This window comes from Brassica napus, assembly GCF_020379485.1.
Source record: "Brassica napus cultivar Da-Ae chromosome A6 unlocalized genomic scaffold, Da-Ae chrA06_Random_24, whole genome shotgun sequence".
Taxonomy (NCBI): Eukaryota; Viridiplantae; Streptophyta; class Magnoliopsida; order Brassicales; family Brassicaceae; genus Brassica; species Brassica napus.
In genome coordinates, this window is record NW_026014063.1 from 1 (window position 1) to 59,938 (window position 59,938).

Genomic DNA, 59,938 nt, shown 5'->3' on the forward strand with positions numbered 1-59,938 from the left:
GGGTTTGGGTTGTAAGAATGGAGTGTGTAGAAGTAAAGTCGTGTGAAATTGAGTGTGCCCCGACAGTCTCGGCCGAGCACGAATTCAGATCATAACACACACTTTAGATCCAACTTTTCTTTTGGTGTGTCGACACACTTTGGGAGAAAAGACATTTTTTTTTTTTTTTCCAACTATAGTGACATTACAATCAAATCGTGGACCAGCTTTTGAAAACAGAAAGTAAAGATTACTATAGCTATAAAGTAAAAAATGGGTTTAAGTCCCAAACTATTTGAAATCACCATTTTTAATATCCAATTGATCTTACGCAGATTTAATCATGAAACTATTGTTGACTGCGCAGAATCATAGATTAAAAAAATCAATGGTTAATTATTACATGAATTATAATTAGAAAAGGATCGGTTTGGCTTTTAAAAAACCATAAATTCTTAAAATCAAATTATGTAAGATAATGGAAGAGATTTTCGTTGAGTTTAGACGATTTTCAGTGAGAAGAGATTCTCGTTGGAGAACATAGTCTTTTCTTTAGCAACAATATTCGCTTATTCTTTCTCAGAATCACATATCATCGATTTTAGAAATTTAGGGTTTAAGAAAGCCATGCCGATCTGTTTTAATTGTAATCCATGTTTATGTTTAGTAATTAATATTTGACTTTTCTAAGTCTGAATTGCACAGTCAACAATGACTTCATGATTAAATCTGCACAAAAAATAGTTGAGCATTAAAAGTGTTGATTTCAAATATTGGAGATTTAAAAGCTCATTTTCCGATCGTGTATGATGCATATTTCATCATAAAATGAATATAAATCTTATCAAACATATATCAGCTTTTAAGATCGTAATTTAATATATATTGACTGCAGTCAATTGGTTGAGTTCATATGTGACAGAGTGTCAATCATTTAACAAATTTTAATTTTTATATTAAAATTTGTTCATTTATGAGAATCGAATCCGTTAAAAAAACTCCAACTAAAACATTTAAACTATTCGACAAAAAAAATAATAATGATATGATAGAGCATGTTATTAATAAAAAAAATTATGAGTATAGTATTACGGGTTATTCCAACAAACATGTAAAATATTATCAAATATAAAACTAATTGAGCAAAACATAAACCACATTTAAGTTAGACTTCGTTCAGGCTCCTTATTTGAACTTTTGTTTCTAATTATATCACATCATAGGTCTCATTTTAGAAATTTGTTAATACGGACCTGTTCGAATATAACATATTGGTTTGGTTCTAATATGTATCATGTCATAAAACCCATAAAGCAACTTATATCATTCAGATTCAATTGATTTGGATATATCTTATGTTAAATCCAAAATTTAAAAGCAAAACATAAGACATAGATACTTATTTATATAGAATTGGATATTTAAGGTACCTATTTAAAATTCAAATACTTATTTTTAGATATCTTTGAAAAGAAATACATAATTAAATATTTGAAGTACATATTATGTATCAAATTTATATTTGTGATTAATTGGACTTCTTTTTTTGGGTTACACGTTCGGGTTGAATAAAACATTTCAAGTTTAGATATGTTTTGTACCACCCTACAGATCCACTATGGCATTTCTAATATTTCAGACCGGGTAGGGATCGAGTTTTTGTTTGGATTCAGTTCGGACTTTGGTTTATGGATTTTATGTCCACACCTACTATAAATAAAGATAAATAAAGTTTTCAATGAAAAATTATCCGCGCTTTGGACAATGAAAAAATAAGTCATAAACTTTTTTCATGTGTGATTTTTTAATTTGGACAATCATTTATTTATTTTTTGCTAAATGTATTATATAAGACTAATAATATATAGCAATTTTAAACTACTTTATCATAATATCTTTTGATATTTTCATTTTAAATATAAGTACATTTATTTTATTTTTTTAACAAATCTGTTTAAAAAGATTTTAACAAGATCTTAATTTCAAAATCTAGTTAAATATTCCACTAACTTGAAATTAGTTGAAATACTATTAAAACATAATATATTCAGTTATCGTTTATAACAAAAAGTCTATCCAATTTTATATATTAATTGATATCTAATTAATCATATTAAAAGAAAATTATTATCTTAAGCTAAATATGATAAATTGTATTAAATGATAAATTTAATATTTTAGTTTCATAAGTATTAAATATTAATGTTCAAAAATAAAAGTATAGTATGTTGGTAAGACGGGTTAAATCATAAAACATTAAACACAAAATCCTAAACACTAAACCCCTTGAAAGAGTGCGTAATAGCTCTCTAAATCCTTGAGTAAACATAAAACCCTATGATTTAGGAGGATTTATCCAATGTTTAGGGTTTATCGTTAAGGGTTTAGTGTTTTTAAGATTTAGTTGGTTAGTTTTTATGATTTAGGGTTTAATAAAGATGCAAGGGTTTATGGTTTATCAAGAGATTTAGGGTTTACTAAAGGTAGGGTTTATCCAAAGACTTTTTAAAAAAAATATTTTTTTGCACCAATTACTTTTTTTTTACTTTAAAAAAAATTAAAAGCATAATAAACTTGGAAAAATACTTATTATTAATTTCCTTTTTTAAAGATATGGAATATGAAATAAAAAAATACTCTTGGTTGGTGTATGGGGTGAACGCAAGAAAACCTTTTCATATTCCATATCTTAAAGAAAACAAAATAATAAGACTTGTAAATTATATTATGTTTTTAAAATAAAATGGTAAAAATAATAAAATAGTAGTAGTTGTAAAAAAAGATTTTTTTTAAATATTGTTAACACCGCCAGCACTAAACTCTAATCTCCAACACTAATCTCCAGCTCAATCTTTGCCGTTTTGGTAGGAAAGTGTTTTTTGCGGTTCGGGCGGAAAAGTCAATTTTTGCAGTTTTGACGGAAAAGTGTATCTTCGCGGTTTTGGTCGGAAAGTCATTTTGCGGTTTGAAAAAAGCGCTTTTCACGGTTTTGGTCGAAAAGTACATTAGCGGTTTTGAGAAAATCGGGTTGGCAGAAAAATGAGTTTTTTTCATCCAAATATCTTTTTATTCAAAATAATAATTATGATTGATTCTATATTCCTAGTTGTATCTAATGTTATTGGAGGATTAATGTTTTAATTTTACTCATAAAATATAACTTGAATATTCATATATCTATGAGTTTTTTTAAAATTTGTGTAACAGACAAAAACTTAGGGAAATACATGTTTTGAACAAGGATCTACTGCAATTTCTATTCAAATTATATGTCACACAATATAATTTGACATATTTGATGTATTTACCATATTCTACAAGAAAAATAAACCATATTCTACAAGAAAAATAAATTGTCCTGCTATAAAACATAATATTGAGGTGAATTTTAAGTGGAATACAAAATTACATTATATTTTATCACTGGTTATTTAAAAATCTTAGAGACTTGAATCAAAAAAAATATTTTTTATCAGCAACTTAAAACAGACTCATATAGACAAAAAAAAATCATTTAATTTGTGTTTCTATTTCAAGAGTAAATATTAGTATAATTTTGTACTGAAATTTAAATATGATGAAGAGATATATATAGTTTGTTTTTGAATCTACATTTATTTAAAACTTTTTTTTTGCAGCAAACGACTATTCTATTACTCAAACTTGAGGTGGTCTCGGTAGCCAAACCGAAATAGAACAACCAATAAAACTTAATATTTTGAAAAACCAATTTATTTAGTACTTAAAAGGAGGTTTGTTTGCATTGTTGCATTTTGCATTATAGAAATCATGTTACTCAAATTCTCACGGTCTCACATTGAAAAACAAGGGGAAAGACGATAGAAGTTTCAATAAACAACTGAAAACGAAGAAAAACATCAATGTCCCGCATTTGGGTCTTCGGTCTTATATAATAGTATAACTATCTCAAGTCTCAACTACTCACAAATAAAAAGGGTTTCAATAGCATCTCCAACTCATAGCTATTTCCACCTTTATAATAGTATTAGAGGTAAAATTGCTCTAAACCACCTCTATTTTTTTTTTAATAGATATCTTTATTTTTTCTTCTATTTATAGATGAAGAAATATCATTCCTCTATTTTTTACTCTACATTTAGAGTTTGCTATTTTTAGAGAAATACATTGGAGCATATTCCCTCTCTATTTATAGAATTCCTCTATTTTAGAGGTGAAAATAACAAAATACACTGGAGATGGTCTAAATTGTATAATTGTAAGGCTAGGCAAAAAAAAAAAACAGAAACAGTTCTGAAAACGTAATATTGAACCCAAACCGAATTGGTTATATATCCCAACAAATTTAAAATTTTGGTATTTAGACAACCGAAACCGAATCTGACCCAAACCAAAATATTTTTGGTATCCGAATATATTCGAATCAGATTTACATACTTAAATATATTGATTATTTTAGATTTATATATAAATAAATATCAAAATATATAAGATTGTTTGAAGTTCTCCAGAATACTTGAAAATATAAACAAACAGTCAACATAAATGTATAAAATAGCTAAACAATACTCAAAACACCAAAATTATTTGAAATATCTATTGATTATCTATCCAAAAGTCAAACCAATTTATATGTTAAGTTTAAGTATTTGGCATATATTATTCAAATATTTATATAATATCCTATTTTATTTTTAGATTAGAGAAAATTTAAAGTATAAATGAATTTTTAAAATTTTAAAATACTTTAAACGAGTCCAAACCAAACCAAAATTTTAAATATCTAAATGAGTTTAAATTTTTAGCCTGAAATCCAAATAGACTCGAAACAAATGCGGACGTCAACCCCTATGTTATTGAATTTGGTGGACTGTAGTTGTTCTATAATACTAGCATAATATGTGGTTTGGCTAATAAAGTTGACTATTACGTGTATGCTTGGTCTTTTATAATCAGACTATCCCACTAGGAAAACTTCATGAAAGTACCTGAAAAGTTGTTGGTACTCTAAGAAAACATCACAAAGGGGGAAAATAATTAAAAACCAAAACCGACGTTTAAGTTTCAACTATTATCCACCGATTAGATTCCAGCAAAAAAAAAATCGGATTGTTTACCGGTTCAACCAAACCAGTTGCCTTTTTGTTCCGGTTATTTTTAAGTTGGAGGCTTGTAAGTTATAAATGTTCAATCTGTTTCTATCTTTTCTCCTACTTCGCATAACGCAAAGGCGGAGCTCCGACATGACATCTCGCTCCAACGAAGCTATTCCGGGTCACCGATTGTCGTGCGTAAACTCTATCTTTTCTTTTATTCTCATGCCTCTTGTGAATTGATGATAATGATTAGTTTGGCTACAATGGCAGCTTGGTTGTGGTCAACTTTGTTTGGATTACTTAGTAACTGTACCGTCTTTTCCAGTTCCGACCAAAAGATCCGAGCCACGAGCTTCAAGGTCCATTACTATTTGCAATAATGCTCTTAATGCTTCGTTGACTTTATTTGTTTCGAAATTTTTCGCTGACATTTTCTGAATAATATACAGGTTCAAGGAGGTTGAAACACTGGGAATACGTTGACATGCGCTGCTCGTTTGGGTTTGGCTTCTAGGATCTTAGCTAAGGTTAGTACCGATCTCCAACAATATTCTATCATCGCAATTTGAATCTTTTCTTTATCTTTTATCTCTAGAAACTTACACGTTTCTGTTGAATCGTTAGCGAAATCAGCATTGTGTAATATCCTTCCTTGCGTAGGGAACTTTTGTTTACCGAATGAATGATTGTGATAAAAAGGATACTATAAAACATCTCTAACCCCATTTTATATAAAGATTCCAAAATGGAGAAAAAAATAAAGTAATAAATAAAATAATAAAAGCATTACTTTATAAATAAAGTTTTTTTGTTCATTACTTCATTTTAAAATAAAATATGGAGTGATATTGGAAATATTTTTATTGCCCCAGTGGTGATTTCGGATTTAATTTTAAAAGAATTTGTACTTTAAATCTAGCCATCAATATTATTAATATTCTATTATATTTTAATTTTTATAATTAAATAAAACTGATTAAAATATATTAAAATATACATTTATGATAAAATGTAAACATATATGTACTAAAATATGATGTCAAGAAGTTAATGAGATATTTTTAATTAAAATTAATGAGAAAATAAGTGTAAGTACTAATCTGATAAATATATTAAACATATGCTTCTCATATACAAATTATCTGGGCCAGAATAAATCGTAAATAGTGCTTTAAAAAGTCAAAAATGCACTTTCAAATTTAAAAATGCAATTTCTAAACATAAAATTTTAAGCTATGAAGATATGTGGAAAGAGACAGAGCCGACACGTGGTAACACATAACTAGTCTGGACCACTTATGTAGGGCCATGATACCCGTATAATTAAAAAGCCTCAAATTAAAAGAGATAATGGTTTGTTGGAGATGTTCTTATTCAAGTTTCTCAACATAAATTATACGAAGATTAAAATTTGTAAGCGGGATACAAAATTATATTAATATTTTATCACTGGATATTTAAAAATTTAAGAGACTTGAACCCAAAAAAACAGCAATTTGTGTTCATATTTTCATGATTAAAATTAATATACTTTTGTATTAAAAACTTTTTTAAAAAGATTACCAATTAAATGTTATCACAACTAGAACTTGAAGAGAAAACACCTTTGTTGATGTGATTTGGGGATTTATGCTATTCCTTTTAGAGCATTTCCAATATAAAACTTTATTTTTTCTTTTAAAATAGAATATAAATTTAAAATGTTTCAATCCTATTCTATTTCTCTTTACATAATAAAGTAATGAACAACAAAAATAGAGGTACTATATTTATGGAGTAAACTCATCTTTTACTCCATTATGGAGTGATAAATTCTAAGAATTTCAATAGGATTGAAACATTTTTTATTCCATACTATATTTTACTTTTATTTGGAGTGAAAAATGGAATGAGGCTGGAAATACCTTTACAATATTGGTCACAAAAAAAACTAAAGTAAAAAAGCTATACATTAATAATGTAAAAACTATGATATTATTAATTTATAGAGTAATTAATTTACAAAAAGGTTAATTAAAAAATTCTTTTTATTAAAAAATATTTTATTTCAAATATATCCCTTGATATTTTATATATCTTGAATACATATGGTAGTATATACATATATATACACTTTATATCTAAAAAATGACAAAATAATACCAAAATCTTTCAAAATGATGAAACTCATTTTGAAGAAAAAAATATACAATAAAATGGCTTTTTACGTTTATATAAAGTTATATATAGTCGATGACAAAAAGATACTATATAATCATTATTTATTTATAATTTTAGTGAGATCGCATATTTAACATCAATTTTTTAAAATATATCATTATATCAAAAATTTGTCATATTTTACATTGGACTAATTTAGACCTGAAATAATTTATAATTTATTTTTTTTTTTGTTGAAAAGGGCATAATTTATCGTATTTATTTTTTATCAAGTATTAATTTATAGAGTTTATGTTATATAAACATAAAATTTCATCAAAATAAAATTGGAAATATGGTTTTAGGTTGCTGATGATTCTCAAGGGAGATGGATGCTAGAGGAACTAGAATCTAGCGGCGTCGATACTTCCTTTTGTGTGGTACGTAACATCACTAAAGTTTGATAAGTGATACAACATACATATATACTGTATATCAGTCAACGTAGATAAAACAACAATCCTATATTTTTTTCCTTCTCAGACAGCTAAAGATGGAGTTTCACATTTTAATTACGTCATTGTAGATAACCAAACGTGGGTAAACAAATAGTCTTTTGTCATGTTGTATCTATGTGCTTTTATTAATTTAAAGTTTCTGTTATTAATCCAAAGAAAAAAAAAGTATAATATGTCCAAAGAAGCGCGTTAGGTAAACTAATAATGCGTTTGATACTGTTCTTTATAACCAAACATGTAGGAATACTCGCACGTGCGTTTTCACACCAGGATATCCTCCTTTGCTCCCTGATGACCTTACAGAATCCCTCCTTGTAGATGTGCTTGATAGGGTGAGAGTTATACATGTAACTGGAAGGTCTCGAGAAACCGAATTGCTTCTTGCGCAAAAGGTGAATAAATGCTCTCTGCTCATTCAGGCATATATATAGTAATTACGGATGATTGTTTCTAAGAAGATTTGTAATTCTTATGCAGGCACATAGCAAGAATGTATCCATCTTAATCAACGCAGAGAAAAGACGGGAGGGACTAGATAAGCTCCTTGACTTAGCTGATTATGCCGTTTGCTCTACTCACTTCCCTCAGGTTAGAGAGTTCTCAGAACATTTTTCTAAAACTATGGATCAGATGGCTTAACGGATAATGTGTGGTTAGTTCAAATGGAAAAGAACACAAAGCAAAACCCAAATTTCACAAGATGAAGTTATACTTGGGAGAAAACTAATATTAGATTATGTGGTTTCAGTTTGAAAGATTATGAGGTCTCGTATTATATTGAATGTTGGTACTTGGTACCATACATTTGTTACTGTAGTTATATACAGTATAGAAAGTTTCTGAAAAGCTGAATACAGTATATGGAATCTTTAACTTATGAGAGCTGAAAAGAACCTTGCAATGTGTCATCTACTCTTATGACATCTGAAACTCTTGCAAGTTATTAGTTTATATAACGAGTTGGTACATATGCTCTTGAATCAGCATATAATCCTAAAAGATGTGACTTGTTTAATGTTGAGGAAAACAGGATTGGACTGAGTCACCATCATCACCTAGTGCGCTTCTCTCTATGCTCATTAGACTACCGAAGCTAAAGTTTGTGATCATGACTTTGGGGGAAGACGGTTGTGTGATGCTCGAGAGATGTCCCAATGGTGAGTTCTTGTCGATTTCCTTATTTGCAAATTACACGATTACTTCTTGTGTTTGCCATTTTTAAATTAAAATTAATTATGACATTTCCTTTCTTTTCCAAATAACTTCAGAGGTTCCAGAATCAGAAGAAACAGACATCGATGAACTACACGAGTCTCTGAAGCAAAGCACAGACTTTACAAGTGTTTTACCGGTCTGCAATTCATCGGTAAATAACAATTTGAGATGCATATTTGTCGCAAGTTTCACTTATATATTTTTATGAAATATCTTTATATTTCCTTTTCAAAAAATAAAAAACCTTTGTATTTCTCTTACCATTTTCAGATGGTTACTAGACTGAAAGGAAATGTTACAGGGAGATTGTATATCGTAACAGCTGAGAAAATACCTTCATCGGAGCTTATGGACACAACTGGTGCAGGAGATGCGTTCACCGGAGGTTTGCTCTATGGTAATAATATACTTTATGCCAAATGCATTAAACCGAATTTAACCGAGTTCTATTTTCAGTACCTTGTTCTTCCTAAATTTTTGGTCCGTCGTTTCACACTTTTTTTCATCTAATGTTCTCATAGGTTTGTGCACAGACATGACTTTAAAAGAAACGCTGACATTTGCATCTCGAGTAGTAAGTTTGCTTCTTCTGTGTTTCGTCTTGATGCAACTTCTTCTGAATTTCAAGTTGGCATACAATTGTACAAGCTCTATGTTTGTCATGACGCGAATTTCACAACTCTAGTGTTACGTGTTTGGTTTGGATTGTGAAGTATGTTTGCGTTTTGTAGGCTGCTTGTTGCTGCAGAGGTTTAGGGGCTCGAACAACTCTTCCATTCCGTACTGATCCAAATCTTGCAGCTTTCTTGGGAGCATGATCATAATTTGTTTGTCCTTGACGGCTCAACACCCAGGTCAAGGTCTTAAAATGGGTCTTTATATATTTGTATTTTATCAAATGTGAAATAAAATAGTTGATTTGAAAAATAAAAATAAATTATTGTTTCAACGATTTATAAATCATGACATTGTCGTACTTTACGTGTGTATCATGTGAACTTGTAATAAATAAAGTATTTTGTATTAAACAATTATTTGAGATGACTATCCATACGGTGGCTTTACACTAATTGAAAACAATATAGAATAGGCGGTGAGCAAATAATAGATATTAAGTTAAGATCTGCGTCTTACGCAGAATGAACAGTAGCGAAGCCAATGTATTGGCAAGTGGGTCAATTGACCTATACATAGCTGTGATTTTTTTTATTCAGTTCTGATCTGAAGTGGCGAAGCTAGTAGAGAGACTAGGCATTCCATGCACCCATAATATTTTTATTTTATTTTGTATTTCTTAATAAATTTAACATGTCTATTTCAGTTTATAAGTTTATACTCATTAAAGCATTGTGCATCCAGTAAAAAAAACGTTCTAGATTTACCCTCGTCATCGCTTCTACTCTTAGTGTGCATGCTTTGGGGACGACGAACTAAGAGTGAGTCTGTGGTTTGCTAGATGTGATGGATGCCAGTTAGTGGCAGACTGAGGCTTAGGCCGATCCACGCGCAGGCTCCAACCTGCGAAGCCGTCTGAATATGGTTGGTTCTTCTTTGCCTTGCACTTCTATATTTTATTTTCAGGTTACTTCAAGCTAGTTGGCATCTCTGTCACATTTAGGTGGTGGTTTTTTTATATCTTCTATGTGTTTGTCTAGTTTCTTCTTAGGTGACAGTAGCTCCACTGTTCTGGCTCGTGTTTTTTTTTCAGATCTGTTCGGCAGCGGACAGCACCCCTTCATTTTGTTTTCGGCTAAGGTTTTGTTGTTCTTTTTTTTTTTTGTGTTATTACTTTTACCAGCTGTTACTATATCTTACTCTCTCTGTTTCATAATAAGTGTCATTGTAATATTTTTTTGTTTCACAAAAGTGTCATTTTATAATTTTAATGCAAATTATACTTACTTTCAACTGAAAATTAATTACAAATTGCATTGATTTTATAAATAATTTTATTTATCTCAAATAATATTGGTCAAATAAATGTAATTAATAACAACTTAAATACATTTCAATAGCTTTCTTAATATGTATAAAAAATGTTAAAGTGATATTTATTAAAAAAAATGAGAGACAAATAAAAGACCAAAAATTTTAAAATATGAAGATTTTTAAAAAGAAAGACAGCATAGGTAAGTAAACGAGCTGAAGGTTAAGGCTGAAAAAAGACAGGGTCCTACAATGCAAAAATGGCTTAAAATTTTCAAAATAAAGAACATGATCATTGTTGTTTGTTTGGGTGTTTTGGCTTTTGTTTCATCTAAACACATCATACTTCACAAAGAAGAACGAAACACTCGTGTTTGATAACTAATTGTTTGGAAACTGGAAAGTGCTATTTTAACAAAACTTGAAGTATTACGATTTTTTCGTTGCGAAAGTAAACAATACTATAGATTATTAGTCTTGTTCCCATTGAACAAAATTTAATTAGACGGTTTAGTCAGCGGCTTGGCGTTCGCATGATTAACTAATACCTGTCCTTTTGTTGAAGTCGGTGTATTGGTTACGTTAATATCATAATTATTTATACTCGTATGTCATTAAGACATGGATTAAATCAGTCGTAATATATTCTTTTAATTGTCAGGGTAAAAACTATTTTTGTAGTATAAGATTTTGCCAACGGACAAAACTGAACTGAAGTTAGCGTGTCGGAAAGGTGAAAACCAAGTCCTGTAATAAATGCAAAATAAAAGGGTAGATTGGGGATAATACGTATGAATTAATCGTTTTATTAAATTACTAATTGGTTTAGTTGAAAGTTAAGTAAGTAATTAATTAATTCAGACCAAATCCCAGCGAGGTGGAACAGACGAGGGAAGCACGAAAAGAGAAAATAAAGTTAGAAAAAAAAAGAAGAAGAAAGAAACAATAATACTCAATTTATTTTTCTTCCAGAAACGCGTTTAGATTTGCAGCCTCCTCCTCCTCCTTCTTCTTTTGCTCGTCTTCTCCACCAAATCTGAGTGTCTTCTTCAAGTTCTTTGCTCGGAGGTGTTCTTATTTTCGTAGAGTTCAGACGTTTACTGCTCATTTGATTCAATCTAGATCCAGATTCTGTATCTGAAGACTCTGATCTACCAAACGAAATGGTAAGATCTCATTGCGATCAAATCCAGTTTAATTTGGGGGGAAGTTTGTAATTTAGAGGATTAGTTTGACTTGAGACGAATATGGTTTCTTGATTTAGTTTCTTGTTTTTAAAGATTTTATAATTTTGGATGATGGCTTTGAGCTGCACTTAGATTCCTCGTTTGATGATGATGATAGTATTGTATGAATATATAGATTTGACTTCAACTGTGACTTGTCTGTTTTTGAGTTGACGCTCTGGTCTAATTCTTGTTTGAATCTTCATAAGCTATGTTTTGTTCATTACCACAACACTTTGATTTTTTCATACATTTTACGGTTTTGATCAGCCATTAAATTTAAAGTCATTGGGGGTTACATGTACTTTTATAAGAAGTTGTGGCTACCATAAAAGAGCTTGAGATGTGTGTTTTGTTCCTCAAGCTTTATATTTAGTTCACCCAACTCCAAATTCTAGATCTGTTTGGCTATATTTGTAAGTGCTTGCTGCTTACAGTTTCTTAGTGAGAACTATACCTTTGACACTCTTTGTTTCTACAGGCCGGTAACTTCAATCCTACAGTTGGGTCGTGTGTGTGGGTGGAGGACCCTGACGAAGCATGGATTGATGGTGAAGTTGTAGAGGTTAACGGCCAGGAGATCAAAGTGCTATGCACTTCAGGGAAACATGTATGTGTCCTTCTCATGTGAATTGGAAAGCAAAATAAAACCTTTTTTTTTGTGAAAGCAATTTCTTATTTCTAATTTTTTTTGTCTGGAAAAATTTAGGTTGTTACAAAAGCATCTAATGTTTATCCGAAAGATACGGAAGCACCAGCATCTGGAGTGGACGATATGACAAGACTTGCTTATTTGCATGAACCCGGAGTTCTACAGAATTTGCATTCAAGATATGATATTATGAGATTATGTAAGTAGAGTCTTATTGATTTTAATAAATATGTGCTCTAGATATGTTGTGGACTAAACTTTCAACTACTTCAGAATTATACAGGAAGCATACTGATTGCTGTTAATCCATTAGAAGACTTCCCCATCTCTACAGTAGCCATATGATGGCACAGTATAAAGGAGTGCCTTAGGGGAGTGAGTCCACATCCATTCGCCGTCGCAGATGCTGCATATAGGTAAATTTTTACACATTGCTGCTTCTTATACTTTGGCTATTTTGTTGATGCTTGTATGCTTTCTTTTTTGTGTGATGCAGGCAGATGATTCTGACGGAGTAAGTCAGTCGATTCTGGTTAGTGGAGAAAGTGGTTTTGCCAGCACCACTTTCTCCACTAACCAGAATCGACTGACTTACTCCGTCATTAATCATCTGCCTGCATCACACAAAACAGAAAGCATACAAGCATCAACAACAATAGCCAAAGTATAAGAAGCAGCAATGTGTAAAAATTTACCTATATGCAGCATCTGCGACGGCGAATGGATGTGGACTCAGCTCCCCTAAGCAGCTCCTTTATACTGTGCCATCATATGGCTACTGTAGAGATGGGGAAGTCTTCTAAATGGATTAACAGCAATCAGTATGCTTCCTGTATAAGTCTGGAAGTAGTTGAAAGTTTAGTCCAAACATATCTAGAGCACATATTTATTCAAATCAATAAGAATCTACTTACATAAATCTCATTAATATCATATCTTGAATGCAAATTCTGTAGAACTCCGGGTTCATGCAAATAAGCAAGTCTTGTCATATCGTCCACTCCAGATGCTGGTGCTTCCGTATCTTTCGGATAAACATTAGATGCTTTTGTAACAACCTAAATTTTTCCAGACAAAAAAATTAGAAAATAAGAAAATTGCTTTCACAAAAAAAAAGGTTTTATTTTGCTTTCCAATTCACATGAGAAGGACACATACATGTTTCCCTGAAGTGCATAGCACTTTGATCTCCTGGCCGTTAACCTCTACAACTTCACCATCAATCCATGCTTCGTCAGGGTCCTCCACCCACACACACGACCCAACTGTAGGATTGAAGTTACCGGCCTGTAGAAACAAAGAGTGTCAAAGGTATAGTTCTCACTAAGAAACTGTAAGCAGCAAGCACTTACAAATATTAGCCAAACAGATCTAGAATTTGGAGTTGGGTGAACTAAATATAAAGCTTGAGGAACAAAACACACATCTCAAGCTCTTTTATGGTAGCCACAACTTCTTATAAAAGTACATGTAACCCCCAATGACTTTAAATTTAATGGCTGATCAAAACCGTAAAATGTATGAAAAAATCAAAGTGTTGTGTGGTAATGAACAAAACATAGCTTATGAAGATTCAAAACAAGAATTAGACCAAGAGCGTCAAACTCAAAAACAGACAAGTCACAGTTGAAGTCAAATCTATATATTCATACAATACTATCATCATCATCAAACGAGGAATCTAAGTGCAGCTCAAAGCCATCATCCAAAATTATAAAATCTTTAAAAACAAGAAACTAAATCAAGAAACCATATTCGTCTCAAGTCAAACTAAATCCTCTAAATTACAAACTTCCCCCCAAATTAAACTGGATTTGATCGCAATGAGATCTTACCATTTCGTTTGGTAGATCAGAGTCTTCAGATACAGAATCTGGATCTAGATTGAATCAAATGAGCAGTAAACGTCTGAACTCTACGAAAATAAGAACACCTCCGAGCAAAGAACTTGAAGAAGACACTCAGATTTGGTGGAGAAGACGAGCAAAAGAAGAAGGAGGAGGAGGAGGCTGCAAATCTAAACGCGTTTCTGGAAGAAAAATAAATTGAGTATTATTGTTTCTTTCTTCTTCTTTTTTTTTCTAACTTTATTTTCTCTTTTCGTGCTTCCCTCGTCTGTTCCACCTCGCTGGGATTTGGTCTGAATTAATTAATTACTTACTTAACTTTCAACTAAACCAATTAGTAATTTAATAAAACGATTAATTCATACGTATTATCCCCAATCTACCCTTTTATTTTGCATTTATTACAGGACTTGGTTTTCACCTTTCCGACACGCTAACTTCAGTTCAGTTTTGTCCGTTGGCAAAATCTTATACTACAAAAATAGTTTTTACCCTGACAATTAAAAGAATATATTACGACTGATTTAATCCATGTCTTAATGACATACGAGTATAAATAATTATGATATTAACGTAACCAATACACCGACTTCAACAAAAGGACAGGTATTAGTTAATCATGCGAACGCCAAGCCGCTGACTAAACCGTCTAATTAAATTTTGTTCAATGGGAACAAGACTAATAATCTATAGTATTGTTTACTTTCGCAACGAAAAAATCGTAATACTTCAAGTTTTGTTAAAATAGCACTTTCCAGTTTCCAAACAATTAGTTATCAAACACGAGTGTTTCGTTCTTCTTTGTGAAGTATGATGTGTTAGATGAAAACAAAAGCCAAAACACCCAAACAAACAACAATGATCATGTTCTTTATTTTGAAAATTTTAAGCCATTTTTGCATTGTAGGACCCTGTCTTTTTTCAGCCTTAACCTTCAGCTCGTTTACTTACCTATGCTGTCTTTCTTTTAAAAATCTTCATATTTTAAAATTTTTGGTCTTTTATTTGTCTCTCATTTTTTTTAATAAATATCACTTTAACATTTTTTATACATATTAAGAAAGCTATTGAAATGTATTTAAGTTGTTATTAATTACATTTATTTGACCAATATTATTTGAGATAAATAAATTATTTATAAAATCAATGCAATTTGTAATTAATTTTCAGTTGAAAGTAAGTATAATTTGCATTAAAATTATAAAATGACACTTTTGTGAAACAAAAAAATATTACAATGACACTTATTATGAAACAGAGAGAGTAAGATATAGTAACAGCTGGTAAAAGTAATAACACAAAAAAAAAAAAGAACAACAAAACCTTAGCCGAAAACAAAATGAAGGGGTGCTGTCCGCTGCCGAACAGATCTGAAAAAAAAAACACGAGCCAGAACAGTGGAGCTACTGTCACCTAAGAAGAAACTAGACAAACACATAGAAGATATAAAAAAACCACCACCTAAATGTGACAGAGATGCCAACTAGCTTGAAGTAACCTGAAAATAAAATATAGAAGTGCAAGGCAAAGAAGAACCAACCATATTCAGACGGCTTCGCAGGTTGGAGCCTGCGCGTGGATCGGCCTAAGCCTCAGTCTGCCACTAACTGGCATCCATCACATCTAGCAAACCACAGACTCACTCTTAGTTCGTCGTCCCCAAAGCATGCACACTAAGAGTAGAAGCGATGACGAGGGTAAATCTAGAACGTTTTTTTTTACTGGATGCACAATGCTTTAATGAGTATAAACTTATAAACTGAAATAGACATGTTAAATTTATTAAGAAATACAAAATAAAATAAAAATATTATGGGTGCATGGAATGCCTAGTCTCTCTACTAGCTTCGCCACTTCAGATCAGAACTGAATAAAAAAAATCACAGCTATGTATAGGTCAATTGACCCACTTGCCAATACATTGGCTTCGCTACTGTTCATTCTGCGTAAGACGCAGATCTTAACTTAATATCTATTATTTGCTCACCGCCTATTCTATATTGTTTTCAATTAGTGTAAAGCCACCGTATGGATAGTCATCTCAAATAATTGTTTAATACAAAATACTTTATTTATTACAAGTTCACATGATACACACGTAAAGTACGACAATGTCATGATTTATAAATCGTTGAAACAATAATTTATTTTTATTTTTCAAATCAACTATTTTATTTCACATTTGATAAAATACAAATATATAAAGACCCATTTTAAGACCTTGACCTTGGGTGTTGAGCCGTCAAGGACAAACAAATTATGATCATGCTCCCAAGAAAGCTGCAAGATTTGGATCAGTACGGAATGGAAGAGTTGTTCGAGCCCCTAAACCTCTGCAGCAACAAGCAGCCTACAAAACGCAAACATACTTCACAATCCAAACCAAAACACGTAACACTAGAGTTGTGAAATTCGCGTCATGACAAAACATAGAGCTTGTACAATTGTATGCCAACTTGAAATTCAGAAGAAGTTGCATCAAGACGAAACACAGAAGAAGCAAACTTACTACTCGAGATGCAAATGTCAGCGTTTCTTTTAAAGTCATGTCTGTGCACAAACCTATGAGAACATTAGATGAAAAAAAGTGTGAAACGACGGACCAAAAATTTAGGAAGAACAAGGTACTGAAAATAGAACTCGGTTAAATTCGGTTTAATGCATTTGGCATAAAGTATATTATTACCATAGAGCAAACCTCCGGTGAACGCATCTCCTGCACCAGTTGTGTCCATAAGCTCCGATGAAGGTATTTTCTCAGCTGTTACGATATACATCTCCCTGTAACATTTCCTTTCAGTCTAGTAACCATCTGAAAATGGTAAGAGAAATACAAAGGTTTTTTATTTTTTGAAAAGGAAATATAAAGATATTTTCATAAAAATATATAAGTGAAACTTGCGACAAATATGCATCTCAAATTGTTATTTACCGATGAATTGCAGACCGGTAAAACACTTGTAAAGTCTGTGCTTTGCTTCAGAGACTCGTGTAGTTCATCGATGTCTGTTTCTTCTGATTCTGGAACCTCTGAAGTTATTTGGAAAAGAAAGGAAATGTCATAATTAATTTTAATATTTAAAAATGGCAAACACAAGAAGTAATCGTGTAATTTTGCAAATAAGGAAATCGACAAGAACTCACCATTGGGACATCTCTCGAGCATCACACAACCGTCTTCCCCCAAAGTCATGATCACAAACTTTAGCTTCGGTAGTCTAATGAGCATAGAGAGAAGCGCACTAGGTGATGATGGTGACTCAGTCCAATCCTGTTTTCCTCAACATTAAACAAGTCACATCTTTTAGGATTATATGCTGATTCAAGAGCATATGTACCAACTCGTTATATAAACTAATAACTTGCAAGAGTTTCAGATGTCATAAAGAGTAGATGACACATTGCAAGGTTCTTTTCAGCTCTCATAAGTTAAAGATTCCATATACTGTATTCAGCTTTTCAGAAACTTTCTATACTGTATATAACTACAGTAACAAATGTATGGTACCAAGTACCAACATTCAATATAATACGAGACCTCATAATCTTTCAAACTGAAACCACATAATCTAATATTAGTTTTCTCCCAAGTATAACTTCATCTTGTGAAATTTGGGTTTTGCTTTGTGTTCTTTTCCATTTGAACTAACCACACATTATCCGTTAAGCCATCTGATCCATAGTTTTAGAAAAATGTTCTGAGAACTCTCTAACCTGAGGGAAGTGAGTAGAGCAAACGGCATAATCAGCTAAGTCAAGGAGCTTATCTAGTCCCTCCCGTCTTTTCTCTGCGTTGATTAAGATGGATACATTCTTGCTATGTGCCTGCATAAGAATTACAAATCTTCTTAGAAACAATCATCCGTAATTACTATATATATGCCTGAATGAGCAGAGAGCATTTATTCACCTTTTGCGCAAGAAGCAATTCGGTTTCTCGAGACCTTCCAGTTACATGTATAACTCTCACCCTATCAAGCACATCTACAAGGAGGGATTCTGTAAGGTCATCAGGGAGCAAAGGAGGATATCCTGGTGTGAAAACGCACGTGCGAGTATTCCTACATGTTTGGTTATAAAGAACAGTATCAAACGCATTATTAGTTTACCTAACGCGCTTCTTTGGACATATTATACTTTTTTTTTCTTTGGATTAATAACAGAAACTTTAAATTAATAAAAGCACATAGATACAACATGACAAAAGACTATTTGTTTACCCACGTTTGGTTATCTACAATGACGTAATTAAAATGTGAAACTCCATCTTTAGCTGTCTGAGAAGGAAAAAAATATAGGATTGTTGTTTTATCTACGTTGACTGATATACAGTATATATGTATGTTGTATCACTTATCAAACTTTAGTGATGTTACGTACCACACAAAAGGAAGTATCGACGCCGCTAGATTCTAGTTCCTCTAGCATCCATCTCCCTTGAGAATCATCAGCAACCTAAAACCATATTTCCAATTTTATTTTGATGAAATTTTATGTTTATATAACATAAACTCTATAAATTAATACTTGATAAAAAATAAATACGATAAATTATGCCCTTTTCAACAAAAAAAAAATAAATTATAAATTATTTCAGGTCTAAATTAGTCCAATGTAAAATATGACAAATTTTTGATATAATGATATATTTTAAAAAATTGATGTTAAATATGCGATCTCACTAAAATTATAAATAAATAATGATTATATAGTATCTTTTTGTCATCGACTATATATAACTTTATATAAACGTAAAAAGCCATTTTATTGTATATTTTTTCTTCAAAATGAGTTTCATCATTTTGAAAGATTTTGGTATTATTTTGTCATTTTTAGATATAAAGTGTATATATATGTATATACTACCATATGTATTCAAGATATATAAAATATCAAGGGATATATTTGAAATAAAATATTTTTTAATAAAAAGAATTTTTTAATTAACCTTTTTGTAAATTAATTACTCTATAAATTAATAATATCATAGTTTTTACATTATTAATGTATAGCTTTTTTACTTTAGTTTTTTTTGTGACCAATATTGTAAAGGTATTTCCAGCCTCATTCCATTTTTCACTCCAAATAAAAGTAAAATATAGTATGGAATAAAAAATGTTTCAATCCTATTGAAATTCTTAGAATTTATCACTCCATAATGGAGTAAAAGATGAGTTTACTCCATAAATATAGTACCTCTATTTTTGTTGTTCATTACTTTATTATGTAAAGAGAAATAGAATAGGATTGAAACATTTTAAATTTATATTCTATTTTAAAAGAAAAAAATAAAGTTTTATATTGGAAATGCTCTAAAAGGAATAGCATAAATCCCCAAATCACATCAACAAAGGTGTTTTCTCTTCAAGTTCTAGTTGTGATAACATTTAATTGGTAATCTTTTTAAAAAAGTTTTTAATACAAAAGTATATTAATTTTAATCATGAAAATATGAACACAAATTGCTGTTTTTTTGGGTTCAAGTCTCTTAAATTTTAAATATCCAGTGATAAAATATTAATATAATTTTGTATCCCGCTTACAAATTTTAATCTTCGTATAATTTATGTTGAGAAACTTGAATAAGAACATCTCCAACAAACCATTATCTCTTTTAATTTGAGGCTTTTTAATTATACGGGGTATCATGGCCCTACATAAGTGGTCCAGACTAGTTATGTGTTACCACGTGTCGGCTCTGTCTCTTTCCACATATCTTCATAGCTTAAAATTTTATGTTTAGAAATTGCATTTTTAAATTTGAAAGTGCATTTTTGACTTTTTAAAGCACTATTTACGATTTATTCTGGCCCAGATAATTTGTATATGAGAAGCATATGTTTAATATATTTTATCAGATTTAGTACTTACACTTATTTTTCTCATTAATTTTAATTAAAAATATCTCATTAACTTCTTGACATCATATTTTAGTACATATATGTTTACATTTTATCATAAATGTATATTTTAATATATTTTAAATCAGTTTTATTTAATTATAAAAATTAAAATATAATAGAATATTAATAATATTGATGGCTAGATTTAAAGTACAAATTCTTTTAAAATTAAATCCGAAATCACCACTGGGGCAATAAAAATATTTCCAATATCACTCCATATTTTATTTTAAAATGAAGTAATGAACAAAAAAAACTTTATTTATAAAGTAATGCTTTTATTATTTTATTTATTACTTTATTTTTTTCTCCATTTTGGAATCTTTATATAAAATGGGGTTAGAGATGTTTTATAGTATCCTTTTTTATCACAATCATTCATTCGGTAAACAAAAGTTCCCTACGCAAGGAAGGATATTACACAATGCTGATTTCGCTAACGATTCAACAGAAACGTGTAAGTTTCTAGAGATAAAAGATAAAGAGAAAGATTCAAATTGCGATGATAGAATATTGTTGGAGATCGGTACTAACCTTAGCTAAGATCCTAGAAGCCAAACCCAAACGAGCAGCGCATGTCAACGTATTCCCAGTGTTTCCACCTCCTTGAACCTGTATATTATTCAGAAAATGTCAGCGAAAAATTTCGAAACAAATAAAGTCAACGAAGCATTAAGAGCATTATTGCAAATAGTAATGGACCTTGAAGCTCGTGGCTCGGATCTTTTGGTCGGGAACTGGAAAAGACGGTACAGTTACTAAGTAATCCAAACAAAGTTGACCACAACCAAGCTGCCATTGTAGCCAAACTAATCATTATCATCAATTCACAAGAGGCATGAGAATAAAAGAAAAAGATAGAGTTTACGCACGACAATCGGGTGACCCGGAATAGCTTCGTTGGAGCGAGATGTCATGTCGGAGCTCCGCCTTTGCGTTAATGCGAAGTAGGAGAAAAGATAGAAACAGATTGAACATTTATAACTTACAAGCCTCCAACTTAAAAATAACCGGAACAAAAAGGCAACTGGTTTGGTTGAACCGGTAAACAATCCGATTTTTTTTTTGCTGGAATCTAATCGGGTGGATAATAGTTGAAACTTAAACGTCGGTTTTGGTTTTTAATTATTTTCCCCCTTTGTGATGTTTTCTTAAGAGTACCCAACAACTTTTCAGGTACTTTCATGAAGTTTTCCTAGTGGGATAGTCTGATTATAAAAGACCAAGCATACACGTAATAGTCAACTTTATTAGCCAAAACCACATATTATGCTAGTATTATAGAACAACTACAGTCCACCAAATTCAATAACATAGGGGTTGACGTCCGCATTTGTTTCGAGTCTATTTGGATTTCAGGCTAAAAATTTAAACTCATTTAGATATTTATAAATTTTGGTTTGGTTTGGACTCGTTTAAAGTATTTTAAAATTTTAAAAATTCATTTATACTTTAAATTTCTCTAATCTAAAAATAAAATAGGATATTATATAAATATTTGAATAATATATGCCAAAATACTTAAACTTAACATATAAATTGGTTTGACTTTTGGATAGATAATCAATAGATATTTCAAATAATTTTGGTGTTTTGAGTATTGTTTAGCTATTTTATACATTTATGTTTGACTGTTTGTTTATATTTTCAAGTATTCTGGAGAACTTCAAACAATCTTATATATTTTTGATATTTATTTATATATTAAATCTAAAATAATCAATATATTTAAGTATGTAAATCTGATTCGAATATATTCGGATACCAAAAATATTTTGGTTTGGGTCAGATTCGGTTTCGGTTGTCTAAATACCAAAATTTTAAATTTGTTGGGATATATAACCAATTCGGTTTGGGTTCAATATTACGTTTTCAGAACTGTTTCTGTTTTTTTTTTTGCCTAGCCTTACAATTATACAATTTAGACCATCTCCAGTGTATTTTTGTTATTTTCACCTCTAAAATAGAGGAATTCTATAAATAGAGATGGAATATGCTCCAATGTATTTCTCTAAAATAGCAAACTCTAAATGTAGAGTAAAAAATAGAGGAATGATATTTCTTCATCTATAAATAGAAGAAAAAATAAAGATATCTATTATAAAGAAAAAAATAGAGGTGGTTTAGAGCAATTTTACCTCTAAATACTATTATAAAGGTGGAAATAGCTATGAGTTGGAGATGCTATTGAGAACCCTTTTTATTTGTGAGTAGTTGAGACTTGAGATAGTTATACTATTATATAAGACCGAAGACCCAAAATGCGGGACATTGATGTTTTTCTTCGTTTTCAGTTGTTTATTGAAACTTCTATCGTCTTTCCCCTTGTTTTTCAATGTGAGACCGTGAGAATTTGAGTTAACATGATTTCTATAATGCAAAATGCAACAATGCAAACAAAACCTCCTTTTAAGTACTAAATAAATTGGTTTTTCATAAATATTTAAGTTTTATTGGTTGTTCTATTTCGGTTTGGCTACCGAGACCACCTCAAGTTTGAGTAATAGAATAGTCGTTTGCTGCAAAAAAAAGTTTTAAATAAATGTAGATTCAAAAACAAACTATATATATCTCTTCATCATATTTAAATTTCAGTACAAAATTATACTAATATTTACTCTTTGAAATAGAAACACAAATTAATGATTTTTTTTTTGTCTATATGAGTCTGTTTTAAGTTGCTGATAAAAAATATTTTTTTTGATTCAAGTCTCTAAGATTTTTAAATAACCAGTGATAAAATATTAATGTAATTTTGTATTCCACTTAAAAATTCACCTCAATATTATGTTTTATAGCAGGACAATTTATTTTTCTTGTAGAATATGGTTTATTTTTCTTGTAGAATATGGTAAATACATCAAATATGTCAAATTATATTGTGTGACATATAATTTGAATAGAAATTGCAGTAGATCCTTGTTCAAAACATGTATTTCCCTAAGTTTTTGTCTGTTACACAAATTTTAAAAAAACTCATAGATATATGAAATATTTGCAAGTTATATTTTATGAGTAAAAATTAAAACATTAATCCTCCAATAACATTAGATACAACTAGGAATTATAGAATCAATCATAATTATTATTTTGAATAAAAAGATATTTGGATGAAAAAAACTCATTTTTCTGCCAAACCCGATTTTCTCAAAACCGCTAAATGTACTTTTCGACCAAAACCGTGAAAAGCGCTTTTTTCAAAACCGCAAAATGAACTTTCCGACCAAAACCGCGAAGATACACTTTTCCGTCAAAACTGCAAAAATTGACTTTTCCGCCCGAACCGCAAAAAACACTTTCCTACCAAAACGGCAAAGATTGAGCTGGAGATTAGTGTTGGAGATTTAGAGTTTAGTGCTGGCGGTGTTAACAATATTTAAAAAAAATCTTTTTTTACAACTACTACTATTTTATTTATTTTTACCATTTTATTTTAAAAACATAATATAATTTAACAAAGTCTTATTATTTTGTTTTCTTTAAGATATGGAATATGAAAAGGTTTTTCTTGCGTTCACCCCATACACCAACCAATAGTATTTTTTTTATTTCATATTCCATATCTTTTAAAAAAGGAAATTAAATAATAAGTATTTTCCAAGTTATATTATGCTTTTAATTTTTTTAAAGTAAAAAAAAAGTAATTGGTGCAAAAAAATATTTTTTTTAAAAAGTCTTTGGATAAACCCTAAACCTTTGAGTAAACCCTAAATCCTTGGATAAACCATAAACCCTTGCATCTTTATTAAACCCTAAATCATAAAAACTAAACACTAAATCTTAAAAACACTAAACCCTTAACGATAAACCCTAAACCATTGGATAAATCCTCCTAAATCATAGGGTTTATGGTTTACTCAAGGATTTAGAGAGCTATTACGCACTCTTTCAAGGGTGGTTTAGTGTTTAGGATTTTGTGTTTAATGTTTATGATTTATAACCCGTCTTACCAACATACTATACTTTTATTTTTGAACATTAATATTTTATACTTATGAAACTAAAATATATAAATTTATCAATTTAATACAATTTATCATATTTAGCTTAAGATAATAATTTTCTTTTAATATGATTAATTATGATTATATAATTAATATATAAAAATTGGATAGACTTTTTGTTATAAACGATAACTGAATATATTAATGTTTAATAGTATTTCAAAACTAATTTCAAAGTTAGTGGAAATATTTAACTATAATTTTGAAAATTAAGATCTTGTTAAAATCTTTTTAAACAGATTTGTTAAAAAAATAAAATAAATGTACTTATATTTAAAATGAAAAGATATCAAAAGATATTATGATAAAGTAGTTTAAAATTGCTATATATTATTAGTCTTATATAATACATTTAGCAAAAAATAAATAAATGATTGTCCAAATTAAAAAATCACACATGAAAAAAGTTATGACTTATATTTTTCATTGTCCAAAGCGCGGGATAATTTTTCATTGAAAACTTTATTTATCTTTATTTATAGTAGGTGTGGACATAAAATCCATAAACCAAAGTCCGAACTGAATCCAAACAAAAACTCGATCCCTACCCGGTCTGAAATATTAGAAATGCCATAGTGGATCTTGTAGGGTGGTACAAAACATATCTAAACTTGAAATGTTATTATTCAAACCCGAACGTGTAACCCAAAAAAAGAAAGTCCAAATTAATCACAAATATAAATATTTGATACATAAATATGTACTTCAAATATTTAATTATGTATTTCTTTTCAAAGATATCTAAAAATAAGTATTTGAATTTTAAATAGGTACCTTAAATATCCAATTCTATATAAATAAGTATCTATGTCTTATGTTTTGCTTTTAAATTTTGGATTTAACATAAGATATATCCAAATCAATTGAATCTGAATGATATAAGTTGCTTTATGGGTTTTATGACATGATACATATTAGAACCAAACCAATATGTTATATTCGAACAGGTCCGTATTAACAAATTTTCTAAAATGAGACCTATGATGTGATATAAATTAGAAACAAAAGTTCAAATAAGGAGCCCTGAACGAAGTCTAACTTAAATGTGGTTTATGTTTTGCTCAATTAGTTTTATATTTGATAAATATTTTACATGTTTGTTGGAATAACCCGTAATACTATACTCATAATTTTTTTTATTAATAACATGCTCTATCATATCATTATTATTTTTTGTCGAATAGTTTAAATGTTTTAGTTGGAGTTTTTTTAACGGATTCGATTCTCATAAATGAACAAATTTTAATATAAAAATTAAAATTTGTTAAATGATTGACACTCTGTCACATATGAACTCAACCAATTGACTGCAGTCAATATATATTAAATTACGATCTTAAAAGCTGATATATGTTTTATAAGATTTATATTCATTTTATGATGAAATATGCATCATACACGATCGGAAAATGAGCTTTTAAATCTCCAAATATTTGAAATCAACACTTTTAATGCTCAACTATTTTTTGTGCAGATTTAATCATGAAGTCATTGTTGACTGTGCAAATTCAGACTTAGAAAAGTCAAATATTAATTACTAAACATAAACATGGATTACAATTAAAAAAAGATCGGCATGGCTTTCTTAAACCCATAAATTTCTAAAATCGATGATATGTGATTCTGAGAAAGAATAAGCGAATATTGTTGCTAAAGAAAAGAACTATGTTCTCCAACGAGAATCTCTTCTCACTGAAAATCGTCTAAACTCAACGAAAATCTCTTCCATTATCTTACATAATTTGATTTTAAGAATTTATGGGTTTTTAAAAGCCAAACCGATCCCTTTTCTAATTATAATTCATGTAATAATTAACCATTGATTTTTTTTAATCTATGATTCTGCGCAGTCAACAATAGTTTCATGATTAAATCTGCGTAAGATACAATTGGATATTAAAAATGGTGATTTCAAATAGTTTGGGACTTAAAACCCCATTTTTTACTTTATTAGCTATAGTAATCTTTACTTTCTGTTTTCAAAAGCTGGTCCACGATTTGATTGTAATGTCACTATAGTTGGATCAAAGTGTGTCGACAAAAAAGAAAGTTGGATCTAAGTGTGTGTTATGATCTGAATTCGTCTCGGGCCGAGACTGTCGGGGCCCACTAATTTCAAAACAGACTTTACTTACACACTCCATTATTAACAACCCAAACCCGTTCCGACCCACCCGACCCGACCCATAGAAGAAACGACACTACACTACACCACCTACCTACCAACCTAAACAGTGCATACAAGTTTCTAACGCCACTCCTCTTCTCTTTCATTCTATCCTCGTGCGTCAATGGCGACTCAAGGTCAGGTTATCACATGCAAAGGTACGCAAATGGCTACTTTCTCAACCTACGGTTGTTGATTTCATCTGATCTGGTTTCTCTCTTCACACCATAGCTGCGGTGGCTTACGAGCCGAACAAACCTCTGGTCATCGAAGACGTGCAAGTGGCTCCCCCTCAGGCCGGTGAGGTTCGCATCAAGATCCTCTTCACCGCTCTCTGTCACACCGACGCCTACACCTGGAGCGGCAAGGTCCGTCTGAATCTCCTTCTTACTACTACTACTACTACTGATTCAATCGAGTCCATTTATTAGGGATCTAACATCTTTTGATTGTGGATTTAGGATCCTGAAGGTCTCTTCCCTTGTATCCTCGGTCACGAGGCTGCTGGGTATGTTGTATCTCCCATCAATCATTAAATCCACTTTCTTCAGATTCTCTTAAGAGCATGTTTATTGCAGGTTTCGGGTTCTTAGTGTAATATAAGATACTTAGTGTAATATAAGATACGTCTCTTAGCTTTTAACTAAAAAAACTAACAGACGTCTCTTATATTTCTTCTGAGAGATGTCTCTTAGTGTTTTTAGTTAAGAGACGTCTCTTAGTATTTTTAGTTAAAATCTAAGAGACTATATCTTATATTACGCTAAGAACCTCAACCTAAGAGACATGCAATAAACATGCTCTAACGTATTTGGATTTTGTTTTGAGCAGGATTGTTGAGAGTGTTGGTGAAGGTGTAACTGAGGTTCAACCTGGGGACCATGTTATCCCTTGTTACCAAGCTGAGTGCCGTGAATGCAAGTTCTGCAAATCTGGAAAGACTAACCTCTGCGGCAAGGTTCGATCCGCTACTGGTGTTGGGGTTATGATGAACGACCGTAAGAGCCGCTTCTCCGTTAATGGGAAACCCATTTATCACTTCATGGGTACCTCCACGTTTAGTCAGTACACTGTTGTTCACGATGTTAGTGTGGCTAAAATCGATCCTCAGGCTCCTTTGGAGAAAGTCTGCCTTCTTGGTTGTGGTGTTCCCACTGGTAAGAAAAGAATTAAGTGCTGCAGTCTTTCATTGCTTTGTTAGAATGCTATAAGGTCTGTTTATTGCCTCTAGCAGTATCTCATGTATCTTGATCATGTTAGGCCTTGGAGCAGTATGGAACACTGCAAAAGTAGAGCCTGGGTCAAATGTTGCCATTTTTGGTCTTGGGACCGTGGGGCTTGCTGTATGCTACGACCTTTCTAAATCTTTCATCTTTTTAGTTTTCCCCCATGGAAGAAAACTTTGTGGTTTGTTTATTTAAATATTGTGTATGGATAGGTTGCTGAGGGTGCGAAAACCGCTGGTGCTACAAGGATCATTGGCATTGATATTGACAGCAAGAAGTATGAAACTGGTAATACTCCTTTTCTTTTTCTTTTGCACTGGCTTGTATTGTATTAAAGTGATTTTTTGAAATCTTGCACAATAACATTGGGTTCCTTGGTTGGCATTTCAGCAAAGAAGTTTGGTGTTAATGAGTTTGTAAACCCAAAGGACCACCAAAAGCCAATTCAGGAAGTGATTGTCGATCTCACTGATGGTGGTGTTGACTACAGCTTTGAGTGTATTGGGAATGTCTCCGTGATGAGAGCCGCATTGGAGTGCTGTCACAAGGTACACTCATCCATGAAATCTGAACATAAAACTGATTTCATATTTAAAAGTTTTATAGAATTTACATAAGACAAGAAGATGCGCTTACGCGTTAAGAACGATGTTGTAGGGATGGGGAACTTCAGTTATAGTCGGTGTTGCAGCATCAGGACAAGAGATATCAACCCGACCGTTCCAACTCGTGACTGGCCGTGTGTGGAAAGGAACAGCTTTTGGTGGTTTCAAGAGTCGAACCCAAGTGCCTTGGCTTGTAGAGAAGTATATGAACAAGGTTAGAAAAACTTCAAACGATTCAACGCAATCTTCTCTTCACAACACTTGAAATTTTGCGTGACATTCCCAACAAATGCAGGAGATCAAAGTGGATGAGTACATAACGCACAACATGACCTTGGGAGAGATCAACAAGGCTTTTGACCTGTTGCATGAAGGCACTTGCCTTCGTTGTGTCCTCAGTACCAGCGACTGATAAACCAATGGTTTTATCTTCTCTTTCTCCACTTCATCATGTGTTTTGTGTCTTTTGTCGGTAATGACAAGTTCCTGAGCTACGGACTCAAGTCGTGTGTGTCCTGTCTTATGCTTCCGTAAAATTTGAATAAAGACCGAGTTTCATCATTAATAATAAGCGACCATGTTGATAGAGATTAACTGTTTCATGACAGAAACATAAAAAGAGTATAAACGGGGTCGTTTATAAGTAGTGGTCGAAGGATATACCTCCAAAACATGTTAGAACTGTCGTCTCCACATAACATAAAGTTCTGAGCGATAAGAGTTTACTCAAACCAAAGAAAAGAAATAGCAACACAAGGCCTGTTGTAGTCACCTCCTTAACTATGAACCAAAAGAAAAACTCAAGCCAACGTTAAAAGGAAAAACAAAAATTGAAATGTTATATAACTAAAGGCAAAATGTTACAAACTACATCGGTGGTAGATGAAGGAACAACGAGAACCTCTTAAATCATTCATTCTTGGTTTCCCTAAAACTTATATAAGAGATTCAGCTGCGTTTCTTCTTTCCTTAGCGACCACCACGGTAGTTACCATTGCCTCTTGGCCTGTAGTCACCACCTCCTTCCTGGTTTCCTCTCCCGGACACACCACGGGAACCAAAGCGGCCTCTTGGTGCTTCTGTTGGGTAACCACCTCTCCCGCGCCCTCTTCCTCCTGGTCAATAGAAACCACAGTCAAAATGAGTTGCATGTGGTGGTGAGCTCTCAATCATTAACAAGTAATTTACAAGACACTTAGAACAAAGACTGCTTACTTGCTCCGCGTACACCAGCGGGATTGGGTCTTCGTCCCTCGATGTATACTTGTCTTCCACCCAAATATATAGGTGAAGCCTATTTATTACACAGAAAGGAAACCAATAAGAACCAACACAAAATGGAAACAAAAGAAGACAGTTTATCTAGCGAGTCGCATTGTGGTTATTGCCCAAAATAATTCACACCTTGATAGCTTTCTCAACGGAAGCCATGTCTTCATATTCAACAAAAGCATAACAAACGCCAATAACATCCTGCACGGTTGGTTTGGTAAGATTGTTAGCTACTTAGCTATGGTTATTCATATCACTTAAAGACAATAACAAAGGGCAAAAAATACGAAGTGAAGATTAATTAACCTTGCGGGTTCTGAGGAAAATACCATCAGGCTTGATTGTACCGAAGTTCTTAAACTCCTCCTCGATCTCTGAAGCAGATATGTTGGAAGGCAGATTCCTAACGTACACTGATTTGATCTCAACTGTAACAAGGCAAACCAATAAATAAATATACATTTCCAAAGTTACAAATAGAGTCAAATAAACGCACTCCTTGTCTAATTCACTTCTTTAATATTTAAAAACTTTTACTGGTCAAAACAAAAACTTACAGTCTTCAAATCCAAAGCCACCATCCGTCTCTGCTCCATAGTCAGTAAAAGCGTTTGATTGCTGAGCAGAAGCAGGAGGCGCGGCCAGCTGAGGGGAAGGACTCCGTAGCTGTTGATCCCAGTCATTATTCTCTAGAGAGTTCCTGTTATATGATGGTTGTGTAGCAGCTACAGGCACAGCAGCTGCTTCCTTCGCAACCCGTAGCTGAGGAGATAAGGGAGAGAACATCTTCGATTAAAAAGCTAGTTTTCTACCTAAACAAAACCTAAGTAAAGTACAAGTGATGAAAAGCTAATCACAAATATCCAAAACGGACGAGATCATTATCACCATAATCGTTTTTAAAAAGAGTCTGCATGAGTGACTACTTTGAGACAAAATAGGATATACTGTTTAGTATGCTGAAAAATCCCCAAAAAAAAAAAATTGTAGAGAGGGTGTGTGCTTACAATGGAAGCATAACTCATCTTGGATTTTTCGCCAACGGGTTCCTCTGGTGGTGGTGCGGCCCGAGGTTCATGTACAACTTCCTCCCTAGGTGTTTCCTCAACCGCAACTTCATCCTCATTATAGTCTTCATGCAGAGGCTGATGTAGATCCTCTTGCAGACTGTACTTATCGACAAGATCATCATTGATTTGGACCGCATTCACATAATCACTTGCCTCTTGCTCCAGAACATAATCATCATGAACTAGAAATTCATGAGACAACAATAAGCTACTACATCTTCAAAAGAATTAAACATGCACAAGCCATAAACAAACCTTGAGGTTCAGGATGAGGGCTTGGATGATTGAGCTGAACCTCGTGCTTGGTTTCAGACAAACACGAGGACTGATGATGAGAGAAGACAAGTCCTTCATCGATGAACTGAAAGATATCATTGAGAACAAAATAACCCTTCTCCTGAGGAGCAAGGAAGAAAGTGTGCATGAAACTCCTTCTGTTGATGAACTCCTTCGTCTTCACAGACCCTGAAATGGCCACAAGGACACCACCTTCCCATGACTCTACTGAGTTGATTGTCTTCACTTCGATGGCAGTGAAGTTCAGTGACATGACCATGTTGTGAATATGCTACATCAACCACAAATCAAAAAAAATAACTAAAATGAACAAATCTTTACTAATCGAACAAAAGGAAGATTATTATGAATGTTACTAGTAGGGTAACGGCAGTGTCGCTAGAGTCACCATCAACACGGATCATTTTGCTTGATTCCGAGTAAAACTGGTGGATAAGATGTGGCTGCTGCTGCAACACTTGATAGTACTGTTCCACAAAGTACGAACCAACCTGCACATAGCAAAAAAAAATACACATATTCGATTACTTAGCCGAAACAGTGATAGATTGTAATATCGATTTTTAGAAATGAAACTCGCCTGCATCGCTCCTGGATAAGGATTCACCATTATTAAAGTAGAACAACCTTCCCAAGTTTGAGAAGAGAAAATGTACTCTCTCTCTCACTCTAGTTCTCTCTATATTTGTTGAACTGAAGTGGAAACAGATCTGAGGAAACGAGGAAGATTGAGGAAGAAGAGAATGGGAATGAGATTTATATAGGAATTTTAAACATACAATTAATGTTACAAGACAATAAAATAAAAGAGAAGACCAAAAGGTTTCTTTGGGTCTAGTGGATAGGGTAAAACACTGTTGATTCGTTTTTTAATCTGCATCTGGTACCTTTTCTTTCTTTCTCTCGTTAATTCACACCATTTATTTTCGACTTCTACTAAACCAACCCTAATCATTTTACCATTCCAAATGTAGTTTATTTTTGATTTTTTACTTTTGCCCGTTAAATTTGATTTTAGAAAAACTTTTATTTTATATATCGTAATAATAGCAAGTTTTCTAGAGAAATAACATTTATTGTGTTAATGTTATTAATTAATATTGTATATTGGTGTTTATTAGCATTCAATCGGATGTTACCGCCTTTAATGTGTTTTTAACAGTTGAATCCGTAGATGATGAAAACTTAAAAATGGTATTTAAACTTACTTTTTGTAACGTTTCGATCGTTATTGTTAATAGATTCTCCTATCCGATTTCTCGGCATGTATGTCTTTTCTTGTTCAACGTTCGTAACTTTAATTTTAGAAAGTTAAAATATTTGTTTGCTGACTCTTCAATTATCACGGGATGTTTTTTAATATTTTGTTTTCACTGACACGGTATAACTTTTATCATTTTTAATAAATTATCCATCAGAAAAAATTATAATTCAAACACGTTTAATTATACGGTATACATTTCAGATGTACTAGCTCAAAGTTATGTAACTCAAACTGCAGTTGTGGTCTAAACACTTATAGGTTTAAAATTAAAATGAAATTTCCAATTTTTAACTGCGTAAGTGTTTAGTTTACAACTGCAGTTTTGAGTTGCATAACAAAGAGATCATATTTTCAGATCATGTTATCTGGAGCATTTGCGAGGTACCATAATTTTTAATTTTAATGCTTCCTTAGGTTTTTTATAACTTAAGTTAATTTTGGGCATCATACGGCGTCATAGGTGACACAATGTTATCTTTTCCCTTTTCTATTTCTTGTTGATTAGCAAAACGAAAGTATTGCAACAGTGGCAATAACCGGGAACAACAAACATGCTATTGAAACCATGCTTCTGGCTCAACAGAAGTTGGTTATGTCAGAATTAATAGTACTACTCGTACTCAATTGTAAACCAATAATATTGCAATGGTATGGATCAATCTATGAACCACTGGTATATTCTTGAAATACATAGATTATGAAATTAATTAAATGGGCCGGATTAATCGAATGGGCCTTAGTGACCCAATATAAAAGGAACAAAAGACGCTTCCGATTCGAACGAAAACAAAACAAAACCCTCAAATCGCTACTTGTTATCAATCATCGATGGCGGCCAAGAGATTCGGTGGATCCGGTAAATCTGGCGGCGGAGATTCAAACATCATGGCGAAGATATCCAATTCCGAGATCGTCTCGCAAGGAAGACGCGTCGCCGGAGATGCCGTCGGAGTGTCGAAGAAATTGCTGTGGAGCACGGGAAAAGCGGCGTGGATCGCGGGTACGACTTTTCTGATCCTGGTCGTGCCGTTGATCATCGAGATGGATCGCGAAGCGCAGCTCAACGAAATAGATCTTCAGCAGGCTAGCCTCCTCGGAGCACCGGCTCAAAGGGGATTCTAGATAACTTTTCTCTGTTTTATTTATCAGTTTTCTGTAATGGTTTTATCATAAAGTTCAAAGCTTTGTTTTGATTATCATCTTCAGAAGCTAAAAACATATGATCTGTTGAAAGCTTTTATGTTATCAGGCATGTTTTATTTATATATCATCATTGAGTTTCTGAAATTTTTAATATGTTTGGTTTGTGAGATTATAGAGGTTTTATTTGCCTTAATACATCAATTGTTTATTGAGAAAGAAATCTATCAACTTCTTTCTTGCTCATGTGCAGGATCTAACTCAACAGAACAAAAATGAGATCTTTTAAACATTCATATTAATACTGTTTAACATCTGTTAAGAGGAAGAATTGATTGACCTAAAGTGATAAATGCTAAACTGGATCTAATAGATGGATACAGGAAGAGATAGTGAAGGCATTTCAATAAGGTTTCTAGGTAGCATATTAAGCAGGTTTGAATTGAAACCTCTTGTGCGTAACCTGTTTCCGTAACGAGCCAAGTTCAGAGTTAGGGGTTAATGACGATGGAATTTTGAAGCATGCCAAAGTGTAATAACTATTAATATGGCGTGGAAACAATTATTCAACAATGTCAATATGTACAAGTCTCTTTCAGTTAAAAACGAAGAGACATCATTCAAATGTGTGTGCGGAGGAAAACGGCTTTGAACGTGATTTTCAGCTAACAAACCAAGTCTCTCTTACAACAAACATATGTACTTGCTCATGCTACATGTAATTAGAGAGTTGGAAATTTGATTCAAAACAAAATTCGTGGACCATGTCTCGTTATATCCGTTGCAGAGCGACCGAAGTTTCTCTCGAATATGGATCTTTTGGGTTTTAGACATTTTGGATCTTATGAGTTTTAGACATTTAGACAATTAGATACTTAGAACTATAATTAAAATACATGTAAAATGTAATTTTTGGATCCGTATTGAATTCAGGCCAGATTTAAATATTTAGGATCTTAAAAAGATCCGTCCCGAACTCCATTAAAATTAGCTAAATCCGTCATATTTATCTAATATTTTGCAAAATAACCAAAAACAAACTATTAATATCTGAAATTAAACACTTTTAAACTCTAAATTTAACATTTGAAGTGTTATATTACTTAAAAAATATCTATTAAAAATAATGAAGATTGCTAACAAAAATACATTTTAACTAAAACATAGATATATAAAAAATATAACACATAAACTATAGTTTTGGATGTTTTTAGATTGGATATGAATTAGTTCTTATCTTATCATTCATATTGTTCATCTTTGGTGGTACTTTGCTTCAGTTTGCTCTCTATTATGTCGTTCTTCCGTAATTGATTCACAGAACCATTTCTGTTTTGCTCGGTAGTGTAATAAAACTTCAGAAAGCTGATTCTCCAAACCTTGCGATGATCCCTCTGAACTCGCCGCAATTAAGTCTTTTTCATCAGACTTTTCAAGCAACATCGACTGGAGTATGTGTAATTCTGATGATTCTTCTGTAATCTCTTTCTCATTTCGCATCAGACATGATTTCCAGTCACCATCTCCACAGCTTCCAATGGTTTTTCATTGACCATGTAACTGTTTCTTCTGCTGGTACTCATGCTTACCACTCGCATCACCGAAGCTTATGTGGTTAACCTATTAAGTCTGATCCTTTGTTTCCTTTTTTTCGTAAACACAAGAGTTAGACACAGCTTTGAATCTCAATCTAGTATATAGTATTTATCAAACCCAGTATTATCTTGATGTTAACAAAGCAAAACGTCCACTTTTATTAGCTTACAGCTTTAGGCTACTGAGCTTCTCACACTTTCATTGCGAATCTAGTGTTTTTTTAACAAGTCTTGATCCGTTTTTAGATTGCCGATCAAGAGAGTTCACACAACACCACACTATGTCCTTGTGAATCTCTCTCTTCTTCGTATTTAGACGTACATTACACAAACCAAAGACCATCATTCCTTAGCCACCATAAACAATGACTTTCCATTGACGTTCAGTCCATCATAGATTACTGCAAATTCAGAACAACCAACCTCTTAACGACGGATCTTAAAATCCATGTACTCATCAGCTCCATGAGCATGTCATTAGGAAGCTGAAGCCCCTTGAAAAGTAAAACAATTGCACCAACTTTCTTTTTAATAATAGATCCCGTGTTCAGTCACTAGCTCCAAGCTGCCAAGGTGTTGTCACTTTGAGCTACCAATAAAATTTCACTCTTTCTCAACGAAAACGACCCAAAAGTGGATTTATCATGAAACTGAGTCATGTATTGCTGCACTAGTAAAGCTGCTTTAACTTCTTGTTGATTCTAGATACAGTTTTTCTACTTTGATGTACTTTTCTTAATTTGTGGATACGCTTTTTATTGACCTACATTATTGGAAATGAAATAACAAGTACTAATCAGTGAGTTGGCGAATCTCTTTCATTAATTATTAATCAGTATCATAATTGAATATACAAATTGGGCATAATACTATTCTTTTCTTTTTAACCTTCTCAAAACTGTTGATTTGTTTTCCTTTTGGTTGGGTAAATGAGAATCGGTAGTTAAAATTTCAATAACTATCATATTTACTCTTCTTCTTCATGGCAGATTTCAAAACCAACAAACAAACAATCACAAATCCTAAAACTGCAACTCCTCCCACCGCCAAAGCTATTGTTCTTTGCGTGTGCTGTCTCTTCTCTCCATCTACCCAAATAAACACACACACACCCATCAGTGGCCGTTTCATTATTTCCATAATAGTATAATTTATTAAAGAAAATGTATAACATTTCAACTTTATGTAATGTGTCAACATTAAAATCTGAAAACATAATCTCTTATTTTATATAAAGCAATCTATTTCCCCACTAGCTTTTCGTTTTTTTTTTTTTAAATTGCTTCTTCCACTAGTTTTTTTCTTTCTTTCTTTTTGTCTTGCTTCCATTAGGCTTTGTTTAATCTCTACTATGACAACGAAACATTGAAATATTCTTTCTACAAGATCCTTGATTCCATGTGTATATGTTTATATAACAGACAAAATAATGCAATTCTTGGCACAATTAATGCTTAATGATCAACAAATTCTTAAAATAATTTGCAAAGAATTATTATTTTTTAACTCCTAATTAGTAAATAATTATTCATTTTCTTCCTAATTTGTAAATAATATCATATTTGCCAATTCATTTTAATTGGTTTACCTGAAAGTGGAGAAATGTTAGGAACGCCATGAGAGTAGTAACTGTAGCTAACGAAGCACTTGTGAAGATAAACCTGACCAGAGATCGAATCCCCACACTCACTCTTTGCTTTCTCGAAACCATCTTTCACACACTCACCGCAATCTGAATTTCCCAAACTACCCTCGCACTGTCCCAACACATACACCGACTCATACTGCCCCGCGTAAAACCCTCCGCCGTCGCCTCCCGTTTTCACGCCGTTCTCCGCCGCACCAAACGCCGTGTCCCTCTTCCCGGCGAACCCAGGATCGCCGGACTGTTTCTTCCCGCAGACACGGAACAGCATCTCGGTACCGGAAGTCTGCCGGAACCCCGAGATTTCGTACCGGATATAACAGCCGGAGAGCTGCACACGCGCCGCCACCACCACGTTCCCGTCGTCTCCGCCTCCGCCGCAGAGCTTGGAGACGAGTTTGGGGATTTTGGAGACGCAGTCGTAGCACTCAGCGGCGGGGAGGTCGCCGCGGCACTGGAAAACGCCGGTTACGGCGGTTGCGTTATCAGTTCCGGCGGTTGTGGAGGCGAAAGATCTCTGCGCGGATTGAGAGAGTAAGGAAGTGAAGAGAGTGTTGAGGTTCTGAGAGAAAGCACCAGTTGGGTCGGGAGATTTCTGACTTGCGCAACCTTTGAAGATCAGATTCTTGTTGTTGTCGCCGGAGATCACAGTGAAAGGTAAGAAGAAGAGCCAGAAGACGGCAAAGAATTGGTAGATAGGCTTCATAACTGTGAGAGACCGAGAGATTTTCGATGTTGTGTTTCTTTTCTTTTTTTTTACTAGTAGGTTGTGCATAAAGTTTGCGTTTTTGTGTCCAGACAAAACAAAATGTGATTTGCCGTTTTTGTTTTTTGTCGTTGAGGGTTTAAAGACAAAACAGAGAAGCCAAGCTGGTTTGAGGTATGAAACCATGAAATTAAAGGAGCATGCTTTTTTTTCTCCGGATCTTGCTTCAATGTTAAGTTAAAGAGAAAGAAACTTTGAGACGACAAGTTTGTTTTTTATACATTTGTTTTGGATTAGATTATTGTAATACTATACGGTTTCAAGAAAATGATTACTGTTAGCTTTTTTATTGAAATTTAGTCAATTACGTTCCTTTAATGCCATTGAATCCTATTTTATGAGTTTGTTGCAGGACATTAAATATTCTTAAATATCATCTTTGTTGGATGGTTTTGGCGGTACCACCAAATAATTTTTGTTGAAGGTAGGGACGACGATATTATTTGATCTGAGTGGTAAGACCACAAATTGAAGAACATAAACTCTCCGAACACATTTTTGTTTGTCAACCTTAAAACTTGAATTAGGTGTTTAGTTTCCAAGATTGTCGGTGGTGCCTCTCATCATTTCATACAGAATTATGGAGTCTTTTCCATACTGCCTCAAATTGTTAAAACTAATGTAGAATCATTATTTTTAATTTTACAAAATTAAATAATTTAAAATAATTTAATACAAAACATAATTTTACATTATAATTGATATTGGAAAATGATAAACAAAGATGGGGTTGTATGAAGGTAAAACACTACTTGAAATCTTGTAAATCTTCATAGTGTGATCGTTTGATGCGATGAATTCTAAAATACAATCAGACATCAAATATTTTGTACAATAAACTTATGAAAATTAATTCTTACGCATTTAATTCTGTATCATCTCATGTCTCATCATATTCAAGCTAACTCCAGTTTTGGCACTTGAAATTTTTCCTGTGTTTGCAGTGATGCATTAATCGCTTTCATAATTCGGTCATTTTATTATGTAATAAATTTATTAGAAAGTCATCCTAAAATGAGTCGGTATACCATGTCTTAAAATTAAGCTCCAACAATTAATAGTTAAAAAAAAATGGATAGTTCTTATTTCGTCACTATGGGTCCGATTGGTAATGGCTGTAGCTTTAAATATTTTGCTGTAGAAAAAAATCTGTAGACTTTTTGCTGTGGCTTTAGATTTTATTGCTGTAGAATTTTATTGAAGCACTAAAAAATTGCTTTGGATATTTGGCTCTGCAGAGCACTTGTACAGCTGTAGGATATTTTAAGAGCTGTGGTTTCAAAAAAAATTTAAAGCTTGATTGCTCTGAATTTGGTGCTGTGGAAATAAATAGGGCTGTGGACAGCACCTACAGCAACTACCAATCACCCCCTATGATTAACAACCTAGTGGGTTTGCCTTTTTGATATAGATCAACTTATGATTTTAGGAGTATTTAATTTTCTAGATGACTTTAGGAGGAGTTTTCAATTATCTTTTTTTCTTATTTCTATATGTTTTATTACATGTTGTGATCATGTACGTCTGAGTTATCTTATAAATAAGGTACAACGAAGTTTGAATTTTCTCACCTAAATTCTTTGGTCATTGAATGCTTCTGCTAACGGGGAAATCTTTCCTGGTCCCCTTAATAAAACATACCATTTTGCTACAGAAATGGTTGTTTGGTATTTGGAACTAACACACAGGCTTTACAGTTGAGAGATTGTAGGATATAAACGAAAAGAGATAATATGGATCGTGTCTAGTTTGAAGAGATTGAGAACATAACTGAGTTAGATCATTGACTTGTGAGCAGTGTTTTGAAATCCGACCCGGACCCGCGGTTGAACCGGTAAACTCGGTGACCCAGAAAAAATCCGGTTTGGATTTTGTGAAAAACCCAATATTTAGAAACCCGCAAAAATCCGCAAAAATCCACTAAAACCCGGAACCTGGTACCGGTTGAACCACCGATTGAACCAATAAATAATTGTTTTTAGTTTTTAGATTATGTTTTATATTCTAAGTTTTCAATTAAGAAGTTAGATGCTGTCAAAAAAAAGTTATGTTTTCCTTTTTCAGTTTTATATTGTGATTTTTAGGTTTTGATGAAGATTTCACTATGCCACTTGAAGAAAATGAAATGAACAATGATAGAGAGAACCAAAATTAGTTTATGTGATTTGGTGTTAGTTTATTTTTGTTATTGACCATTTATTACAACGATCTTTAACTTCTAGTTTATTTTGAATTTGAAGTTTAGTTTATTATTTACATTAGACATTTAAATATTTATCATTTTTATATCTTGATTTTTTCAGATGTCATAACTCTTACTTTCTTACATAAAATTTTAAATAGTATAAACAATTTTTTTTATATTTTGTATTTCAAATGAAAATAAAAATATAGAAACTAAAGTTAAGTGTTTTCTAAATACTTTTTAAACATAAAATATATACATATCCAAACTATTATTTTATGTTTTGAAAAACATTTAGAAAATTAAACTTTAGTTTTTATGTATTTATTTTCATAGATAATATATTATTATATAAAAAAATTAATTTATTTTTTAACCCGCGGTTCATCCGCGGTCGACCCAGTGACCCAACAACCCGGTAAGTCGTCCGGTTCAGTGTCCGGGTCGGGTTTAAAAACATTGCTTGTGAGTGTTCCTTTGGTCAGCTAAATAAATATGCTGTTTTAAAATATGTTGCTATACATAGTTTGTAGAGATTATATTCTTGTATTTCTCTGGTACAAATTACAATTTTCAATTTGTTTTACTAGTAAAGAAAAAAAAACGTCATCTGTCTTACATAACCAAACCAAACCAACCAATTTACAAAGGAGTTTACCGCTATAAAGAGAGGTTTTCCAACTAAACTCGACTCGTTTGGGAATCGCAACGGACACTATCTGTCCAGGCCCATTTGGCTCGACCCAATTAACTCAGCCCATTACGAGGAGGAGAGAATAAATCAAGGGTCGCGCCAGAGAGAGAGAGAGAGAGCCAGCACTAGGCGCACTGTAGCTAAAACGAGAGCACCTGACATACTCAGTTCTCGCGTGTGCTCACGCGCCGACGCGATACTCTCCCGCCGCCAACGGCATTGCCTCTACAGCCGTTCTCCTTCCTTTTCCACCGGCCACGGTTCTCTACCAAGCAGTCAAAACCCTCCCTCTACCAGCTTCCACTAAACCCTAACCCTCTCCACATTTCGTAAGTCGCTGTTAAATTCTGGCGATCGTCTTAATATTTTGACTGTCGGAAAACAAAATTTGTTGTCTTTAAAAGAAAAATCGTTATTAGGGTTTCGTTGTGGCCGTTATACTTAGTTTTATGTGGAAGTTATAATCTAACTTTGTGTGTTGTTGTTGTTGTTGTTGTTGCAGAGACTTGTAAACAATGGCACCAAATGCGCATATAAAAAAAGCAATTACAGCTATGAAGGCTCTTGGAATAGAGGAAGCGCAGATAAAGCCTGTCTTGAAAAACCTTCTCACTCTTTACGATAAGAAGTGGGACTTGATAGCCGAGGACAACTACAGGGCACTCGCTGATGCTATCTTCGAGGCCCAAGAGACTCAGGTCTCTTTCTTCTCACATTTCTATTGGCTTAATGTTTGTTTCTCTCCTACTTGACATTCTATAACACATGAAAGGCCGTTGAAGAGAAAAAAGGAAAGGAGAAGAAGGCCAACGACGAAGCTGAAGGCAGCGTATGTTCTTTCAAGTTCAAAGACTCTATTTTTTGTATTTCTTATCATTGTTCGCTTTGTTGTTGATCAAATCTTTCAGGCTGCAGAGGTTGACAGAGGAAAGAGGAAGGCGCATGAGGTATGCAAAAATGATTCTTTGTTTCTTCATGTTCTTGCATTTATTCAGTTTCTGTCGTGTCATGAATTATCAGACTGTAGAAGACGATGAAGATGCCTTGGATGAGCCTGAACGCCCTTTAAAGAGGCTGCGGCGCAGAGGTGGTGAAGTAGTCTCTGCTTCGGCTTCAAACAGTCCCAGCTTGGGCAGTCCCTGTTTAAACGAGACTACAACTCATGACCCTGTCTCATTGCCATTTCATCCCATACCAACCGAAAATGACCCTGATGCTGGTGCGCTCGTTATTCCAAAAGGCGAGCCCTCCACAGGTACTTCTTGATTAATTACGACTAACTAAATCTTCCTTTCATTACTTATTTCTAAACTCATACGTGTCTTGTATGTTATCTCTTCAGATTCCTTAGAAAATGGGAACTCTTCGGCTCCCATGCCTGAGGCGGAGGAAACAAATGGACGTGTGGAAGAGCCGCATGGGTCAACAGCAGCTACTGACGACGGTGCTACAACAACTATTGAGAGAGCTAGTGAGCACACGGTGGCTACAACCCCAGAAGGAATTTCAGCGCTTGAGTTAGCTTCTTCTGCAACCGGTGAAGTGAAGATTAATCTGAGTTTTGCTCCTGCAACGGGAGGATCCAGTCTGCATGCACCTTCTATGGATGAACTACGAAGAGCAATGGAAGATGTGTGTCTCCGGCAGTACAAAATACTAGATCCTAACTTTTCTGTAAGTCGCTTTTTGAACGACATCGCTAGCTCCTACCTGGAACTGGCAACGAAGGCAGAACAACCAGCCAACCAGTCTCCAGAAAACTTGCCGTCTCTCACCACAAATGTTGACGTATTGAAGAAATCTGCAGCAGCGATGGCTTTTACTGCTGAGGGCCGTAATGACCTGGCAGCAAAGGTGATGAATTCAGCCAACCAATCGCCAGAAAGCTTGCAAACGACGAAGGTTGTTGATGTATTAAGCAAATCTGCTGCTGCAACTACGGCTAATACTTCTAAGGACAGAAATGGTCATGTACGTGATGATGAAAACAGTGGAGCTGGTGAATCCATGGGTTTGGTAGTTGTTCCCGAGTGCCATATTTCTGCGGATGAGTTAAGAATGATCAGCAGCGTCAGTGACATCACTTTTGGAAAAGAAACTGTTGAGATTCCTTGGGTGAATGAAGTCAATACCAAGGTTCCTTCACCTTTTCGATACATGACCCAAAGCCTTGTGTATCTAGATGCTGAAGTGAAGTTTTCACTTGGGAACATCAAGGACCAATGCTGCTCCTCTTGTTGTGGAGATTGCTTGTCTCCAGCAATGGCATGCAGTTGTGCAACTGCAATTGGTGGCTTTGCATACACAAAAGATGGCCTCCTGCAGAAAGATTTCCTGGAAGAGTGTATCTCCGAGGCCCGTAATCCTCAGAAACAGGTGGTGCAGTATTGCAAAGAATGTCCATTGGAGATTGCCAAAAACGAGGAGACTTTGGAACCGTGCAAGGGGCATCTAAAGAGGAAGGCCATAAGAGAATGTTGGATCAGTTGCGGCTGTACTAAGAAGTGTGGCAACCAAGTCGTCCAGCATGGCCTTCACACTAAGCTGCAGGTTCTTCATTCACCTTACCAAATTTATTTTGCCAAGTGGTTCACTATTTAATGATTATAACACCTAACAGAATTGATTATACTTTTGTGTATGCATAACAAAACAATTAACTTTCGCTCCTTGAATCAGGTGTTTTTCACGTCCAATGGGAGAGGTTGGGGACTTAGAACTCTAGAAAAGCTGCCCAAGGGGGCATTTGTCTGTGAGCTTGCTGGAGAGATATTGACCATTTCAGAGTTGGTCCAACGCAGCAGCTCGGAGAAACTTACTTCTCCGGTGATACTGGATGCACACTGGGATTCTGAAGAAGTCTCAGGTGTCAAAAGAGCTCTTTGTCTTGACGGAACGCACTATGGAAATATCTCCAGGTTTATCAATCACAGGTACAAGGATTTTACGAGTAATGAGTTTGAATCATTTGGTTTTGGCCATTTTCGAAATGACTAGCTTAGCTTTAGAAACTCGTTTGGTGAAGTTATAATTGGTTTTCTTCTCATTTCATTACTTCGCTGTTCAGATGCGTGGATGCAAATTTGATTGAGATACCAGTTCATGTGGAGAATATGGACTTGCACTACTATCATGTATGAAACAATCCCTTTTCTCATTTGTTATGTTGAAACTATAAAACGGGAAGCTAATCTTTGTTCTTTTTTCTCAGCTTGGGCTCTTCACAACAAGAGATATCGAGGCCATGGAGGAACTTACCTGGGTGTGTTAGAAGTTTCTCCACCCACACTTGGACAGATTTGTTTCTTTTAGAAATTTTGACAAGTTCGGGTTCAAGTCATTCTTATTGTTTTGAAACTCTCTGAGAAGTATTGGACTTAAAAACCTGCAGGATTATGGCGTGGAGTTCAACGATCAGGTGTATCCCACGCGTCCATTCCATTGTCGATGTGGTAGCGAGGTTTGTCGGAACGTTAAGCGGAGCAGCAGTGAGTAATCTCTTTCCTTAGTTTGACTGTTAAATGTTTTCTATGGTACATGAACTCTTTGACTGTTGTTGTAACTAACAATCAAATTCTCTGATGGTGCAGAAAGCAAGAAGTCGAAGAAGAGAGCATGAGAACTCCCAGTGTTGGTTTTTGAAGATGTGTGATGGTCCCAATCTCTGTTTTGTGAATGTATTGACAAAATTTCCCCAAAACTTTTGTTGTCAATCCGACAAAGCAAATATGCAAAAACGGTTGGTGGGTCCATCCATCTTAGGGGTTAGATTAATCGGAGGATGATGCTTTTGTCTTTAATATTTTGTGATAACAAGCTTTTGTGTATACCTCAACTTAGGTTCTAATGGCAACCATATATAATCTCTCTGTTTTTATATGATCATGGTTCGCTTTTGGACATCATATGATTATGGCTTTGGTTTGACCGTAACCATGTCTACTTCATTTCATGTTTTAGAAGAGACTCTTTAGTTAAAATGGCTATGACTTTGGTTTAACATTATAAACATGTCTCTATTAATACACAATTTATAAGACAGTGATCTCAACTCAAAAGATGAGGCTCCCATTAAGAGTATTTGTACAACGCTTCTCTCCTCTTCATGTACAGTTCTGATGTGATCCACAGTTCAGAACACAACCAGAGCTTTGATTTATTACATATATACACCGCTTTAAACCGCATTCTGTGCTACAAAGGCTTTACCCACCGAGTCTCTATTATGGGGAATCAAGAGAGAATCTTGATGGCCAGATAAAGAAATGGCCGGTTGGATTCCACTTGCGTTTAGAGGAAACAGCGTTTTGTAGTACCCATCCATTATAGCGGGAATATCACAAGTGGCCGCAACACCAGGAATCTGTTTCAACAACAACAAACGCAGAGTATGAAAACGCACTTCCGAACACACTAGTAAGCAAAGAAGATATATAAACCTTTTTAGGAGACATACTTGGTAAATATCGCGCAAATAGCCGTAGAGATTCGGGTACTCAACGAGCTTTTTCTTGGTGCATTTGAACAGAATGTTGTAAACAGGATCAAAACGAATCAGAGTTGTGAAGAGACAAACATCAGCCAGTGTCAACCTTTCTCCACACAAGTACCTGTTACTACCTAAGTGATCTTCAATCTCATCTAAGGTACTAAAAAGTTCATTCACTGCTCGATCATACGCTTCTTGACTCTGCGCAAATCCACACCTTTCACACAAAGCCAAAGACTTTAGCAACAAACACACATATAGCAACGTCAAGAAGAATACAATTACCTGTAAACACCATTGTTAACCTTAGGGTACACAATCCGATTCCAAGTTTCAATCTTTCCTTTTAATTCTGGTGGCGTGAGCTCCAAGCTAGGGTTTTTAGCGAGTTCGTTTAGACCTGTATTGAAGAACTCGATGATATCGTAGCTTTCGTTACAGACAACATCTTTCTTTCTCGAATCCCACAACATTGGAACTGTGCATCTCCCATCATAACCACCGGTTCTAGATTTGTACACTTCCTTCAGATTCCTACACCGGTTAGCCTTATCCAAACCCGGGATAAGTTTATCCTTATCCCTAATCGGGATAGTGTTATCCTTGAACTCCCACGAGCCGTCTTGACCCGGGGAAGCGACTGAGACCGATACGGCGTCGTCTAAGCCCTTGAGAGCTCGCACGATTAGCGTTCGGTGAGCCCAGGGGCAGGGGAGACCGACGTAGAGATGGAGCTCCGAAGAAGCGGCGGAAGGGAACTGGGTCGGGTTGAGGCGGAACTGGGAAGTGGGTCGGGTGTATGACCCGGATGAGTCTGATGGAGCGAGCTGGGTCATCATGAGATGCCAGACGGTGGACCAGGCTGTTCGAGCGGTGGAGATGAGTAGACCCGGAGGGAGAGATGGGCCCCAGAGTAGCTTTGTGGCGGAGGTGAAGATGCTGGTGGTGGTCGTGGTGGGTTTTGGTGGCTGGTTGGACATTCTAGCGCTGACGCGGCGTGGCGTAGTTGTGTGAGACGGAAAGGTTAGTTGCGCCGATGCGCAGCAAACGGACATGACTGGGAGCTTCCTTGTTCGGACAATGCAAAACGTTGGTCTCTCTGCGAGACAAGACAGACGAGCGACTCTAAACGTTGCGTTTGTAACAGAAAGTAAGGCCCGGTTTGACAAAAAGGATATGAGGCCCATTTACGTTTCTGGGCCATGATGATTATAAAGTTTTGTTTTGTTTCTAATACAAATACATATATAGAAATACCCCTGTTTTCGTCGCTAGGCGCTAGTCGGGCTGTCGAGTTGGACCTAGCGCATAAAGAAAAAATTAGAGATTAATTAGAAATTATGTGGGACGGAATGTTTAGATTGTTTACTATGTTATAAAACATGTTAATTTTTAATTATGTATAACATTAATATATTTTCATGTTTAAGAATATATAAAACACACAAATATAATATATAAATTTAATATAGTGTAATTTTCATCAAAATTATGAATCTAAATAATATTTATAAAATTTTAGATCAAATAAATAAATAAAAATATTATTAGAAAAAATAATAATAATAAATAGATTAGGCGGCTAGGCGGTCATTTAGACGGTCTAGACAGAGAAAATCGGATATCCGATTTTTTTAACCGATTTAGCATAAATTGGGACAGAAGAGTGACGCGTCCAGGCGGTTAGGCGGCCGATCAACACGGATCAATAGAAGTCTTTGGTGTATTGATCCGTGTTGTGTCTTCAACCGTAGCCACATTCCTCTATTCTTTTGAATCAGCCCTGGCCTGTTTGAGAGTAATCCACCATAGCAGATTCTTTTGTTGAAAGATCAATAGATTGCGACTCTTCCAAATTCTCCACAGAATACCAATAGGTAATTCGTTAAATTGTGCCAAACTCGGAGCAAAACTACAAGAAAGACACGCCTGTATTTTATCTTCCAAAGAAGCTAGAGGATCCAAAATAATATTATTAGCAACTCCGGAAGCCCTCCAAATCATTTGTGCATAAGGACAGCCGAAAAACAAATGATCTTCTGTTTTGACTGCGTTACAACATCTTCGACACTGATCATATCTTGTAATATGTCGTCTTCGTAAGTTGCTTCCAGTGGCTAGAGATTTTGATATAAGTCTCCAAAGGAAATGTTTAATTTTTGGGGGAGACTTACATTTCCATATCTGATGCTTCACTTGAGGATTCCCGTATGTTGGCATGACAGTAACATTTGTTGGTAAGTGAGAATTTAACCAATACCCAGACTTAACAGAATAAATTCCATTCTCATTATAATGCCAGCCCAAGAGATCACACTGAGCTTTAGAACTGATCTTTAACCCCAGTATTTTCTCCACATCTTCACTGATCTTATCAATATTCCAACCTATTCCAACCTGAACTGTCTGTTTTAATGTAAGAAGAAACAGTAGTAGTGGCATACCTAACGGTCTCGGAGGTCTAGGAGTATGCTCAGGTAACCAAGGATCCGTCCACATATTCACTGTAGTTGGTCTGTGTTTTTGTGTACAAATATAACCTATCTACATTTATTCATTGAAAAAAAAAATCTAAAAGTTTTAATTTGAAGAAATAGAGATGATTTCATATTAATAAATAAAAGCATAAAACATTGATATCTTTCTAAGATATGTTTTTCCCTTTATACGACAAAATATACAAAGCATCTGAACAAAAGTGTTTTTTTTTTCTCTTTCAGATTGAGACTTTTAACTATATACAAAACAAGACAATATATGGCTCCAAAAATAGATAATATAATAATACGAAAGTTTGAAATTATCGCCGACGAGACCAACCGTCGTCGAAATTCAGATGATAGCTCCGGAGATCATAGCTACACTGAATATTGTGAGTATCACTCTTCCTGGACAGTCTCAAACGCGACTTCAACCTCCAAAGAAATTGCTTCACGAGAACGCGAGGAGGTTTCCCAAAACATGATGATGAGAACGCAAACGCCACAATCGTTCTTTCCTCTGAGTTTCCTAGCTTAGCTGAGGCCGTAGTCGTTGAGTTTCCGATTCGTTTTCCCCATCTCCGGAACTGAAATCTCTTCAAACTCTGTCGGTTCATTGCTTCTGTGCCTCTCTCTTTTATGGGATTTGTGTTGGTGAGAAAATGTAAATGTAACTAAGAAGCAAAGAATGAGATAAATATTTAAAGGGTGAGAGAGAGAGAGGTTTCGGCATTTGCAACGTGTGTATTTCCAATTCGTGGCCTAAAAGTATATAGTCAACAAGTAGTCCAATGTGCATCATTCTCCACCGTATATCCAATTGTTTGATAAAAAGTCGATATTATAAAATTAACCTAACCTGTTACCACTTTGAAAGACCACCCCGTGATGTATTATGTCTTAGATTTGGCTAAACGAAATCATATATAGGCCGCAAATTCATGGTCGTCTGAGGTTAGCAAGGCATAAAACGGACCTATAACAGCAAAGCAAATAGTTGCTCAGAAAAAAAAACAGCAAAGCAAATAAAATAAAAGGGTTTAGACGACAAAATGGCACGAGTTTTTTTTTTCTTTTCCAAAGAGGCATGAGTTAGTAGATAGAACATCAATATATTATCAAATGTTAAAACACAAAAATGTATTAAAAAAGAAGTGTTCAATATGTCAATTTAGATCTGTTGTTCTTATAAAAAAAGAAGCATTCACTCTCACAAGGATCTGTTGTTCTCATGCAGCATTGCAGTTGATAGAACTGAAGAAATGAAACGGGCAAATCTGCAGCTAGTGTGGGGCTTCGTCTTCCCGAGGTTTACCAGCCTTGATCATTACACATTCCTCCTTGTCTTTCCGGGGATATAAGCCACTCTGGTTTCTTCATTTTCTTGGAGTCACATCTTGGAATAAGTGTGATCCTCTTTGTAGCCAGACAGCTCTTGCATTCAAAGATCTGAGATGCATGCATTTCAATTTCTCAAAAAAAAAAAAAATTAAAAAAAAAATGTCAACATAGATCTTGCTCATGCAGTACATAAAATATTACTTATGCACCTTTCATTTTATCCTAATTATTGTTTTTCAGATTTTACAATAAATATTATGAAGATAATATTTAATAAAATTGTTCTGTGTAATAATTTTTTATTTGGTAATACTATATACACACACAGTCACTCACTATCAAATTTGAATCTCGGTTTAAAGTAGATAATTACATTAAAAACACCAATGAGCTACAAATTCAAGCTTTGTGTAGTATTGTTATTATATTTTGTTTCTCTAAAACATATATTGAGTAGTTAGTTTTTTTGGTGTAATATTGAGTAGTTTTTTTTTTGTTTAAATAATATTTGAGTATTTGTTTAAAGGGAAGTTTATAGATATGTTTGATTATTTGGTTAGTGTCAGCTCCACATTACAAAAATATAATGTAGCATTGATATACCCGTCCCACTTTCGGGTGGAGGAGAATCAACGGACAACGGTGAAAGCAAAAGGTCTCAACGAAAGAATCATTTTAACTTTTGAAAAATCCTCTTTTATCAAAAGAACATAATAATAATAATCTGACGCGAAGACGCGAACTCGCTTTCGCTCCAGTTGTTGGTGGTCTGTCTGAAATTGTTGCTTGAAAGATTCTATTGAAGTGAGATTGGATTGTCAGTTATTTTTTTACATTTTTTAAATAATTTTTTTATATGGAATCGAACCATGATGCAAGTTGTAACTCAAGTGAGACTCAACCAGATTTGACTGATAGTTCTATATACACCGTCTATAGTGTAGACTCTATACCATAAATGATAACTATTTTACGGATATTTTAATTGATACAAAAGAAAGAAAAGAATTAAAGAATATACCAAAAAGAGCAAAAGATTATGCCTAATGCTAAAAACAGAGACCCCACGCGGTGTGCTTTCATTGTTTTACCTGACGTCAAAGTAAAGAAACGTGGACAAAGACAACGATGCATAACAACAGCAACAAAGAGAATTCAATTTCATAATAACAACCAAAGGAAATATCTCGAACCAGCAAATACAATTCATTTCTGGATCTTTTCTTTCTGTTACTTATCCATCATTCATACTCATTTATTGAATCGATTGTGACCGAAATTTGAAGACATACCACTCGATTTCTACTCGCAAACGCAAGTGCCAGAAATCCTAATGTTTCATAATATATATGACAAAACATCTGCATCAATATGAAGCTACCTTGAAAATGCTGATGATCTTCTTGTATGATCTATGGCCATTAAGTTGTTTGGTGGCCTCTGCACAAAATATTGAATACTTACAAGCACCAAACTCTTTCCTCGAGCTCATTTATAACATATAAACACAAAATACTATCAATGTTATTGCATAAATATCTCGGGAAGGGAATTTATAATTATCCACTGCATATTGAGGAAATGATTTGAAGAGGCAGGTAAAATGAAAAGTAAAAGTACTACATAGTTGTGTTACTTTACAGATGTCGGTTTCTAGCTTCTGTTAGATTCAAGAACTTATGTGCAACTCATGCTTGGGGAGAAAATTAACCTTGCTGTTGAGACGTCTAGTTTCAACTGAACAGAGTTACCTTTGAACTCAAAGGGATCTCGTTTTGTTTTAAGCTTTTCGATCTTTGAGGTAGAAGCTTTCATAAATCTTCGTATTGTTCTGACAAAGTGACAGATTTGTAAGAACTAACATGACACTTTCGATTAATTGAGTCTATCTGCTTGCTAAGCGTCCTTGTAACAATAGCTCCTGCGCTTCAGCAATATCACCACATGTGATCGAGTGACCGCCTTTTCTTAGGTCAAAATGGATATATATACTTAGTTTAAGAATCAGAACACCTTACGATCTTTTCCAAGAATATACCATCGTCACTCTCAGCTGAAAATGGTAGCCTTCTTAACACTTGTGCCCACTGAGTTCTTGGTGCAGAAAATATCAAGATGGCATCTGATACCAATCTTAAAGTTCTCCTACTGAGAAAATAAAATAAACCTTTCGATTGTCAGATGTTCCATGTTAAAATTTCAACTTGCCGTTGTCTCCGGCTCAGAAAAAGAATCACATCAAGATCATCAACAAGTACTCCAAGATTACTGCAGCATAATGCTATATCCCGTGCTTCAAAAGCATACATACCCCAACTAAGTTATGTCCTTGTCTTCTATCTGTATTGACTCTTTTGGCTTTCTGTTTTTGGAAAGGATCTTTAAACCAGTCTCAAGTGCTGATACTCATGACACAACAGATTGCCTCTCGCAGAGCTTCCCATCAATTATGTATGTAATACCGTCACCTGATTCCACAGCTGCAATCAGAATAGCTAGGAGTTGTTTATCCTTCAGTGCTGAGATTCACCAAATGCTCTTCTAAGACAAAGAAACTATCTTCTTATACAATAAACGAAAGACAAAATAATAAAAAATATCATATATAACTTACATTTTGCTCACCAAGAATAAGATGCATCTCTTTCAGATTTTAATGTGTTATGTTGGTGACAAAGAATCATCCCCTATATATTAATTGAGAAGCATTTGAAAAATTAGAACCTTAATTTTGTATTAATTAAAAAAAACCCCAAATCCTAGGTGGCACTCTAAATGCCTTCTAAATTCTATTTCAAAGAATTCTAGAGCATCTAATATAAAGTATAGTTTAATCTAATGGTGTCACATTATTTTATAATTATATAACACTAGAGAACATTATATTAACCTAAAATATAGGAAGTGTGTATTCTTTCCTTAAATAAAAGCTACGGAATTACCTAATATGATTTACATATATATGGCAATTAATTATTATGAATAATGACAATTAATTATTATAAATAATGAAGATTTGATAACAATTTTTGCATCATTCTTCATTTTTGTTTAAAGTTATATTATTAAAAAAATTAAACAATCACATTAACCATATAATAAAAAAATTAGATTTTTCTTATATGTTATATTTTTAATTTTTTAAAATGACTTTAAATTACAAAAATGAGGAAACCTTATATGTTATATATATATTTTTTAAATGACTTTAAAATACAAAAATGAGGACACCTTATATGTTATATTTTTCTTATATGTTAGAATTTTCTTATATGTTATATTTTGATTTTTTTTTAAAAACTTTAAATTACAAAAATGTAAGTTTACCTTAAATAAACGACTAAAAACATTAAAATGACATGTATCAATTCGATGGTCGATTTGAAAGCTTTCAAAACCATATGCAAGATAAAATTCAAAATAATTTAACTGTGGAAACAATACTGTTAACTTTTTTCAAAAATGTGTTCGATGAAAAAAATAAGGTTTTTATGTCATAATTTGTTTAATGTTCAGTAGAGAACATTATATTAACCTAAAATATAAGAAGTGTGTATTTTTTCCTTAAATAAAAGTTACCGAATTACCTAATATGATTTACATATATATGACAATTGATGATTTTGAATAATAAAGATTTGATAACAATTTTTGCATCCTTCTTCATTTTTGTTTAATTTTATATTTTTTAAAAAAAAATAAACAATCACATTAACCATATAATTAGAAAATTAGATGTTTTCTTATATGTTATATTTTGAATTTTTTTAAATGATTTTAAATTACAAAAATGAAGAAACCTTATATGTTATATATTTCTTTAAAACGACTTTAAAATACAAAAATGAGGACACTTTATATGTTATATTTTTCTTATATGTTATATTTTTCTTATATGTTATATTTTGAATTTTTTAAAACGACTTTAAATTACAAAAAAATAAGTTTTTCTTAAGTATACCACTAAAAACATTGAAATGACATGTATCAGTTTGCTGGTTGATTTGAAAGTTTTCAAAACCATATGTAAGATAAAAGTCAAAATAATTCAAATATGAAAACAATACTGTTCACTTTTTCAAGAATGTGTTCGAGGGGAAAAATAAGGTTTTTATGTCATAATTTGTTTAATGTCCACTAGAGAACATTATATTAACCTAAAATATAAGATGTGTGTATTCTTTCCCTAAATAAATGCTACTAAATTACCTAATATTATTTACATATATATGGCAATTAATGATTATGAATAATAAAGATTTGATAACAATTTTTGCATCCTTCTTCATTTTGTTTAATTTTATATTATTAAAAATAAATAAACAATCACATTAACCATATAATAAAAAAATTAGATTTTTTCTTATATGTTATATTTTGAATTTCTTAAAATGACTTTAAATTATAAAAATGAGGAAACCTTATATGTTATATTTTTTTTAAACAAATTTAAAATACAAAAATGAGGACACCTTATATGTTATATTTTTCTTATATGTTAGATTTTTTCTTATATGTTATATTTTGATTTTTTTAAAATGACTTTAAATTAATGTAAGTTTTCCGTAAGTATACGACTAAAAACATTAAAATGACATGTATCAATTCGATGGTTGATTTGAAAGTTTTCAAAACCATATAGAAGATAAAAGTCAAAATAATTCAACTGTGAAAACAATACTGTTCACTTTTTTCAAGAATGTGTTCGATGAAAAAAATAAGGTTTTAAGTCATAATTTGTTTAATGTCCAATCCGATCAACTCATGATGTATTAATTATACTTTTGTTCCATTATTTTTAATAAAAATTGATCCGATTCATTGGAAAGAAATTATATAATAACAACAATAAATATTTTATATATATAAATAAAATGATCAAATGTATAAAAGAAACTATCGATAATATATACAAATAAACTCCACTCTGCGCAAGGCGCAGGTCTTATCCTAGTTTATATTGAAAGCTTGAACCACGTCAAGATTGACAATTGGGTTATATGGCGTTTTGGTTAAACGGCCGGTTAAATATTACTCAACGGTTTACTGTTATTGAAAACCGGTTATCAGTTGTAACTAATATCAAAGAAATTAGCGCATTAAGATTCTGGTTTCCCAAAAAGAAGTTTCTTACCATCATTTGAGCAGGGTCCGCTACCACCTCTCACGGTGACATGTAATACAGATGCATCATGGTCAAAAGAAACAGGTACAGCAGGGCTAGAATGGTGTTTTGAATCTATGCAACCGCACATCAATAAATGCTGCTCAAAATCCCTTCTCTCTGTATCATCGCCTATAACAATAAAGAGAAAGAAAAAAGCAGTTTGCATCTTACAGTCACCCGAAATCAATCGGAGCCCCAGGAAGAGAGTGTGTGGCGGAGTTAAAGAGAAAGAGAGAAATTGAACGTTTTCCAAAAATAGAATGCCTCCCACTAAGACATCTTTTTAATGTATTGTTTTCCATATTATAGCTAGAGAAAAATGATCTGAGTTAGGGGTGGTAAATATTAACTCCCCGTAATCCATAATATTATGAGTTTATTTTAAAGTAGATTTTTTATTAAAAATATTAAATATGTACATTTTTAAACTAAATTTTGTGCTGTATATTTTGTAACTATTTTCGTATTAAAATTATCAGATAAAATAATTTTATAAATGTACTAATTTTTTGGAAAAAAATTGTTATGAAAATTCTTTAAAAAAAACAATGTTGCCCAGAGGCCTTAGGAAACTTTGAGCCAGCCCTAGTCATGCCTTCAGTATCTCTCTCCCTCCACAAGTTTTACATTAAAGCCTGAAAAGTGACGCGAGCAAGATTAGAATCTGTCTTGCTCAGTCAATTACTCAAATATTAAACGGAAAATGGTCTATCAATTTGGGTTAATCCGAGTGCCAAAAGATTCGAATATAGTCCATGCCATATTGTGAAATAATATGGTCACGTATTGAAGAATTGATCCTTAATAACTCGTCACCTTTCGCAAAGAAGACAGTATAAAGCAAGCGAAGATGTGAATGATTCACATCAATGATTTTCTTCTTAGTAAAACTAAATTTCTATCTTATCATGCATGTGACTAAAATTTTTTGTTTGTCTATATTCCAATAGAAAATGATCCGGGTTTTTTGAATTCGTTTTTTATTTGTTTTGTCAACTGAACTTGTTAATTTGATTAATGATATTGTCTTATGGAGTAGTTAACATAACATATGAAATGAGCTGTGATGTTCAATAATTCTCAATCCCATCGTAAATTATAATATCTTTAGTAAACAATAAAATGTTAAGAAAAAGAAGAAGTTTTTCTTTGTATTCTACTCATCCCTTCACAAAACTGAAAGCCAATCTCGATATGCCACAAGAGAGCATAGTCAATGACTCAAAAGGCCAATCTATTAACAATGTCGAAAATTAAATTTAATCTAAATTGGTCAAAAAATGGTTTTCTTAAGAAAGACCGAAATATTAATAAATGACGAATAGATCTCACTTTTCAATGATTAAAATTTTGAACAGAAAAGTTTTCAGTTGAAAAATAATAGATCACGAGAAGTATCCTTATCGGCAATAATGATAGAGAAATTTTTGGGTTCACCCTCTATGTAAACCAACTAATGAAAATTAGTTATTTTATATATAGATTTTTTTGAAAAAGGAAACAAAATATATAGAATTATTTTTTACATAAAAAGATAGAAAATAAATAAAAAAGTATAATAACAATAAAAAATAACTTTTTTAATATTGTTAAAGTGGTTCATATTAAACACTAAACCCTAAACATGAAACTCTAAACCCTTAGGTAAACACTAAACCCTAAACCTTTGGGTAAATCCTAAACACATGGATAGATTCATAATCTTTGGAATATTTCTTTACCTAAGAGAATCCTTGGAATATCTCTTTACCCAAGGGTTAGGGTTTACCCAAGGGTTTAGAATTTAATATTTAGGGTTTAGAATTTAGGGTTTAATATGAACGGCTTTAACAACATTAAAAACTTATTTTACGGCTGCTACTATTTTTGTATATTTTACCTAAGGATTTAGAGTTTATCTAAGGGTTTAGGGTTTAGTGTTTATGATTTAGGATATAAGTTTAGTATGAACGACTTTAACAATATTATTGCTATTACATTTTTTAATTTATTTTTTATTCTTTTATTTAAAAAAAATAAATTCTAAAAATATTATATATTTTTTTAAAAAAGATCTGTATATAAAATAACCAATTTTCATTGGTTGGTGAACCTATCCAAGAATTTCTCCTTTTCCCGCTCATCGTGTGAACTTGTTTTGAATTTCCATGAATATATTAAAAGAGTTAGAAACTGTGTATTTGTCTTTTTAGATAATGATTAATAATTACTATTTGAATCTAAATGGTTCCAGCTTATATAAAATTAATTAAGCAATATTACTATGAATAGTGGGACCAAGTACATATGGTGAGACAGTTTCTTTTAATGGTCATGGACCTTATGGTCTAAATAATTTATGTATGCTTATTTTGTCTTCTGCAACATATATACTATCGGTTATTTGAAACTATTATGGTAGAGATAACCGCAGCACCAATATTGTGTTATGTGCTCGGAGATCGGATCAACTGATTATGTATTTGATGTTACACAGCAATCTAGGTGTATGTGTGCATATATATATACTATGAAGTTATTTTGGTAGGTAGTATATATTATGCTTTCTAATAAAAATATAAGAATGTAATTAGCTTTAAGCAAAAAAGAAGTAGTATGTAATTAGCTAAGCACAAAAAAAAAAAGTTTAGCTAAGCACACATTTATATAGACGACCGAGACGGTTGGTTATATTAATTTGCATGAGCTGGAGTGGATGTTTCTTGCCTATTTCACATCAAGACATGGTGCCCACTGTCCTCACAGCTCTATTAGAGTTATATTATATATCTATCTAAAATGTGCTGTCATTCACATTTATCCCATAGTTTTTTAATGTAAATTATTTCACATGAAAATGATAAGTTTGATCTGTAGATATCGAAAAGGTATTTAGACAAAAAAAATCGTATAAAAACTATATTCCAATTTTCTGTAATGTATTCTAACATTTTTTGTTTCTATTGATAGTGAAACTAATTCGATAGACAAACTAATAGTGCATTTTTTTTGTTATATACTTCTTTTTTTTGTTATGTGACACTTGTATGCTATACTAGATACTCTTATCTATTATATATAGACATTACCATATTACATACAGATCGCCAAAACAAGTAAATCTTCTTCACCGGTCAACTTGATCAAGTCATCATCGACATGGCTAGATCTTTGCTGCTCTCGCTAACCCTTGCGTGCTTCTTCACCGCAATGGTCTCAGCTCGTGACTGGAACATCCTAAACCAGCTCAAAGGAGGCAAGCCAACCACCAGCCAAAACGGCATAGGATCGTTGAAAGTATCAAACCTAAACGGATACTGCGAGAGCTGGAGAGTCAACGTGGAGCTTCACAACATCAGAGACTTCACGGTGGTGCCGCAGGAGTGCGTCTGGTTCGTCCAAAAGTATATGACGTCATCTCAATATGAGGATGACGTGGAGAGAGCCGTTGATGAAGCCATCCTATACCTCGGAAAAACTTGTTGCGAGAAGAAGAAATGTGATGGAATGGATGCTTGGATCTTTGACATTGATGACACTCTTCTCTCCACCATTCCTTACCACAAGAGCAACGGATGCTTCGGGTAAGAAAATTGAAAGTAACATATAGATTTGGTTCGCTCTGATTTGATTGGAGAAAATCTTAGTTTGAGTTTTTCTGGTGACAGTAATTATTGAAATACATATATATATATATATATAATGTTTTAAGCAGAGTAATTATATTTTAATCCGTTATATATAATTTTATAAATGTTATTACAAAGTTTGGATTTGACAAAAATTTAGTTTGTTTTTTTATAAGTGGTAGAACTTAGTTATCAATATATATAAACAAAAAAGTGTTTATTTCGACTTTTGTTGACGCAAATAATATGGCTTAATGTAATGAATATATAACCAAAACATGATGTGATTGGATCTGAATAGGTTTGGTTACACTAACAGATCTCATATCAGTTGGTTTTGTTTGATAATCATTTGAAGCGATCGGGTTATAAGAACAAAGCTTGTTTGAGATCTGGTTTAGTTCGGTTTTTTTGCCTACATGGCTACAGCCTACATCTATCATTCCTCTCTTCTGGTTCGCTTTGCTCCGGTTTATAGCAACCGGGACTGAAATGTTACAATGATTTGAATCAGTGGTGAGCAACTAAACACGACCAAGTTCGAGGAATGGCAAAATTTGGGAAAGGCACCAGCGGTTCCAAGCATGGTGAAGCTGTTCCACGAGATCAGAGAGAGAGGCTTCAAAATCTTTTTGGTCTCTTCTCGTAAAGAGTATCTCAGATCCGCCACCGTCGAAAACCTTATTGAAGTCGGTTACCACGGCTGGTCTAACCTTCTTCTCAGGTATATAATCCTCGGTTCAAGTGTCTTTTGATTGTTATAATTGAGTAGGTAGGTATATAAATAAGTTCATTATCATGTAAAACAGAAATTTTATTTCTAATTTCTCTTAACTCTTGTCATAAAACCGAAACTAAAACCAATTCAGGATACGCTCTTTTTTTTTTATGATGAGTCCATGTATTCTCACGTTAACATCACTAAAGGTTTGACTTATGGCACGGTAAAAATATGGTACATGTCAAGGTCCATATAAATCTATGATGAGCAACCAACATAATTCGAGCTTTCTGGTATAATATATTGTAAACCGGGTCGGGTACTAATAAAGTTGTCAACCGTAAATTTGTAGGGGAGAAGAGGAAGAGAAGAAGAGTGTGAGCCAATACAAAGCAGATGTGAGGACATGGCTTACAAGTCTTGGATACAGAGTTTGGGGAGTGATGGGTTCACAATGGAACAGCTTCGCAGGTTGTCCAGTTCCCAAGAGAACCTTCAAGCTCCCTAACTCCATCTACTACATCGCTTGATCAAATCATATGTACTACTCTAACCAAAAAAATAAGATCAGAATTCCAATCTTATTCTTCTGTCTTTTGATTCTCTCCCTTCATTTTTCCATTTCTGGTTTATATACCAATTCAAACGCTTATGAGTAGGGGTGGGCAAAAAAATCAAACCGAACCGATCAAACCGAACCGACCGAACCGAAACTGATTCGGACCAAACCAAAGTCCATTTCAAATCTTTCAGTTGAAGATTTTTCCAATCCGAACGGTTCAGTTCAGTTCGGTTTAAACCAAACCGAACCGATAAACCGAAATATTTTTATAATTATTTAAATTAAAAATATTAGTAATATCAAGATATTAAAATCCTAAGATAAAGCCCACTTAATTTCCTTTTGCACGAAGAAAATCCTAATATAATTTGATTTCCATGACACTTTGTCTAATTTTTGTAATATTCGTCATTGAGCCTACATAATATCCATGGTTAGTTTTTTCCAATAGCGTATACTTTTAAACCCTACAATTAAAACCTAAACCAAGTCTAATTAAATTGAATTGAATTTACATATTTAATTTTTGATTATGTCCAACACGATTATTTCATGACAACCTTACATTTATGTATTAAAACATGATTTCTTGTACAATAAATAAACTAAGAGAAATCCGATTAAACCGAAACCGAACCGAAATACAAACCGAATCGAATACAAACCAAACCGAATATAAACCGAACCGAACATAACCGAACCGAAATCGATCCAAACCAAACTAACTATAGTTTACTTCAGCTGGAAAAATTCTAGAACCGAACCAACCAAACCGAACCGAACTCGAACCGAACCGATAAATAACCGAAGTGCCCACCCTACTTATGATGATATATGCCCCATTATCATCTTTGTTTCAGTTGAATTCAGCTCTTTTTTTTCTTCTTTCTTTACCATTTTGGGCCTTTGTGAAACTGATTATGGGCTCTTTTTAAAAGTAATCTCATCTTTCTATATCTGATTGGATCTGATGAAATTCAGATATAAGATCAAAGTATATAACATTCAGCAAAGACTTAAGTAGGTATACATAATAACTTGAAAGCTACTCTAAGTTATTAAAGAACTAAAAAGAGTAACAAACAGCAGAAGGAAGTTGGAAGCTCTCAAGCAAATAAAGGATAAAATAAACTCTTGACTAAACATAGCTGTTCCCCCAT

The 59,938-nt window shown here is 33.2% G+C and overlaps 11 protein-coding genes and 1 pseudogene across 11 annotated transcripts; 6 read left to right on the plus strand and 6 right to left on the minus strand.

Annotated features, from left to right (window-relative positions):
* The first annotated feature begins 5,317 nt into the window (after window positions 1-5,317).
* LOC125594375 (5-dehydro-2-deoxygluconokinase-like) lies at window positions 5,318-9,996 on the plus strand. Its single transcript, XM_048770641.1, has 11 exons — window positions 5,318-5,413; window positions 5,519-5,581; window positions 7,559-7,633; window positions 7,737-7,789; window positions 7,953-8,103; window positions 8,189-8,299; window positions 8,742-8,868; window positions 8,980-9,077; window positions 9,197-9,323; window positions 9,448-9,500; window positions 9,658-9,996. Exons 1-11 carry the CDS (start codon window positions 5,318-5,320, stop codon window positions 9,742-9,744), a joined length of 1,041 nt encoding a protein of 346 aa, XP_048626598.1. The 3' UTR covers window positions 9,745-9,996.
* A 1,716-nt stretch (window positions 9,997-11,712) lies between these two features.
* LOC125594372 (myosin-6-like) lies at window positions 11,713-13,234 on the plus strand. The gene is made up of 4 exons (XM_048770638.1): window positions 11,713-12,018; window positions 12,560-12,688; window positions 12,788-12,929; window positions 13,227-13,234. Exons 1-4 carry the CDS (start codon window positions 12,016-12,018, stop codon window positions 13,232-13,234), a joined length of 282 nt encoding a protein of 93 aa, XP_048626595.1. The 5' UTR covers window positions 11,713-12,015.
* Window positions 13,235-13,471: 237 nt separating this feature from the next.
* Window positions 13,472-14,865, minus strand: LOC125594373 (myosin-6-like). Its single transcript, XM_048770639.1, has 4 exons — window positions 14,566-14,865; window positions 13,889-14,017; window positions 13,645-13,788; window positions 13,472-13,570 (listed from the first exon to the last, which is right to left on the minus strand). Exons 1-4 carry the CDS (start codon window positions 14,566-14,568, stop codon window positions 13,472-13,474), a joined length of 375 nt encoding a protein of 124 aa, XP_048626596.1. The 5' UTR covers window positions 14,569-14,865.
* A 1,758-nt stretch (window positions 14,866-16,623) lies between these two features.
* LOC125594376 lies at window positions 16,624-21,475 on the minus strand (annotated as a pseudogene).
* Window positions 21,476-26,551: 5,076 nt separating this feature from the next.
* LOC106410687 (alcohol dehydrogenase class-3) lies at window positions 26,552-29,070 on the plus strand. The gene is made up of 9 exons (XM_013851241.3): window positions 26,552-26,809; window positions 26,883-27,019; window positions 27,113-27,159; window positions 27,483-27,808; window positions 27,912-27,994; window positions 28,090-28,165; window positions 28,268-28,425; window positions 28,535-28,696; window positions 28,778-29,070. The coding sequence occupies exons 1-9, from the start codon at window positions 26,776-26,778 to the stop codon at window positions 28,892-28,894; spliced, it is 1,140 nt and encodes a 379-aa protein (XP_013706695.1). The 5' UTR covers window positions 26,552-26,775; the 3' UTR covers window positions 28,895-29,070.
* A 230-nt stretch (window positions 29,071-29,300) lies between these two features.
* Window positions 29,301-31,942, minus strand: LOC106410686 (nuclear transport factor 2). Its single transcript, XM_013851240.3, has 9 exons — window positions 31,702-31,942; window positions 31,478-31,612; window positions 31,080-31,392; window positions 30,762-31,006; window positions 30,312-30,516; window positions 30,061-30,182; window positions 29,887-29,955; window positions 29,698-29,776; window positions 29,301-29,597 (listed from the first exon to the last, which is right to left on the minus strand). Exons 1-9 carry the CDS (start codon window positions 31,729-31,731, stop codon window positions 29,452-29,454), a joined length of 1,344 nt encoding a protein of 447 aa, XP_013706694.1. The 5' UTR covers window positions 31,732-31,942; the 3' UTR covers window positions 29,301-29,451.
* A 1,210-nt stretch (window positions 31,943-33,152) lies between these two features.
* LOC106408968 (mitochondrial import receptor subunit TOM9-2) lies at window positions 33,153-33,672 on the plus strand. The gene has a single exon (XM_013849661.2). The coding sequence runs from the start codon at window positions 33,214-33,216 to the stop codon at window positions 33,505-33,507; it is 294 nt and encodes a 97-aa protein (XP_013705115.1). The 5' UTR covers window positions 33,153-33,213; the 3' UTR covers window positions 33,508-33,672.
* Window positions 33,673-36,063: 2,391 nt separating this feature from the next.
* LOC106407381 (plasmodesmata-located protein 1) lies at window positions 36,064-37,717 on the minus strand. Its single transcript, XM_013848238.3, has 2 exons — window positions 36,709-37,717; window positions 36,064-36,208 (listed from the first exon to the last, which is right to left on the minus strand). Exons 1-2 carry the CDS (start codon window positions 37,655-37,657, stop codon window positions 36,072-36,074), a joined length of 1,086 nt encoding a protein of 361 aa, XP_013703692.1. The 5' UTR covers window positions 37,658-37,717; the 3' UTR covers window positions 36,064-36,071.
* A 2,793-nt stretch (window positions 37,718-40,510) lies between these two features.
* On the plus strand, window positions 40,511-44,315 carry LOC106410543 (probable inactive histone-lysine N-methyltransferase SUVR2). Its single transcript, XM_013851060.3, has 11 exons — window positions 40,511-40,739; window positions 40,913-41,108; window positions 41,183-41,239; window positions 41,319-41,357; window positions 41,431-41,665; window positions 41,753-42,960; window positions 43,090-43,343; window positions 43,478-43,544; window positions 43,622-43,672; window positions 43,802-43,898; window positions 44,001-44,315. Exons 2-11 carry the CDS (start codon window positions 40,926-40,928, stop codon window positions 44,027-44,029), a joined length of 2,220 nt encoding a protein of 739 aa, XP_013706514.2. The 5' UTR covers window positions 40,511-40,739; window positions 40,913-40,925; the 3' UTR covers window positions 44,030-44,315.
* Window positions 44,316-44,457: 142 nt separating this feature from the next.
* LOC106410544 (glutathionyl-hydroquinone reductase YqjG) lies at window positions 44,458-46,101 on the minus strand. Its single transcript, XM_013851061.3, has 3 exons — window positions 45,185-46,101; window positions 44,867-45,116; window positions 44,458-44,773 (listed from the first exon to the last, which is right to left on the minus strand). Exons 1-3 carry the CDS (start codon window positions 46,084-46,086, stop codon window positions 44,588-44,590), a joined length of 1,338 nt encoding a protein of 445 aa, XP_013706515.2. The 5' UTR covers window positions 46,087-46,101; the 3' UTR covers window positions 44,458-44,587.
* A 1,437-nt stretch (window positions 46,102-47,538) lies between these two features.
* Window positions 47,539-48,239, minus strand: LOC106410545. Its single transcript, XM_013851062.3, has one exon. The coding sequence runs from the start codon at window positions 47,994-47,996 to the stop codon at window positions 47,700-47,702; it is 297 nt and encodes a 98-aa protein (XP_013706516.1). The 5' UTR covers window positions 47,997-48,239; the 3' UTR covers window positions 47,539-47,699.
* Window positions 48,240-56,687: 8,448 nt separating this feature from the next.
* Window positions 56,688-58,800, plus strand: LOC125594374 (acid phosphatase 1-like). The gene is made up of 3 exons (XM_048770640.1): window positions 56,688-57,450; window positions 58,010-58,219; window positions 58,569-58,800. The coding sequence occupies exons 1-3, from the start codon at window positions 57,026-57,028 to the stop codon at window positions 58,744-58,746; spliced, it is 813 nt and encodes a 270-aa protein (XP_048626597.1). The 5' UTR covers window positions 56,688-57,025; the 3' UTR covers window positions 58,747-58,800.
* The last annotated feature ends 1,138 nt before the right edge of the window (window positions 58,801-59,938 follow it).

Coding starts and splice junctions, on each gene's coding strand:
- LOC125594375 (XM_048770641.1), top strand. CDS start 5,318: ATGGCAGCTTGGTTGTGGTCAACTTTGTTTGGATTACTTAGTAACTGT. Junction 8,104..8,188: donor AATTGCTTCTTGCGCAAAAG/GTGAATAAATGC, acceptor ATTCTTATGCAG/GCACATAGCAAGAATGTATC. Junction 8,869..8,979: donor GCTCGAGAGATGTCCCAATG/GTGAGTTCTTGT, acceptor AAATAACTTCAG/AGGTTCCAGAATCAGAAGAA.
- LOC125594372 (XM_048770638.1), top strand. Junction 12,689..12,787: donor TATGCACTTCAGGGAAACAT/GTATGTGTCCTT, acceptor GGAAAAATTTAG/GTTGTTACAAAAGCATCTAA.
- LOC125594373 (XM_048770639.1), bottom strand. Junction 13,789..13,888: donor TATGCACTTCAGGGAAACAT/GTATGTGTCCTT, acceptor GGAAAAATTTAG/GTTGTTACAAAAGCATCTAA. Junction 13,571..13,644: donor ATGATATTAATGAGATTTAT/GTAAGTAGATTC, acceptor AACTACTTCCAG/ACTTATACAGGAAGCATACT.
- LOC106410687 (XM_013851241.3), top strand. CDS start 26,776: ATGGCGACTCAAGGTCAGGTTATCACATGCAAAG. Junction 27,160..27,482: donor CTCGGTCACGAGGCTGCTGG/GTATGTTGTATC, acceptor TGTTTTGAGCAG/GATTGTTGAGAGTGTTGGTG. Junction 28,426..28,534: donor CATTGGAGTGCTGTCACAAG/GTACACTCATCC, acceptor ACGATGTTGTAG/GGATGGGGAACTTCAGTTAT.
- LOC106410686 (XM_013851240.3), bottom strand. CDS start 31,731: ATGGTGAATCCTTATCCAGGAGCGATGCAG. Junction 30,517..30,761: donor AGATGAGTTATGCTTCCATT/GTAAGCACACAC, acceptor TTATCTCCTCAG/CTACGGGTTGCGAAGGAAGC. Junction 29,777..29,886: donor CCGTTGAGAAAGCTATCAAG/GTGTGAATTATT, acceptor TGTAATAAATAG/GCTTCACCTATATATTTGGG.
- LOC106408968 (XM_013849661.2), top strand. CDS start 33,214: ATGGCGGCCAAGAGATTCGGTGGATCCGGTAAATCTGGCGGCGGAGAT.
- LOC106407381 (XM_013848238.3), bottom strand. CDS start 37,657: ATGGTTTCATACCTCAAACCAGCTTGGCTTCTCTGTTTTGTCTTTAAA. Junction 36,209..36,708: donor TAACATTTCTCCACTTTCAG/GTAAACCAATTA, acceptor TTATTTGGGTAG/ATGGAGAGAAGAGACAGCAC.
- LOC106410543 (XM_013851060.3), top strand. CDS start 40,926: ATGGCACCAAATGCGCATATAAAAAAAGCAATTACAGCTATGAAGGCT. Junction 43,344..43,477: donor TCCAGGTTTATCAATCACAG/GTACAAGGATTT, acceptor TTCGCTGTTCAG/ATGCGTGGATGCAAATTTGA. Junction 43,673..43,801: donor CCATGGAGGAACTTACCTGG/GTGTGTTAGAAG, acceptor AAAAACCTGCAG/GATTATGGCGTGGAGTTCAA.
- LOC106410544 (XM_013851061.3), bottom strand. CDS start 46,086: ATGGGCCTCATATCCTTTTTGTCAAACCGGGCCTTACTTTCTGTTACA. Junction 45,117..45,184: donor GTTAACAATGGTGTTTACAG/GTAATTGTATTC, acceptor TTTGTGTGAAAG/GTGTGGATTTGCGCAGAGTC. Junction 44,774..44,866: donor ATTTGCGCGATATTTACCAA/GTATGTCTCCTA, acceptor TTGTTGAAACAG/ATTCCTGGTGTTGCGGCCAC.
- LOC106410545 (XM_013851062.3), bottom strand. CDS start 47,996: ATGAACCGACAGAGTTTGAAGAGATTTCAGTTCCGGAGATGGGGAAAA.
- LOC125594374 (XM_048770640.1), top strand. CDS start 57,026: ATGGCTAGATCTTTGCTGCTCTCGCTAACCCTTGCGTGCTTCTTCACC. Junction 57,451..58,009: donor AAGAGCAACGGATGCTTCGG/GTAAGAAAATTG, acceptor GATTTGAATCAG/TGGTGAGCAACTAAACACGA. Junction 58,220..58,568: donor TGGTCTAACCTTCTTCTCAG/GTATATAATCCT, acceptor GTAAATTTGTAG/GGGAGAAGAGGAAGAGAAGA.